Source organism: Triticum urartu, chromosome 4A, assembly GCF_056163025.1.
Source record: "Triticum urartu cultivar PI428250 chromosome 4A, HENAU_Tu73, whole genome shotgun sequence".
In the NCBI taxonomy this organism is placed as follows: Eukaryota; Viridiplantae; Streptophyta; class Magnoliopsida; order Poales; family Poaceae; genus Triticum; species Triticum urartu.
Genome location: NC_141876.1, coordinates 541,127,631 through 541,194,208, shown reverse-complemented (window position 1 = coordinate 541,194,208; position 66,578 = coordinate 541,127,631). Strand labels below are relative to the sequence as shown.

The 66,578-nt window shown below is 47.2% G+C and overlaps 3 protein-coding genes and 2 long non-coding RNA genes across 8 annotated transcripts; 3 read left to right on the top strand and 2 right to left on the bottom strand.

The window, feature by feature from the left end:
• The first annotated feature begins 11,724 nt into the window (after positions 1-11,724).
• Positions 11,725-17,908, top strand: LOC125552599 (sulfate transporter 1.2). 2 transcript variants are annotated; one of them, XM_048716202.2, is made up of 14 exons: positions 11,725-11,875; positions 14,321-14,719; positions 14,830-14,878; positions 15,003-15,210; positions 15,332-15,506; positions 15,598-15,663; positions 15,751-15,864; positions 15,968-16,084; positions 16,182-16,308; positions 16,388-16,674; positions 16,764-16,954; positions 17,040-17,125; positions 17,219-17,295; positions 17,400-17,908. In XM_048716202.2, the coding sequence occupies exons 2-14, from the start codon at positions 14,366-14,368 to the stop codon at positions 17,541-17,543; spliced, it is 1,995 nt and encodes a 664-aa protein (XP_048572159.1). In that variant the 5' UTR covers positions 11,725-11,875; positions 14,321-14,365; the 3' UTR covers positions 17,544-17,908. The 2 variants fall into 2 exon arrangements, with proteins under 2 accessions (XP_048572159.1, XP_048572158.1); XM_048716201.2 differs by lacking the exon at positions 11,725-11,875 and adding an exon at positions 13,784-13,913.
• A 321-nt stretch (positions 17,909-18,229) lies between these two features.
• On the bottom strand, positions 18,230-25,330 carry LOC125552602 (uncharacterized). Of its 3 annotated transcripts, XR_007303691.2 has the most exons (5): positions 25,073-25,330; positions 24,858-24,982; positions 24,247-24,380; positions 22,844-22,995; positions 19,561-22,739 (listed from the first exon to the last, which is right to left on the bottom strand). It is a non-coding gene; the product is annotated as an uncharacterized LOC125552602 (long non-coding RNA). The 3 variants fall into 3 exon arrangements; XR_015601557.1 differs by lacking the exons at positions 19,561-22,739; positions 22,844-22,995 and adding an exon at positions 18,230-19,548; XR_015601556.1 differs by lacking the exon at positions 22,844-22,995.
• On the top strand, positions 21,281-24,842 carry LOC125552600 (sulfate transporter 1.2). Its single transcript, XM_048716203.2, has 13 exons — positions 21,281-21,607; positions 21,703-21,751; positions 21,861-22,068; positions 22,177-22,351; positions 22,442-22,507; positions 22,599-22,712; positions 22,813-22,929; positions 23,024-23,150; positions 23,228-23,514; positions 23,604-23,794; positions 23,868-23,953; positions 24,060-24,136; positions 24,249-24,842. The coding sequence occupies exons 1-13, from the start codon at positions 21,281-21,283 to the stop codon at positions 24,390-24,392; spliced, it is 1,968 nt and encodes a 655-aa protein (XP_048572160.2). The 3' UTR covers positions 24,393-24,842.
• Positions 25,331-25,451: 121 nt separating the features above from the next.
• LOC125552601 (uncharacterized) lies at positions 25,452-30,871 on the top strand. The gene is made up of 3 exons (XR_007303690.2): positions 25,452-25,888; positions 25,989-28,186; positions 28,290-30,871. It is a non-coding gene; the product is annotated as an uncharacterized LOC125552601 (long non-coding RNA).
• An 854-nt stretch (positions 30,872-31,725) lies between these two features.
• Positions 31,726-32,867, bottom strand: LOC125554109 (uncharacterized). The gene has a single exon (XM_048717717.2). The coding sequence runs from the start codon at positions 32,348-32,350 to the stop codon at positions 31,913-31,915; it is 438 nt and encodes a 145-aa protein (XP_048573674.1). The 5' UTR covers positions 32,351-32,867; the 3' UTR covers positions 31,726-31,912.
• Between the last annotated feature and the right edge of the window lie 33,711 nt (positions 32,868-66,578).

The following is a 66,578-nucleotide window of genomic DNA, read 5'->3' as shown; positions in this document are numbered from 1 at the left end:
TCCAATGTTGACTAAGATCGAATCACGGGTGCTGCAGGATGAGGCCAATGGGAGAAGTCCATCTCGGTGGACGCAACGGTAGGGTGAGCTCGGGAAAATATGGGGTGCCCCGGAAGCACCTAAGCTCAGGTACGGTGCTCCCATACAAACTCGGCTGTTAGATCTCAGATTCAAGAGCTCCTCTGAGATGACGAACATTTTTGCAAAAAATCCCTCGAGGAGTCCAGAAAATATGCATAAGTACAGTAGCTACAACAGCTCCTCATATGCCATTGGGTTTGATATCCAACGGTCCAAGAGGCCGTATCATGGGAGCACCTAAGCCTCCGTATCACAGGATACTCTCCTGGGCAAGCTCCTCTCGTATCGCGTTGCTTCGTCCCTGGTTGGGGCAGTGGGCCCTAGGCGGTGGTTCTGGTGGCAAGCCTGCTAGCCGCGTAGCAGGAAGGTCGAGCACGGCGGACCATGGGAAGGTCCAGCACATGAGGGATTTGGGCTCTAGTGCCATGATTCGTCAACTGCGATGGTGGCTTGACATGCTCATGGGGACGGGGCCGACCAACACGGTGGTGGAAGCTTGGTGTAGTGACCGGATTCAGAGTGGCAATTCGGGTGGGTCATTTGGCGATGTGTCGAGCTATGGGGCGGCTCGGCATTTGGCGGATCTGGCCCCAACGTCCATCTCGGTAGGTGGGCGGTGCACGTTGGACACGTGGGGTCGGTGGATCTGTGATGTATGGTTGTGGTGGTGGTCCTACTACGGGGTGATGTCTCTCATGGTGCGGCGGTTGGTACTCTAAAAGTCGGCGGCGTCGATTATGCTTGTGGAAGTTTGGGCACAGGTGGTGGTCATGTGTGGCAATCCGGTCGAAGCCCTGCTCTAGCTACGAGCTGGAGCCAAGAGGCCTTCGGGTGCCGCTCACCTCCATGGAGGCATCGTTCGATGGAGCTGCGACACTTCCTCCTGGTATGCGAGTCTTCGGGGGAAACTCGGATTCATTTGGATCCATCCATAGCACCGCTTCGATCATTACTCCCTCCTTGGAGGCATCGATTTGGAGCCTCTCTGTTTGCCAGCTGGTTGATGCCGTCCAGGGAAGTGGTTTATTTCTGGTGGTGTGGTTTCTTTTCTTCTCTGTTGGTGTTGTCTTCTGGTGTGGTTCCGTGGTGCCGGAGTTTTCCTTCCGCAATCACGACGGTGGGTGTGCACGATGAAGTGATCCAGGTGTGGACTCGGCAATTTGATGCCCTTTGGCTTAGTCGGCGGTGCCGCTGTTGTGATGTAAACTGCATGGTTCTTCGTCTGGGTGTGGACTTGGCTGCTCGTTGCCCTTTGACTATGCCAGTAGCCTTGAGGCATCATGGATGGTCCGGTTAATTGGGGCTTTTCATGTATGTTTGTAGTGTTCCTCATGCATCCTCGTACGTGAGGGAGGACGATGGAAGATGAAGGCACTCCGGTTCTTTTTCCTTTTTCGCGCTTGCCCTGCTATTGCCTCGTGTGTCAACCGGTGTGATCTATTGTCTTTCATTGTATTATAAATGGTGTGATCTATTGGTTCTCGTCCTTGTTTTCTCATGTAATTTCTCGGTTACTCCGGTTCCTCTTCTTAACGAATGAAAATAGCAGTTCTACGTTTGGTAAAAGAAAAAAGAATGTCAACTGAAGGGTTCCTAATTTTTATAAAGTACAGCCGGAAGCGATCTCACAGCACGACGGCATTTTGCAAGTCCCAATCTTTCTTCCCGTCCAAAATATTTTACTTGAAGATTCGACCTCTCCGAAATGGAACTACCTATATCATATCATTATACGACTAATTTAAGCGAGTCAAATAAACTCAGTACAGTTTCATTGGGGGAGCTCATATTAGCAACTGTTCGAGCAAGGAGGAGCCGTCGTCCGCTTAATAATGCACTTAGTTAAGCTAATGACATGTCTCCGATCTACGGTGAAAGCTTATCCAGTTGGTGGCCTGATAAGGTACCGGCAGATTAAAAACGGGCTGGACGCACATATATTAGGGCAATAATGCCGCCAGAAGAACCTGCAAGTCTTCACGGCGACCGATGAAATTATGTGCTTCCACATCGGAGAGGGACGATGCTTCGGTGCCTTAAGACACCTACCTTTGTGTCTATGACATGTGGGCCCAATAGGTGGCTGGCCCACATATCAGTGACCCAAAGGCAGGTGCCTTTAAGGCACCGAAGCTGCGTCCCATCGGAGAGCATCTCATAATATAAATTGTACTCCTACTTGTTTCCGTTAATGTAGCTTACATGTTAATCACCTCCAGAAGCCAAATACGGCGAAGTCCAATCTCGATGACGTGCTTATCGCCAGGAGATAATCAAACAAGGGTATCAATGTAATCGATGATCGATCGGCGTCCATCCCTATAATTCTCCACAATAGCAAGATGCTGAACTTGTACTAATTTGGATAAGTCAATTTTATAGGAGGAGGAACGGTTGTAGAAGGAAGAAAGCTGGAGGTTGAGAAAAGAAGGTTTTTTTTAGAATCACCCAGGGGGTGGGGGGTGGGGGGAGGGGGTTCTCCACCTGAATATATTGCTCAAAGTGGCCAAAAAGCCTGAGTAGTGATCCAGTTTATAAGAAAAACCGGATCAAAAAACTTAACAAATTGACCCCGTTTATAAGGAAAACCGGGCCGAAAAACCGAACAAGGCATGACCAAGCTGGCAGACATAAGACATCACCACGAGAGACACAAGTAGATGTGGGGTGTCGTCGAGAGATCACAATACCAGGACTTTGCAAACAGCCGGACGCATCGGCAGGCATACCGGCCCCCATGGCACAACTCAGGAGCAACCACAATCAACGAGTCTCATCCCAGACACGAACCTTGACTGGGGCTCCGCCACAGAAGAACGGAACGATTAGCAAGTTTGAGAGGCATCTTGCGCCATCCTTGAGCAAAGATGAGCCGAGACAACACCAAGAGCACGAAGCTTGCCGCAACACAACGGTAACCATGCGAGAGTCTTGAGCAATCATCACCAACCTGAGCCACATGAGAACACCACCATCGTAGATGAGGAGCTCCAATGAACCGAGACCATCCATGATGTGTCAAGGCTATTGGTGCAGCCGAAGGGCAACGAGCGACCGAGTCCACACCCGGACGAAGAGTCACACGCAGCCGAGTCTACATCACAACAGCGGCACCGCCGGCATAGGCGAAGGGCATCAAGGAGCCGAGTCTACACCTGGATCGCATCAGCGTGCACACTAGCGCAGGCCGGTCACGCCACCACCACCACAACACACACCACCGTCGACCCCAGTCGGCCGCACAACCACACTACCAGCTGCACCACCACCAACAACCACCGACCTCAAGCCAGTCAAACACCACCCAAACCTCAGGTAAGCAACATGGAGCAACGTCTACGAAGACAGGCACCACCAAGGTGGTAACGACGTTGTGGATGCCGCTGTCGTCCGATCCAGGAGCTGGATCTAAGGCTTCCATCCGGAGAACGAACAGAGTAGGCGAAGGAACCAATGCATCACACAACGGTACCTCCAGGGAGGGATCCGACGCTGCAGAGCGCCGCTACCGCCGATGCCGACCGAAGCCGACATAGGGCTTTCGCCCGTAGCATCACCCTCGTCACCTTTTTGCTGAGCCACGTCGCTGCTGAGACTAGAGCCACCACCGCAAGGAGGGGAAAACCTCCTGCTATGGTGATCGAGCGCCTATCGGACTAACACCAGACCGCCGAAGCAGCCAACAGGGGTGGAATCGAGCACGGCGCGTCAGGGAGTGCGAGATCCGCGGGAGGATGGGAGCAGAGGACGCACCTAGCCGCCCCTGACTTGGATCTAGCAGGAAAGAGAGAAGTGGCTGGACCACCGGCCTGGCCCTGCCGCCACGCCACCACGCTGCCAGCCACGCCGGGCTAGCAAGCCGACCAGCTCCATAGCACCAAGCCAGGAGGGGTGACCGCCACGCCACCCCATCCCGCCGAGCAGGGCTGCCGGGCCGAAGCCCGAGCAACCCACTGCAGCCGCAACATCACCGGGAGGGGTCTCGTCGAGCAGCCAGGAGCCGCAATTCGCATCCCCACCCGCCGGATCCACGCGCCAGGAGCCGCCGGAGCGCCGCCACCCGCCATGCCGTCCCCGCCAGATGATCCAGTCGAGGCGCACCGAGGCCGCGCCCCAAATCACCAGAACGAGGACGCCCATCTCTGCGCCCTGCGCGCCCAGGCCGCGCCCCTCGCGCCCTCGCCGCGCCGCCCCGAGCACAGCCACCCACGCCGGTGCGCGCACCCGCGCGAGCGCCGCGCCGAGCCGAGTCCCCACACGAACGAGCGGCCCGCGCCGCCCCTGCTCGAGCTGGAGGAGGGAAAGGCCCTGCCGCCGCGCGGGCTTCGCCCGGCGACGGCGAGGGGATGAGGGGCCGGAGGGGCTTGCGCTGGCAGCGGCTAGGGTTCGCTCCCGGGCCGCCCGCGGGAGCGACCTGGGGCGTCTTTTCAGGGTTCAATGGTAGATATTTTATACCACTAGTACAAATTAAACCATTGAGAAAAGAAGGTCGGCCATTAGATCTTTTATCTAATAACTGAGAAAATCGATTTATCCAAAATATATTTACAGACGACTTACATATAGCAGGTCACATATTTCTCTCTGCCTGTCGACAAATACCAAGAAGACCCAGTGATGTACTCCTACATGGACGAGGATGGATGCATAAAACAGTGGATATAGCGAGAGCAGAGCATGCTGCGTGCATGATTTCCTCTCGGTGTTGTCGCAGCTCAAGCTGACTCAAGGAACCCAACTGATCAATGCTATCCCCATCGATCGACCAGTGGCAGTGTCACGTTGTGGTCAAGAGCTAAAGTGCTTCCATATGTTGCTCCACCCTCAAGATACTATTGTCTGTGACAAATGAGCACATGTACGCGACGTGGCATGCGCGCACGGCATGTCAACATCTCTTCTCGTATATCCTAAATAACCACGGTTTAGCAAAAGTTGAGCAACAAAAAAAGATCTCCAACAGTTTTCGTAAACACCCAAAAAAGATACAAGACCCGGTAAATTCTTCAGAACTTTATCTTCATCTACGAGAGGATGGCCCTTCCCGTAAAAGCGTCTCAACAGAGTCCAACCCGTCTCCACCACCGCCGATCACCGCCGCTGATTGACGTGCCGCCCCCACTGACAGCCATGCCGTCGCGCGATGCGCCACCCCCACCGACTGCTGCCGCCGCCGCCGACCACCGCTAGCTGTGCGATGTCAGCTGCTGCCGGAGTTCACCGGCGTCGTCACGCCATCGCCAAAAATCACATTTAGGGATTTTTTTTACAAGAACCAAGAAAACATCTCACCCGTCAATTTTCCCTGAATGTTATGGACATCACATAAAACCACTTTCACGGCGAGTATTTTTACGGGTGTTGGAAGATGCTCGCCAGGCACACACCACGTCGATCGTTAGGCGCTTGCCAAGTGACCGACGGGCGTTTGTGCGACGGCACGATGGGTCGGCATCAGGCGAGGGGACCTGCAGCTACCTAGGCTACCTAGCGCGCGGTCCTGGTCCTTGAGAGGTCCTGTGGCTGCGACGCGACTGTTGGGTCAGCGGCCAGCGGAAGGTGGAGGAGGGCGTCGTGTCCAGAGATCTTGTTGCCCTGTCCATGTCTTGGGCGACCTGGGAAATCACAAGCTGCCTGCGCTCTGTATACCTGTCAAAGTTTCCGATGTCAGTAGTATGCACAATCGATCGATGCTTGTCAAACCTTGTTGCTTGCATCTTTCTCCCTCCACCCCAGCAGCCCAGAAACATGCACACATGCAAGTCTTCATCGGATAGACGCAGTTCATCTCTTGGAAGTTTGGCCACCAAAAACAAACACTCCTTGCATTTATTTTCGAAAGCCCCCCCCCCCCCCCCCCCCACCCCCCCACCACCACCCCCATCATGTTTCGTACCATACTATGATTGGAAACTATGGTCCAAAAATCTTCAAAGTATCCAAAAAGAAAGGCATGCTTGATTAGTAAGGCTCTGGACAACAATTTCTGGGTCAGGCAAATTGACATTACTCAGGGGCTCACTTTGGCACATATCCAGGAGTTTGCGGTCCTATGAAAGATGATTATTGATGTTGCTCTCAATCCTGATAGGAAGGACACCATATCCTGAAAATTCACTTCCAGTGGTGAATATTAGGCGGCTACGGCGTACATGGCACAATTCGGGGGCTTCTCAGTCCAACTGCTCCCACAATCTGAAGGAATTGGGCTCCCCCAGAATGCAAGGTCTTCACTTAGCTTATCATCCAAAACCGTGTCTGGACAGCGGGCCGATTACAACGGCGAGGATGGCCAAACTGTGGACTTTGTCCCCCTATGCAAACAAGTTCAATAGTCCGCCTCCCATCTTCTCTTCCAGTGTAGGTTCACTGCCCGCGTCTGGAACGAGGTGGTCGCCTGGCTCGGCATGCATGACCACTCGCCACTGATTTGGTGCCATCAAGACACGGTTCAAGACTGGTGGCTTAAGACGATCAACACTGGAGGGCATATCAAGAAAGCCATTGCATCCGTTCTGATGCTTGTCATGTGGGAAATGTGGAAGGAGCGGAACGCAAGACTCTTCCGCAACACGTCTTCACCGACCATCATTATTGTTGCTAAGATCAAAGAGAAGACCCATTTTTGGGCGTTGGCGGGAGCCAAACACCTGAGTGCGCTTATGTCGCGAGAGTAGTCTTTCTTTTTGCCGCTCTGCTGCTCTTGTCTAAACCTTCTTCTTAATTAATGAAAATGGTAAGTCATTTGCCTTGTTTCAAAAAAAAAACTTACATCAAAGCCGGCAAAGAAAAGGTCGAAGCTAATGACTTTCTTACATCAAAATCTGGTGTAAACTCCCCCGCAAACAAAAGTGTGTAAACTTCTAGCGGCGACTCGAGACAAAATCTTCATTTTTCTTGCGTATGATTATCCTTTTGTGGGATGATGACGCCAGTGGCGGAGCTACAACAAAGTTACATGGGTCATGGCCCGCGCATCTTTGTGGCATTTGCTCTTGTTACAACCTGCCTGTGGACCAAGAAAAGCCAGACGTGAGCAATCTCTTGCAGTTTGGCCCGCTCGGTTTTTTGTTGCAAGTTTCGAGGTGGCGGTGGCCCAGCATGCGACACATCTGGCTCCTGGTACAAGTGGAAGCATATGGCGTCGGGTGCATATGTCTCCCCATCGGCATCAACTAAGGCAACATCCGCCTCTATTCACACTGGGGACGTCGGGACAACAACCTTGGGGACGTGGCGGATGCTACATGTCAGTTTACGCAGGGGTGGAGTGACAATAGCTGAATCTGCAATATGACATAGCCAGCCTCCCGATGGTTTTGGTGATGGTCTGAGTGGGAATATATCTCATCCATCTGCTAGCGCCACTCCGACTTCGTGTGACTATCATAAGATCAATTATCAAGATGGTGAATAGCTTCATGTCCATGATGAAAACTTTATTCTGACATTTATTAGTCGGGCTTAGCAGTGATGAACTCGCGTCATTATCATGTTGAAGGTGTTATCTCCTTGTTGATGTGCTGACCTTCAATGGTCGATTTCGACAATCATGATACAAATCCTTGTCTTGACCATCTATGGACGGACATGATGACATTGGCGCAAGAGTATTTATCCCTTCTTGAAGGCATTATTGCAGAAAAGTCTGGTTAATTGTAGGTGTTACATTCATATCTTGTAATGATTCTATCGTAGCTGCATATGTTAGAGCATCTTCAATGCTGACCCGCAAATATGCTTCGGCATCCGTCTGCGGATAGGAGACCCGTCCACGGACACTGATGCATGAGCTGTTCATCGATCCAACGCTGCCCGCCACATCCCGCCCCAATTTTTTAGCCCGCACACTCAAATAGCCGAATATATATAGTCTACAATAGTTTAAATGTTCAAATGCAGCAGTAGTTCTACTTAAATAAGTTCAAATATTACACTCAAACATTGTTGTCCCCTTTAACCATCCACAGATGCTTAATCAGATCTTCCTTTAGCTACCTATTTGTTGATGCATTTAAACAAACTCTTCAAATATGGTCGGATTCTGATCAGAAAGTTCGATAGGATCACCCATGTTCTCAAATGACTTGTGGTAGCATCTTCACCCTCATCCTCCATGATCATGTTGTACATGATCACACAACAAGTCATCACCTCCGACAAGGTCTCCGCATCCCATTGTTTAGCTGGTCCACGAATACTGCAAAATGTGTGCATAATTTTAAATGCCCTCTCAACATTCTTTCTAGCTGCTTCCTGTCTTTGGGCAAAGTGAGCCTTTTTCTGGCCAACTAGGTTAGAGATGGTGTTGACAAACGTAGCTCACGGAGGATAGATACCGTCAACCAGATAGTAACCCATGTTGTAGTCATGCCCATTCACTGTGTAATGGCAAGAAGGAGTTTTTCCTCCAGCCAGCCCCGCAAACAATGGTGATTGCTGCAGCACATTGATGTCATTGTGAGACCCGGACACGCCAAAAAAAACATGCCAAATTCAAAGATCATGTGATGCAACATCTTCAAAAATGATGGTGGACTTCTTAACATGGACCTGATATTGCCCTTGTAGAGTTTTTGGGTAGTTCTTCCATTTCCATTGCATGCAGTCAAGAGATCCGAGCAAATCTGACCACCCTCTTACTTCTGAGATTGCCAAGAGCCTCTCGTGTCTACGACATTTGGTTCTCTCAGGTATTGAGATCCAAACATCGAGACCACGACAGTTGCAAACCTGACCATGTCATCCCCTCATGTGCTCTCAGACATCCGTAGGTACTCGTCCCATGAATCAGTGGTCGTGCCATATGCAAGCCTCCGCAGTGCGGCCGTGCAATTCTGGTAACCGAAGAACCCAATCCTTCCCATGGCGTCCTTCTTCAAGATGAAGTAGTCATCAAAGGACCAGACCCCATGGTAGAGATGATCGAAGACATTTTTGCGCATCCGAAACCATCTGTGAAAATTGTCAGCGAAGAGGACATCGGGGGCAAAGTAGTCGGACATCAGCATCAATTGGCCGCGAGCCCTGTTGCAGTTGAGCACTTGATGACCCTTGATCGATCCCTTGAAATTGAGAACATGCTCCTCCGCACGCTCCGCGTCTGCAAGGACCTCCTGTATCATTGCCGTCTCATACGTGTAGTCCTCCTCGTCGGACAAGCCGTCTGACAACTCAATGTAGTGTTCGTATATGTACTCCATATCCGAATCCATTGCTTCAAAGAAGAAGGGGCAAAAGAATTTAGCATGTGCATTTCACCGAACAGTTGCCGGGCATGGTGAGCACCGTATAAGCCGATGGTATCTGTGCGGCGGCCAGAGGAGAGATGTGGAACGGGCGGCGGAGAAGAAGAAGCACCGTAGGAGCAAGGTTTCATTCATAAAGAAAGTTTTGAATTGTTTCAGGATGCCCACAAAAGTGGCATTACTTATTTCCAGTCCAACTCCTCTTAAGCAAATTTTCTTTGGTCAAGATGCATTTTTCAGCATCAACCAAAGGAAGATCATTATCTTTAGTGGCATCTTCAACTTCCATATGAATCTGTAGCCCACAAGGTCAGTTTTTTCTGCAGCCATGCAAGTGTAATTATCTCATAGAAAGTCTTTGCTTGCCACTAAGATTCCACTTTACTGTGTCAGCTCCACCAGTTAAAATAATATCATTCACCATCATCTTCAACTTGTCCCACTGTTCAACACAGTATGACCACGGGATTTTTCTGAATTGCATTAACATTCAGTCTTAACCCTATGTACATTAATCTTCTTACAGTCTAGGGAATTTGTCTGCTGGATTTATCAGTCCACTCTTGACATCCTCCTAGGACAAGGTCTTGGATCTACCTACAATTCTTTCAGTGATTTGGTGAACTATACTTTTCACCTTCATGAGTCGCTGCCAGAAATGAGATCCGCCACTTGGGTTTTTAGTTACAGATAAGCTATGTTGCTGGAGGTATTTTATGCTCACCATCTGATGCCAGTCCTTGAGCGCTTTCTAATTTCAAATAACCATTTACACATCAAGGATTGGTTCAAACTTGTCAAATAAATATGATTCTATACATCACAATGATGTAATGATGTGTAGATGATAGGGCCTCCTTTTTATATTTTTCTCATACAAGGCTAATAAGTTTGCGATTGCTGTTAAATTGTTTTCTTTACCATCACTGTCATAAATTGCTAGCTAACTAAGGGGATTTTTCTAGTAATCATTGGTATGTGGGATCGCTTCTGTTAAAAGCAAGTATTCCAACTAACTGTTATACCTACGTATTGATGGGTCCAAATAAGTTCTTCCGGGTTGTGGCAATGCCAAAAAAAAGGTCGCATTGTCAATCAAGATCACCCAGCTTGTCCCATTAACGAAAAGAATTATTTAAGTATGAAACAATTTACCACATGATTCCTTGAATGATCATCGCCATCCTTTGTTAATTTTGTATGAGATTGTTGGCTTCTGGCTATTTGAAGTGTGAAACAAGTTAGTTTGGAGGAAATAACTACTATCTTTGATGGTTAGCTTTCGTGTGGTGGAACCAGCCCACCAAGGTTCAAGTCCTAGACTTAACATTGGTGCTCGTATTGTTCTGAATGTATTTCAAGTTTACCGACGATGTTCGTTCAGTGGGAGGAGACGTTCCCAGCGACTACGATGTGTCTTTGGTGACTTGGTCAATCTCATAATGTTGTGTCGGCTGAGTATCTCGAAAGTGCTCATGAGGTAGAGTGTGCATGTGCGTATATATGAGTATCTACGATTGTACCGATTGTATCGTGTTTAGAAAACACGTAGTTTTTCAGGTGATCGGAGCATGCAGTTATCTCTACTAAATTTTCAAACAACGTGTTAATTTTTAATATGCATCCATTATTATAGAATATAAGTTGCTCAGAATGACAACTTCGTATGTCCATACGAAAATTAGAGCTTTATATAGAATGCACATGTGAAACATATAGTATATTGAAATAAATGTTGGTCCCACTTGACAGCTAACTCATCTTTTGTTACAATACTCATCCTTTGTCGTAATGTTATTCATAGTATATAAGTAATGTAACCTTTTAATTCCGCGGAGTTTTCTCATTCGTTCTCATGCCAAAGCCAGAGAGCTACCGAACATGCCCTTAGTGTTATTCCAAGTGAACGCCAACCTCTGCATTCATGTGAACATTGACAAATGGGTCTCTCGTGTCAGGTTGCCAGACAGGACAACTGATGGTTTGAATAAGTTTAGATACCAACTCAAAATAAAATAAAAAAGAATTAGTTTGTGTCGCAAATCATGGTGTGCTGAGAAATTGGCCTAAAATGAAAACCAAAACAGTAAATGTTGTGATTTTGTTACAACAACAAACACACTGTGCGGCTGTCGCCAGTACAGCATCCTACATGCAATGGCAGTGAACTGGCAGCCTCCCAACCCGTAAATACTCGCCGTAATACTATCGAGCAAGGTCAACGTGGCAGCAGGTGGTTAACTCCCATCCCGTTCTTCACGCCTGCGCTGCCTCCCCACACCAGGTTCATCGAACCTGGACACTGTTTGACTCTCTTTCTCCCACTCTCCCTCTCTCTTTTCGCTTCTTCCTCCCCCAATCTTTTAAATAGTGATGAAGGCGCTGTCGTCGACCTCCTGACCCACAATCGCGTCCACGTTCGAGGCGACCCTCCACCATCCAATCTGCTGGAAGGTATAGTCCGAGCAGAACACTGGCGGGGCCCAGGAAAAGCCAGGAGGAAAAGGTCCGGAGCTCCACGAAGGTGCTCCCAGAGGAACAACACAGTAAGAAAGACCACTTGCTCCTTCTTTTCGATCTCTCTTTCGTTTATTTTTTTGCGAATTTTTTCCTTCCCTTTTGGCACAGCGAGGCAGGCAAAAAGCCCCACGGAAAAGTTCTTTTTCGACCGCGTGTTCGTAAAGGGTTTTAGTTCCTGCATTTGTTTATCACCTCCTCTCTGTTCTTTGTGTGCTTGTATTCTTTCTTCAGGCCTTCATTGTTCAGTTTTGAGTGATCTAGATGCTTTCTGGAATGTTAAACCGGAACCATTTTCCTTAGATTTGTGCGATAGGGTCACTGGATCGGATCACTAGGGTGACTTATTCTTCTGCTGTGTATTTTTATCATGGGTTTTAGAAAGAAATATCTTTGGGTTTTGACAGCGGAGTTCCTGTGATTTCTCATGAATGAATACCATTTCATCATGTATTCTAGTAGAAAAATGCCATTTTATCATGCATGTGTGGAACTTGGTGTACACAGAGCTGTTACTGTCTTACTGAACACTGTAGATGCTCCTATCCTGAAACTGTATTGAAAATAGCAGAGCACCACTGGGTCACCACTAGAACGAAAAGGCTAGCTGCAACGTGTGCCAGGGCCAAGGTACATTCGCAAGCGAGTGACTAGAGCCACCGAGAGTGCATGGAATCTATTAGGCAGAGGAGCACGTCGGTTGGTCTCTCTCAGCCTCTCGGCTGTGCATTTTAGGACCGTCCACCTGCATCAGGAACCCATCACATTAGCCTGCCTTTCGATCGGTTCTTTGACCAGGTTCATGCAAATGGCAGACCATTTTTCTTCCGGCGCTACTGCTAGTTGATTAAGGGAAATTAAACTAGTAGTTGATGGAACGATCGGGTTTCGCGATGACTAACTGTGCCGATCTCCAGTCTGATCCTGTACTTCTGCTGCCGCAGATCATGTTCAGACGGTGCATAGTTAGAGTTAACAACTGCATTATTACGGCCTGCCTAGTCTGTGAGAGGCAGCTTATTATAGCTTGCAATATGCCATTAGTAGTGGAACTTGTCCATAACTACTCCGTTTTAAGGAATTGTATTTTTTTTCCTTGTCGACTTGATCATTTTTTCCTTTTCTTCTTGAAACAACGGGCGTTCCTATCTTGTCGATGTCCAGTAAAGAAGCCTTCCAGCAAAAACCCTGTTACATTATCAATTTCATGTTGAATGAAATTGGGAGCGATGTTCCTCAATTCGATTTTTTTCAAGAAGGTGTCAAATAGTTCAGTACAGCAGAAAAAGAAAAAACTTGATCGATTGACCGCCTTCTAGAGCTACGCCAAAGATGAGCGTGTAACATGCAAAAGCATACGGCAGGGTAAAATAGCCACAGAATCCCCCAATTTTGCTTTTTCAGTGGCCAGTGCTCTTCTGAATTCTGAAGTTTCTGTTTGGCTTCTGAAGTCATAGCACATGCATTTGGGTAAGCCTAAATGTCAAAATTGCACAAGTCTAGCCCCCTTTATGTCATATACTTTCTATTTTTCATCGGAGTTTGATTGCGCATTAAGCCAACGTGTGCATGACTCGATGGTACAGGAAGGGAATCGTCCCTTTTCATCAGCTAGAAAAACTGGCAACGTTTCAAAACTGCAACTTGGTGAAGATTGGAGTATATCTTAATAAGTTACCCTGTTGGGGCACATCACACACACACATTTGCTCAGGTCCACTCTGGCCCATGTAGAGCTGAAAGCCAGTTTCATTGTTCCTTGTGTCACCTGTCACTGAAACCGTTTGATTGTTTTCGCAGAAATGATTTACAAGTTCAGCAAGTGATGAGCTGTGAGAATAACCTATTCATTAGGGTAGGCGTTTCCTGCGCTATGCTGAATGTGGTGCGATTTTCGACGCAGATTCATAATTTGCAGCTTAGCTTATCTCTTGGCCCTCCGATTAAAATATAGGGGTTGACCTTCATCGCGGCCGCAGCTTCTCTGCATCTATATATAATGGACATTCCCTAGCTTCTGAACAATCAACACAAAGCAGCAGGCCTTTGGCTGAGTGTCATCCTTGTGTATGTTTTCTTTCCTTGGTCCATCAAGTCTTCATTCATGGTTATGAATGATATGCAATGATCAGTGGTGTTGGCTGCTTCCATTCTTGATATATACTGTATTTCTTGTTGTTCATGCATAAGTTTCTGATTCCTTCCTTCAGTTCCGAAGAAAAACACCTATGGTCTTGGTTTTCCCTTGCTGTAAATTGTTTCATTCAGTCCAGAGCTTAGTTGCACCATGCATGCAGATGGATGGTCATGCATGTCCATGCGTGTGTGTGTGTGCTTTATTTGACTAGTACTAATGATTTCTCCGTCTGAAATACATGGAGAGTTAGCTTCAGTTTCGCAGTATATGCTAATTGTCTCGCCCGATGTAGATAGGGATTGATGTTCTCATTTCTCGCTCGCTGCCTTATTTCCAGACAGACGTATCCATCTGCACATAGGTGCAAGCAACGTCGGCAACAATGCCAAGAACCGTGTCGGACGGAGGCGAGGACTTTGACGGCGACGTCTCCAGCCAGACGGGGTCGCACCGTTACACAGACAGCAACAGCACCCACCACCACCACCACCATGGCTACAAGGTCGGGTTCCCGCCGGCGAAGGGCCTCCTCGCGGAGTTCGCAGATGGGGTGAAGGAGACATTCTTCGCCGACGATCCGCTGCGTGAGTACAAGGACCAACCGAGGTCCAAGAAGCTGTGGCTCAGCCTGGTGCACCTCTTCCCGGTGCTGGACTGGGCCAGGAGCTACAGCTTCGGCAAGTTCAAAGGGGACTTCGTCGCCGGCCTCACCATCGCCAGCCTCTGCATACCTCAGGTAACAAACTAGAAATCAAAGCTGCTCTCTTGTGTAGTGTAGTTGCATGCACAGGCAGCCCTTCAACGTACTCTGACTGACATGTGCTCTCTGATGGCATCTTACGCCAGGACATCGGTTATGCCAAGCTTGCCTTCCTGCCAGCACATGTTGGACTGTGTAAGTTCAACATACCTGTTAGCTTTTTCATTACTGATCAGATCTCAGAGTTCCAGTTTTGCTCCTACAAGTCTGCAACTATATATAATGATGATGAGAGTTTTTTGCTGATTTTCTTTTGCAGACAGTAGCTTCGTTCCGCCTTTGGTATACGCTATGATGGGCAGTTCCAGGGATATAGCCATAGGTCCGGTGGCCGTCGTGTCCCTGTTGCTTGGAACTCTCCTCCAGGAAGAGATCGATCCAGTCAAGAATCCGTATGAGTACAGCCGGCTGGCCTTCACCGCAACATTCTTCGCGGGGATCACTCAGGCGATGCTTGGATTCTTCAGGTGAGCATCCGTGGTCCTTGGCCCGTTGACCTGGCAGTTTCTGATGTCATATTGGCATGAACTCCAGAAAAGTTCATCTGCTTTACGTAGTCTCTGACCCGACTCGATCGATCTGCTGCAGGCTAGGGTTTATCATAGAGTTCCTGTCTCATGCAGCCATCGTTGGTTTCATGGCGGGTGCCGCCGTAACCATTGCCCTTCAGCAGCTCAAAGGCTTCCTTGGCATCAAAAAATTCACCAAGAAGTCTGATATCATCTCGGTCATGGAGTCAGTATGGGGAAATGTACACCATGGGGTAAGGATATTCAACCTTTTTTCTATTTTGTTACTTCTGTGATGACAAAAAAATGGTATTTCATCAGCTTACCCTTGCGTTGTTGATTCAGTGGAACTATCAGACGATATTGATTGGCGCATCCTTCTTGGCGTTTCTTCTAACTACCAAATACATCGTAAGATAAAATATTACATGCTCAGAATTGCATCTTGGTTCCCTTGACTATTTGTGATGATCATTCTGTTCCATTGGAATAATTCAGGCCAAGAAGAATAAGAAGCTCTTCTGGGTTTCTGCAATCGCCCCGCTCATTTCAGTTGTCATATCCACCTTCTGTGTGTTCATCACCCATGCAGACAAGCAGGGCGTTGCAATTGTAAGTCGCTATTTGACTACTCGCAACTTTTTGCCATCAGAAACTTCAGTTGTAAAAAATTAGTCGAAGATAACAATGTGGATCAATTACTGGATAATCGCAGGTCAAGGATATAAAGCAAGGCATCAATCCACCTTCATTTCATCTCATATATTGGTCTGGCCCATACTTGGCGAAAGGATTCAGAATTGGTGTAGTAGCTGGAATGGTTGCCCTTACGGTAACAAAAACTTCATTGACCTTTTAGTTTCATTTTTTTCCGAATAGATTTTTTAGAATATCCAACAATATGTCAAAACCAATGCAAACTTTATCAGGAAGCAATCGCAATTGGAAGAACATTTGCTGCCATGAAGGACTACCAAATAGATGGGAACAAAGAAATGGTAGCTCTAGGAACCATGAACATTGTTGGCTCAATGACTTCATGCTACGTGGCCACAGGTGATTGCTAATTTAGTAGAGAAAAGCCACATATCACATGCAAATATAGCATTGTACTGACAAGATATGTTTGCTGCAGGTTCTTTCTCGCGATCAGCAGTAAATTACATGGCTGGCTGCAAAACAGCAGTATCCAATGTTGTTATGGCAATTGTAGTGATGCTCACACTGTTGTTGATCACTCCATTGTTCAAGTACACGCCCAATGCCATTCTAGCTTCCATCATCATAAATGCAGTGGTTAGCCTAGTTGACTATGAGACGGCGTACCTTATCTGGAAGGTTGATAAAATGGATTTCGTGGCATTGCTAGGAGCATTCTTCGGGGTCGTATTTGCATCAGTGGAGTATGGCTTGCTCATTGCGGTGCGTGCTACTACAATTTCGGTCATGTTAATTACAACTGAATTTCTCCTACTGACATGGTTGATGATTGTGGATCTTGCATGAAATAGGTTGCAATATCTCTTGGAAAAATTCTTCTCCAAGTAACACGGCCGAGAACAGCTTTACTCGGCAACCTCCCAAGAACAACGATCTACAGGAATGTTGAACAATACCCAGAAGCTACCAAGGTGCCCGGGGTTATGATTGTCAGAGTGGACTCAGCTATCTACTTCACAAACTCCAATTATGTTAAAGAGAGGTAAACTTCCTTTCAACAAGATTTACTAATTTATATTATTCAGTGGCATCATTACTAGTATAGTAATTTATTATCGCATTTTCAGAATCCTGAGATGGCTGAGGGATGAGGAGGAACAACAGCAGGAACAGAAGTTGTCCAAAACAGAGTTTCTCATTGTTGAGCTATCTCGTAAGGAGACAATAGAATTACTATATTTTAGAATACGGAAATTAATATTTGATTTATTCATTGCTAAACACTGATCAACTAACTCTTCAACAGCGGTAACTGATATCGACACAAGTGGAATCCATGCTTTGGAAGAGTTGCTGAAAGCACTTGAAAAGCGCAAAATTCAGGTAAAATACCAAAAACTAGGATCAGAATTGTTTAACTTCTAGCTGCTACCGCAAGCATGTTCATGGAATAATCACTGAACAAAAATCCATGTGTGCAACTACAGCTGATCCTCGCCAATCCCGGGCCGGCAGTAATCCAGAAGCTGCGGTCAGCGAAATTCACAGACCTCATCGGCGACGACAAAATATTCCTGTCGGTCAGCGACGCAGTGAAGAAATTTGCTCCGAAGTCAGCCCTGAACGTCTGAAGAAGACGCGTCGAACGAAGCGATGTACAGGAGAAGCAGAGAGATGTGTTGGTGTGATTTTTATAGATCAAGGAATACAGAAGTACACGGCATAGTTCGTGCAAAGGTAAATAATGGAGGTGTGTGGAGTTGGGGCGCATCAGGTTCGCAAGATGTGGTTGGAGAAAAAAGGAGAAGATGGTGGCCTAGTTGGACATCTGCATCATCAGTGTGCGTGCTCGGGGTGTGCGTCGGCGAGCAGTTGGATGGAGGTTTATTTGATGATCCATCTTTGGGTTTTTTTGTCCAGTTTTTGGATCTGTACCACTGTATTTTGTTAGTGTTTGTACTTCAAGGCTTTATAAAGAGGTTTTGCATTTGGCTGAGTGGAATGGATACACTAAAGGTTCTGATACTACTCCGATAAGATGAGTTGCTTGCTTGTGCATTCTAGCTTTGAAACTTAATCCCTCATCGTATTCCTCATGCTCTAAAACTTAATCCCTCATTGTATTCATCATGCTCTAATCTAATTCCATAGTACTTTTTTTAGGAATTAAACTTTGTTCATCTAGCCGATCTCTCAAAAAAAAGCACAAAATTTTGCACACATTTCAAACATGCATTTAAACTATTTCAGTGCATAATTAAATGACAATATCACATTAACATCAAACATAACATACTTGAACAGTTCATTACCAAGTACATTTCCACTGCACCGACCTTAAATGAGCTAATGCATCACCAGATACTAGAAACATAAGAGGCTCCCGGTCGAACGGGATATTGATCAATGATCACCCCCACGCCGGAGGGGCTGACCTCGTCGTTATTGGCGGCGGGCCGATTCCACGCATCAGTCCTTGCAACATTCATTATCACAATGCCTGAATGGCGAGCACAAGATTTTGGTAGAGGTACGCAGGCAGCTTCACAGCATATACCAAAAATCGCTTCCTTCGAATGAGATCGGCTCATACGCACAAGGTTAACTGGGAGGAAGAAAATACGGAACGGTTCGCTCCGGGGCATCGCTCCCCGGGTTACGCCAGGAGCCAAGCCCTAGCACTGCCGCTAGCCATCATTTGTTGTGGCCTCCCCTGCCGTTGACCTCTACCGCGGTGGCGGCAAGCCCTATCTCCGAAGGGGTGGGGGGCTCCCCTAGGCGCAGTCCATAAGGTGGAGGTTGGCCAGTGTGAGGCGCGCTGACGGGGAAAACGAAGGAAGGGCGACGACCCTAGTGGTCTTCTCCCATCCAACTCGCCGATCTTCCTACTGCTGGTCGTCCTCGATCTGGCTGCTGACGAGTTCCAGACTCCTCCATCGGTGGTCTTCACGCATTGATGGATGACATCTGGATCAAATGGGATCCGGTCGTGCACGTTCGGAAACATCAGCCTGTGCAGCTTCAAAGGGGCACATCGTGAAGCTCCGCTTTCTGTTGACACCATGGGGTATGTCGACATCAGCATCTACGTCGTGATCTCCACGATGTTGACAGAGGTGGGAAATGTCAAGGTGGCTACGATTGGAACACCAGAAGGTCTCGATGGCTCATGTCGAGTTCGAGACTGCTAAGTAATGGCGAGGCATGGTCTTGGATGCGATGAAGATAATGCTTCACAGGCCGTTATGCGGGCACGGTTCTGCTGTGGGACCGAACGTGTGATGCCTGTGAGCCAGTTGATTAGTGATTTGCAACAGCAGCCTCAACAAGCGGAGGCGGCGGCACTAGGGGACTTCAATTTTATTGGTGCTACTCGAGTACAAGTCTCGATTTCCAAGGTGAATACCCTAGGTCTGACCTTCATTGGTTGTACCTAGCAATGTCAATCAGTCAATCGCTCCCTTGTTGAAGGCATTTTCCGGAGAGTTCAGACTTTCTCCAGGGCGGAAACCTTAGACCCGTTGATCGGCGACGACAACGCTTGTGCACTGTTCCCTAGAGGTGTCGCTTTTGCAGAGCCTTTTTGTAGTTCAGGCGCTGTCATTAGTGGCGGTTTGGGTTCAGCTGCTGTTCCCTCTGTCAAAAAACGCACAAGGTTAACTCATGACTAAATTATTAGCTCTAGCCTACAAATAGAATAGACCTATTTATTTACTAGAGCTGGTAAGGATTTCCTCCAAATATTTGATCCATGGCTGAGGGAAGCACAACATTACAACACAGCAATACATCATTGACAACGCTGCCTTGTGTAGGCATGCAGTTACTCATCCTTTCCATGGCTGTTCAAGTGGCCTATTGATCAAAGTCATAAAGGGGATAAAATATACTCCCTTTGTAAACTAATATAAGACGTTTTAGACCACTACTTTAATGATTTAAAGTGTCTTATATACTAGGTGATTTTTCCGCGCGTTGCGCCGGGAATTTAAAGATTAATTTCAGATAAATCATGAATGAAGAAAATGATCTAAATCAAAAGATTTTTTAAGGTAGAAATATTTCATACTTGCACTGTTTGAACAAAGAGTATGCATACTTGCACTGGGTGTGAACAAAGAGTATGCATGAGGTTTGCACAAGGCTGCAAAATAGTGTTAGTGGATGCTGACATGGCACATTTGGTGACATGGAAGGCAGCATGTTGAGAGAATTAGAGTTAGTGGAGATAAACTATTTAGGAATAGTAGATTAGTTTAAAGAGGAAGTACTAGTTTGTTAACACTACTTGTGGACTTGTAAACAAGCGCCCCTGCTTATGGCAAGGTACAACATACTCTACTTAATAAGGTGCCTCATGGACTACGCCAGACCCCAATAATGCAGTTGTTAATTCTAATTATGCACCGTCAGAACATGATCTGCAGCAGGATCAGACTGGAGATCGACACAGCCAGTCGTTGCAAAAACAGATCGATTGCTTAATGCAGCAGGATCAGACTGGAGATCGACAAAGCTAGTCGTCGCAGAAATAGATCGATTGCTTAACTACCAGTTGATGAGATGCTGCTATATTTTATCCCCTTTATGACTCTGATCAATAGGCCGCTTGAACAGCCTTGGAAAGGATGAGTGTGTAACTGCATGCATACACAAGGCAGGGTAAACAGCAACTAGCCAGGTTATGATATGATGTCTTGATAAACTGATGAAAGCCACCAGGGAGTGCTCATAGCCAGTCTGCTTGTTCAGCAGATGCACATTCTTTCAACACCGGTTGTGTTCTGCAAAATAATTTACAAGTTGAGCGAGTGATGAGCTGTGAGAATAACCAGTCCATCAGGTAGGTGTTTCCTGCATGCGCAATGTTTAATATGGCACAATCCTCGACGCAGATTCATAATTTGCAGTGCTCATTAATCAAAAAAGAGGGGTTGACCTTTGATGGTAACGGGAGCTTCTCCGCATCTATGTATAATGAGCATTCCCTAGCTTCTGAACAATCAACACAAAAGCAGCAGTACTTTTCATCGCTGTGTAGGTTCTCCTTCCTTCCTCCATTCTTCATTGTTTTGAATGATACATTGGTCCTGTTGGGTGCTCCATTCTTGATATACATTGCTGTCCATGCATAAGTTTTGAATTCCTTCCTTCGGTTCTGAAGAATTACATTTCTGGTCTTGGTTTTGTTTCTGTAGATACTAGAACTGAGACCTTAGTTGCACCATGCATGTAGCTGGTAATCGTGCTTGTTCATGCGTTTGTGTGTGCCTGTTCATGGATGTTTAACTTCAGTTCTCACTGCTTCATTTACAAATAGACGTTCCCTTCCTCGCACCAACGTGCAGTGCAAACAACTTCGGCGACAATGCCGAGAACCATTTTGGACGGAGGTGAAGACTTCAATGGCGACATCTCCAGGACAGGGTCACACCACCAGACAGACGACCATGGCTACAAAGTCAGGTTCCCGCCGGCGAAGGGCCTCTTCACGGAGTTAGCCGAAGGGGTGAAGGAGACCTTCTTTCCTGACGACCCACTGCGGGAGTACAAGGACCAGCCGAGGTCCAAGAAGCTGTGGTTCGGCCTGGTGCACCTCTTTCCGGTGCTGGACTGGGCCAGGAGCTACACCTTTGGCATGTTCAAGGGGGACTTCATCGCCGGCCTCACCATCGCCAGCCTCTGCATACCTCAGGTAACAAACTAGCAAACTTCGCAAAGCAGCACCGTAGCCTCCACTGGCTTGTCAACGTACTCTGACATGTGCTCCCTCATGGTATCTTACACCAGGACATTGGTTATGCACAGCTTGCTTTCCTGCCAGCACATGTTGGGCTCTGTAAGTTCAGCATACATTTTCATCATTGTTGAGATCTCAGGATTTCCAGTTTTGCTCCTGCAAGTCTGCAACTATAATGACCAGAGTGTTGCTGATTTTTCATTTGCAGACAGTAGCTTCGTTCCACCTCTGATATACGCTGCGATGGGCACTTCCAGGGACATAGCCATCGGTCCAGCAGCCGTCCTGTCGCTATTGCTCGGGACTCTTCTCCAGGAAGAGATCAATCCGGTTAAGAATCCACATGAGTACAGCAGGCTGGCGTTCACCGCGACATTCTTCGCAGGGATCACTCAGGCAATGCTCGGATTCTTCAGGTGAGCGTGCGTGGTCCCTGGTTTACTGACCTGCCACTTCCAGTTTATGATGTCATATTGGCATGAACACCTGGAACTCTCTGAACTGACTCGATTGATCTGCTGCAGGCTAGGGTTTATCATAGAGTTCTTGTCTCATGCAGCCATCGTTGGTTTCATGGCGGGTGCAGCCATTACCATTGGCCTTCAGCAGCTGAAAGGCTTCCTTGGCATCGCAAAATTCACCAAGCAGTCTGACATCATCTCGGTCATGGAATCGGTATGGGGAAATATACAACACGGGGTAAGAATATCCTACCTTCCATATATTCTGTTACTCCTGTCATGAAGACCAATATCTCATCAACTTGTCCTTGTGCTGTTGTTGATTCAGTGTAACTGGCAGACGATATTGATTGGAGCATCCTTCCTGGCGTTTCTTCTAACAACCAAATACATTGTAAGATAGAGTACCAGTACATTTCAAAATTTCATCTTGGTTCTCCTCGAACTATTTGTGATGATCATGCTGTTCCATTGGGACAATTCAGGCCAAGAAGAATAAAAAGCTCTTCTGGGTTTCTGCAATCGCTCCGCTCATTTCAGTGATCGTATCCACATTCTGTGTGTTCATCACCCGTGCAGACAAGCAGGGTGTTGCAATTGTAAGTCAACTTGAGTACTCGCAACTTCTGCCATCAGAAATTTCAGTAGTAACAAATTAATTGAAGATAACTATGTGGATTAATTACTGGATAATTGCAGGTCAAGGATATAAAGCAAGGCATCAATCTACCTTCATTTCATCTCATATATTGGTCTGGCCCATACTTAGCTAAAGGATTCAGAATTGGTGTAGTGGCCGGAATGGTCGGCTTAACGGTAACAAAACCTTTGATGGCCTTTTTAGTTTCAATTGCATGGATTTTTTTTAGCATACCCAACAATCTGTCAAAACCAATGCAAACTTTTTTAGGAAGCAATCGCAATTGGAAGAACATTTGCTGCCATGAAGGACTATCAAATAGATGGGAATAAAGAAATGCTGGCCCTAGGAACGATGAACATTGTTGGTTCAATGACTTCATGCTACGTAGGCACAGGTGACTACATTTTTAGAAGAAAAGGTACATACTCCATACAAATATAGCATTCTACTGACAAGATATGCTCCCTTCAGGTTCTATGTCGCGATCAGCAGTCAATTACATGGCTGGCTGCAAAACAGCAGTATCCAATGTTGTTATGGCAATTGTAGTGATGCTTACGCTGTTGTTGATCACTCCATTGTTCAAGTACACGCCCAATGCCATTCTAGCTTCTATCATCATAAATGCAGTGGTTAGCCTAGTTGACTACGAAGCGGCGTACCTTATCTGGAAGGTTGATAAAATGGACTTCATGGCATTGCTAGGAGCATTCTTTGGGGTCGTATTTGCATCAGTGGAGTACGGCTTGCTCATTGCGGTGTGAACTACTACAATTTTTTGTCATGTTAATTACAGCTGAATCCTCCTACTGACATGGCTGATGATTCTGGATCTTGCATGGAATAGGTTGCAATATCTCTTGGCAAAATTCTTCTCCAAGTAACACGGCCAAGAACAGCTTTACTCGGTAACCTTCCAAGGACAACAATCTACACGAATGTTGAACAATACCCAGAGGCTAGCAAGGTACCCGGGGTTATGATTGTCAGAGTGGACTCAGCCATCTACTTCACAAACTCCAATTATGTTAAAGAGAGGTAAACTTCTTTTACAAGATTTAATGATTTATTGGCATGATTACTAGTATAGGAACTTATATCCTATTTTCAGAATCCTGAGATGGCTGAGAGACGAGGAGGAACAACAGCAGGAACAGAAGCTGTCCAAAACAGAGTTTCTCATTGTTGAGCTATCTCGTAAGGAGACAATGGATTTACTGTATTTTATAATAACAAAGTTACCAATTAATTAGTTGCTTTTTTGCTATCAGTTTATAACACTGATCTACTAACACTTCAACAGCGGTGACTGACATCGACACAGGTGGAATCCATGCCTTGGAGGAGTTGTTGAAAGCACTTGAAAAGCGCAAAATTCAGGTAAAATACCAAAAACTATGATCAGAATTGCACAGCTACTAGCTGCTACCGCAAGAATGTTCATGGAGAAACACTTTACTAAGAAAGAAAAATCCATGTGTGCCACTTACAGCTGATCCTCGCCAATCCCGGGTCAGCAGTGATCCAGAAGCTGCAGTCAGCAAAATTCACGAAGCTCATCGGCGACGACAAGATATTCCTGTCCGTAGGCGACGCGGTGAAGAAATTTGCTCCGAAGTCAGCCCTGAACGTGTGAAGAAAATGCGCCTCACAAAGTGATGTACAGGCAAAGCAAAGATATGTGTTGATGCTGTTTTTATAGAGCAAGGAGCATACATGGCATAGCCTGTGCAAAGGTAAATAATGGAGGTGGTCAGAGTTGGAGCACATCAGGTTTGCAAGATGTGGTTGGAGGAAAAGGAGGAGATGGTGGCCTAGCTGGACATCTACATCAGTGTATGTGGTCATGGTGTGTGCCGGAGAGCAGTTGGATGGAGGTTCATATCATGATCCATCTTTGGGGTAATTTTTCTCCCCGGTCTTGGATCCACACCTCTGTATCTTGTTAGTGTTTGTACTTCAAGTTGAAGGCTTCATAAAGAGGTTTGAAATTTTGGCCCAGTGGTATGATGCACTAGATTGCGAGGCATGCTCGAACTTGTGTGAATAACAAGGATAGTAAAGGTTTCAACACTGTACTATGATAAGATGAGTTGCTTGCCTGCGCATTCCAGCTCTGGGGTATTGAACCAAACAGATGGTGTGCATGTGTGAACCTTGCTATTGACTGGCAAATGGCAATGCCATGCATTTGTAAGCTGTCGAGTGCTCTCTGTTGCCACAGAACTACAGAAGGCATACGGATGCTTAGTATAGTATATGCTTACTCAAATTTGCTTGACCACGGCAGCTAGGCGCAGAGACAAGTGAGCTCACCGTCTCCGTCCGGATTATCCTTCGCCGCCGCCGCCCCTGCTCCGTTCAGGACGAGATCAATCGTCGCCGCCGTCCGCTTTCCGACGCTACCCAGTAGGAAGCAGCAGACGCGCTTGCTCGGCAGGACGAGACAACAGCGGCTGGCTCGCCTGCGCCGCCAACGCCTCGGCTGCCACGGTGGCGCCCGTGCCGTGCGGCCGACCGCCGACGAGCCCCGTGGTCACTATTTGGGCCTACGTTTTCCGCTCTGTAGTACTGTAAGTTTGGGCCTGAGAGTAACGCCTTCCTCCCTTCTTCTAAGAAAGAAGGAAATGATGCTCAAAAAAAAAGAGAAGGAAATGGCGGCCCACGACGGCCCATATCTCTCTGTTCTTCTCCGTGGAGCTCCCTCCCTCCATGGAAATCCCTTGGCCACCGCCCTCCCCACATGGATGGGATCCCCCGCCTCCAATTCCTCCTCCTCCTCCCCCAATGGCGGCGCCCACCTCTCGCCACCGTCCCCCCTCTCCGTCCTCACACGCGCCGCCCACCTCAGACCGCTCTCCCCTCTCAGACCCATCCTCCCTCCGCTCCTCTCCGCCCAATGTTCGAGCAGCCGCCCTGATTAAGCGCGCCCGCAAAGGCCTACGTAGGCCGGCCGCGTTGCAGCCTCCCAGCCGCAGAGGGTCCAAGATGGGTCTGTTCGCGTATAGCACCCTGTTGATCCACCTGAGCAGGCTCAACACGACGGCCACGGTCATGGACAGGCACCACCAGCAGCTTAGAGAGGGTTTGAAGCCAAATTTACGCCGTGATTCAATGCATTGTGCAAGGATGGTAATGTTAGGCATACAGAGTCAATTATGAATCATATATCTGAGTCTGGGATGAAGCCCGACACGTTCACCTAACCCTCAATTATTCTTGGGTATTGTAGGAACAATGGCTTGGATTCTGCACTTGAGGTTTTCAATCGAATGGATAAAGAGGGGCGTGAGCCAAACGCCGCGACATACTCAACCCTGATCAATTCGCTGTGCGATAGTAGGAAGGTGAACGAGACACTGGATTTGATTAGCAAAATGACACGGTGTGGTGTTTTGCTGTCCCTATTGCTGCGTTGTGTGGCATGGGGCGCATTCAAGATGCCTGGAAGCTGTTTGTTTATATGAAAAAGAAGGGATGCTGACCAACTGTGTGTACGACTATACGTACAGTCACTTATAAGTGAGCAGCTTTTGTCAAGGATGTCCATTGGACTATTTCATAGGTTGGCAAAGAGATGGAGTGCTCCCTAATATGGTGACATAATGCTTTGATGAATGTTCTGGTGGAGGAAGGATAGAAAAATGGATTCTGCACGTACTGTTTGTAATGTGATGCAGAGACATGGTTGTTTACCAGACACCGTGACATACAATGTATTGATCAAGGGCTATTGCACAATTGGTAATACTGATAAGTCAATGTCCATGCTGATCAATATGTTTGAGGGCAGAGCTACAGCTACACTTCTGACACACAACACCATCATCAAAGGATACTGTGACTCAGGGAATACTGCTGCTGATGATGATGAGTGGTCTTATACTCAACTGATCTTTGGCTTTTCCAAGATGGGTGAAATGGAATCAGCTTATCAAATGTTCAATGAAATGAGGGACCATGGGTTTTGCCCAAATGAAGTTACCTACACTGCACCCATAAGTGGATACTGCAAGGACGAGAAACTGGAATGTGCAACAAGAATGTTTGAACACATGAAAATAAGTGGTCGCAGACCAACTGTGCAGACTTGCAATGTTTTAATCCATGGTCTAACTAAGCATAATATTTTTTCTGCTGTAGAGGAACTATTAATAGTGATGCTTGAAGAAAATATATCACCAAATGTAGTCACTTACACTACTATAATTGATGGGTTATGCAAAAATGGGGCCGCATCTTTGGCCCTTGAAATGTTCAACAGGATGGTTGAGCATAACTGCTCACCTAATTTGCATATTTACAGTTCTCTTATCCAAGCTCTGGGTCAAGAAGGCAAGGTAGAGGAAGCTGAGGAATTGTTTACAGAATTGTGAAGCGACGGCTTAGTCCAGATGAAGTCGCTTATGCTAAGATGATCAAAGTTTATGTAATGTCAGGCAACGCAGATCGTGCCTTGGATTTTCTGTGGAAAATGATAACTGCTGGATGCCGACCAACCTTGTGGATATGGTATTTTAATTGAAGGCTTGCAAAATGAATACCTGATGGTGGACCAGAAACTTGTAGCCTTTCCTGATGTAGTCTCAGACTGCAACTTTGATTACCAAATACTAATTAACAAAGATACCATTTCAGTCTTGTCTTCTAAATTAGCAGAACTGGATCTTAGACTATCTCAACAGTTGCACGATGCATTGTTGTCTGGATTAAGCAGAAGTCAGAGATGGTTTAAGGCAGTGAAGCTGTACAGACACATGGTTGGTCAGGGTTTATGCCCAAACCAGGAGGCATATAATTGTTATTTCACTTTTGAGAGCCCTGAAAGTTGACCTAGCTATGGATGTATTCAGACATGTGTCTGCTCAGTGTCGTGAACTCCACCTTGTTTGTTATAAAGAACTAATATGTGCTTTATGCCAACTTCATAGAAGAAATGAAGCCCAATTTGGTAATCGAGGAATTTTAATTCTGATGACATTGTATGGACTGTTCTCATCAATGGACTGATTGGGGCTGGATACGAAGACTTGTGCATGGAGTTTCTGCACATCATGGAAAAAAATCATCATAAGCCTAGCTTCCGTATGTGCACAATTTTAGCAAGGGAAGCATTGAAAGAGTAGCCATAGAATCAGCTGGACTTGATGCACTGCAGCAATTTGGGATTTTCTTCTGATGCCTGATGTGCCAGAGCTGTTAATCTGGAGTGAGTTAGATGGCTAGAGGGACTTTTCGTTGTTTTGCTACTTGGTCTTCCTTGATCCTTGTTATCTATTCCCAAGGCTTCCGCATTGTGCTACCCGTGAGAAGTGAGATCAAAGAATGCCTATGTGCAGCAAGTTTCATATCCAGTTTAGATGTTACACGCTGAACATTCCCATCATTTTGCACTCTACACTGATTACCAACCTCCATTTCAAACCTCAGGTACGGACTTCAATTCCTGTGCTTAAATTCTAATTTCCTATATCCTGTGATGGTTCTGTAAAGTTGTGGTGCATAATACCTTCAAGATTCTGGTTGTGTTTAGGATTCCTAGGGATTGTCAGAAATGGGAACCAGAGTTGGAAGACCCAAAAGATCAATTCCGTGAATACTTCCTGGTTGCCCTTTAATTGGAAAGTGGTGCAAGATGCATCAGGTGCTACACCTCTTACACTGTCCGCATTTTGCATAGGCATAAAAAAGAGCTGTTTGCCCTGCCATAAACTCAAACTGAAAACATATGCACAGGGTAAAGCTGTTACCAATTTCCTGGACTCTATTTGGACAAGTCCCTTGCGAGTTGCGAGCATGGTTGCCTTGCTCGCTGCTCGTGGGCATGGGAAATCAGCCACCCTTGGTCTTGCTATTGCTAGAGCCATTGCAGGTGGTAAGCTCAACCAGATGAGCCTCCCCATATGAGCATGCCTTGTTGGGATTTAGCTTCTACTTAGGCCAAAGGGGCGGTCCACGGCGCTCCTATGCAAGCCAACACGATGGAAAGCAGCACGCAGGCCCTCTGAACTGGGCCGCATAAATGTATGAATGCAGCAGGCACAACATGTCAGCAATTTGGGGCCTCCTTGGGGTTCAACGATGGCCACCCCCGCAGCTCGAGGACGAGCTGCTAAAATGAGCGGTGTAATGTCAGAGGTGTAGATCTCTCCCTTAGTCCATTGGAGATGATAAGTAAGATATCTATCTAGTCAGGGAAGATGTTGATTCAGTTAGGAAGATATAAATATGGTTTATTAGGACAGTCAAGATTCTATTCTTAGGCATAAAGTAAGACTTTCCTATTAAAGGGACACCATGTACCCATAAGGATTATTGAATAGATGAGAATAAACTACTCCCTCCAGGGGCGAATCTACTGTACAGGCTTTAACAGGCTTGAGCCTGTCCTCCAACCGGATCAATTAGGCCTTTACTGCTCATGGTACAGGGCTTAACCCAGTAAATCGACTGCATTTTGGCCCATCTCAGTGCCTCTCGCTTGTTTGAGCCTGCCCTACAATTAAGTTCTAGATTCGCTGCTGACTCCCTCTGTTCACTTTTATAAGACCTTGAAGACATTTCAGACAATGTGCCAAACAGCCTATTTTGAGTTGTTCGAAACAACTTACAAATCCTCGTCCGGAACCTTCTCTCCCTCTTATCCCCGGCACCATGGCTGGCCAACCTTCGCTCCTCGGAGCTGTAACCCCAACCGTGTCACATTCATCGGTCTTAGGACCGGTTCCAGTCCTAGCACATGACAATCTGATACTCTATATATTTTGGTTTGGAATCTGATGAGAAAACCTGCCCAAACTGATTTCATGGACGCCAATTGGTTCAGAAACCGCTATGCTGCTCGTGTTACTAGCATATATACCAATACTCGAGTCTGAGAAAGAAAGAGCAACCAAACTTGTGTTGGGCTTTCATGCATGGTTGCAGTTTTTGGAGCTCAAACTCAGTTCGAGTCGAACCCTGTAGCAGAATCCGTCGCATATTTTCACGGTGCGGCCGTCGGTCCGTGATCCAACGACGTTCAAGAGTGAAAGCTCCATACATCCATGGCCCCAGGGGACATTGCGGGTAAACTGAGCAGTGAGAGGCGTGGAGCTTCTAACCAGGCCGACTGCTCCGCAACGCTGCCATTCCAGCCTAGCTTTGGTCGCTTGCCTGCACGCACGCCTGACTGCACAGCACAGCACACCACAGCACAGCGCAGCACAGGAAGCGCATCCGCGGTTAATTTACACGAGCTGATGGACGTAGATCAGCACAGTAGGTCAGTAGATCCTCGTGACGCGCATTGAAAGGGGTTGCGAAAAGCCTGCGGCGACGCCTGAGCTCCGCATGCTTGCACAGCACGTACGGTGGACGGGTTGGTCCCTGCGTGACTGCGCCTGCGCGCGCCTGGTTCAGGTCCGATATTACGCATACGATGAGGCAGGAAAAGGCAAGGGAGGAATGAAGGAAGCGCTGCGGCGGCGCAGCGAGCGAACTGCTGCCCGGGGCATGCATGCATGCCGTCGCTGAGGCCGATCTGCCACGCAGCCATTGGCCGCGCGCGGCGACGGGGCCTCATCACGTGGCGCCGCTTCGGAGAGACCTACCACGTACTCCGTCGTCAGGAGCCTTGTTTGTTTCGCTCCACAGCGGTCAATGTCTAGCTAGCCAGCAGCGGTACTGCCGGCGCAAGCGACACGAAAACGACGAAGACGGCTAGGCTAGGCCACACGATCCGTTCGAGCATTCTATGCCCCGCGAAATACTACACTAAATGTAAAGTACCCGAGCGTTGTTGTACTACTCCCTCCGTTCCAAAATATGGCCACGATTCGTTCGACCGTTCTATGGTGAAAATCTGGCCATTTTTTTAAACTTCAACTCAGAATGGCCCAGTCTGAAAATATTTCACAAACTGGTCCCTTGTCGCATAATGCCCGGGACTGGGGATGGCGTGCTAGCCTCGGAGGGCATGCAAAAGGGTCTGTTTTGGAAATATTTTCAGATTGAGGTTATTTTGTATTGAAGTCTTGAAAAAGGGTCAGTTTCGTCCATCTTCACATTGTATGCTCCACAAAATATTGTCTCGATGTTGTACGAGTACCGACATAAAGGTACTTGAATGTTTTGATTGAGTGTGTGCGCACCAGTCACCAGCACGCTTCGTATGCTTTTGCATGCCAGCAGGCTTGTTTCCGGTTGATTCAAACGGCTGGTCTTTCATCACCAGTCACCAGCAGTATGTATTCAATTCAAACACTATGCGATGTCGGCTCGGCTCAAAATTGATGAGATCACGGTTTGGGTGCGCCATATTGAATACCCTGGCCAGTTCTGCTGTCCGTCCGCCTTGATCACGCGCTGTCCGTGATCCACTTCGGTTTCTGACCGAGGAGCCACTATACTTTCTTAAAGTGCGTCGCGTCAGTAGACTAGTAGCCCGTGCGTGATGCATGTGATCGACGTTTCTTCTCCTTGCCATGCTTCAAGTTGAGCAGTGTGTGCGTGTGTGAACACGTAGTACGTTCAAGCTAAATATAATATCCGATGCGACATGCACTTATCTTTACTTTGAAATGAAATTAGATATCATCTTTTATTTCCTCTCTGCATGCAGGAGTATATGCGTATGCTCCCATGTGTAGTGTCTCTGTTAGGATTTGTTCTTTTATTCCCTGACCAAGTGTATATGTAAGTTGGTTACTCTGGTTCGTTGAGAACTTCGGCCAACAATGTTTTGTTTTTATATCGACGTACGTAGGAGAATCCCATGTGTAAATTTTACTCAACATGAGTGCTTTTTATGATTAACCAAGGTCATGATCTTGTCTGGCTTTATATACATACGTGTATTCCGATAAAGAAACATTATATGTATTGGAAGTCGCATTCTGAGAGATGCATGTGTCAACATCGACCATCCTAATAATGGACATGCTAATTAAGTAAGCAAGCATATGCGCGCACCTTGAAGGTTCAGTTCAGATATGTAAAGTGGTGTGACTAAGCTGGGACTGGGAGACCTCAAATTATAGTAACCCAACAGGCAACAGGTAATAACTAGTGGTACTGCAAATAAGTCCGGAGCTTACAAGCCGTACGTACAAAATAACCAAAGAACAGCTAGCCGCAGCCCGCAGCTGGGACGGCGTACGTACGTAGACGACGATATTACAGATGAAGCGAGGTGTCCACGTCTACATCACCCCTATAGCCCGAATTCTGCATTCTCGGCACCTCCCCCCACGAGCCCGCCGCCGCCGCCGCGGGCTGCGACGCCTGAACGCCGCCGTTGTCGCCGCCGAAGCCGCTGTAGGCGGACGCGCCGTGCAGGGGCCTGGACGGCCGCACCAGGTCCGGGTGCAAGAACCACCTCGGCCGCTCGTCGCCGCCGGCCGCCGTGGGCTGCAGGCCAAGGTCGAGAGGCGCCGGCGGCAACGGGGAGCCGGCGCGGTCGGTGGCGTCGGCGGAGTGGTGCACCCGCTGCAGCTCCCTGCCCTCCCGCATCTCCTTGACCCTCTGCAGGTTCCTGAACCGCTCCTGGAGGAGGGCTATGGACGACGTGTGGATGATCGACGGGGAAGCCTCATTGCGCCCCTGCCTTCTCATCGGCGAGATGGACTTGCTTACGACGAGTAGCTGGCTCGCAAGTGCTTCTTGTTGCAGAGCTAGGACTGGCTTAGCTCACTTGTAGTGGGTAGAGCGAGCTAGCTAGGTGGGTATGCGAGTGTGCGATGCGAGAGGGAGGGGTGGCGCTGTCTGGTCTGGTTGGAGCTAGCTAGCAAGCTGCAAATGGACCGATCATTGGCTGAGGGGAGGTTGGAGGGGGCGAGCCGGGGTATATATATGTATGTAGGAGGGAGGAGGCATGGGGGGTTTGCGTAGCATAGATTGTCTGTCCTCTTGCACTAATACTCTCACACTGGCTAGTGGCTAGTGGCTACTCATGATCGATGATGCGTTCGTTTGGGCATGCACAGTGATCGCATGTGTTTCCGCGCCAACTCAAATCCAAGGGATCCAATCCAAGGCCCGTCCACTTTGCTGGCGAGCTAAAGCGGTTCGGGGAGGAAGAAAGGGAAGGGAATCGGGGCGAGGGGTGGAAAGTCCAAGCGGCAAAATGCCTCCGGGCCGGGGTAGGGTGTATGCATGGACATGGACATGGACATGAATGGTGTGGCGCGTGCAGCTAGCTAGCGCTGGTGTAGTGGTGGTGGTGGTGGTGGTGTGGTAGGGGGTTGGGTTTGGTTTGGTTTGGTTTGGTGATTGGATGTGAGGCGCCACTTTTTAAAGTCGGGTGACGCCGGGGAGGTAGTACAAAGGGCCCTGGAGGCTAGCGCTTGGCGCGAGACAGCGGGGAGGAATATGGTCGTATAGGATTTCGTGGTGCTCCTTGTCCTCTAACCCTTGACGTCTCCCTTCCTTCTCTTTTACTTTTAATTCCGAGGGTTGGTTTGGTTGCATGCTCGATCAGTGGCTCTCCCCCCTTGTCCCCGCCCTCCTTGTTCCCCAATGTTTATCGTTGCCTTGTTTCATGTCATGGACGCGGACGACCCTCGGCTCGATTGGGACAGGAGCTGCTCATCAGCTTGATCGATCACCAAGGTTATGTTATGTTAAGATAAGCTGGCCCATCGATCCATGGAGCATATATCCATGCATGGCAGCGCATTCTATTCTCACTCCGATTCTTGATTTCATAGTTAATGTACGAACGAAACCCTAGCTCGCTAGATGGCTTGGGGTTTTGCGCGGTGGAGCCGTGTGCCGTCGTGTGCGTAGGGGTTGGGGTGGCTTTGATGTTTTCTGTTGTTTGGTTGCTGTGTGCGCGGCCAAGGACGGGGTTAGTGCTCCAACCAATCGACCTGCCAGATGATGAGTTAAGGATCGGTGTAGATAAATAATATTACCACTACCTAGCCTATAGCCTTTGTGATTGCATGCGGATTCTGTTTTTTACGCGGTGCGGTTGGACTATTGGAGCAAGTTCACGCTTTCCAGGGGGGTAGGTTTTGAGTTACCCCATTATTCTATGCTGTTTGTTCTAAAATGAGATCATGCTTGTCCACCCCCCAAAAAAATGGCAGGGTCGTAGGCCCATGTCACATGCAACGCCAAGAGGGAGAAGACAAGGGGCACAAACAGTGCGACCTCCGTCCTTGCATGCTGACTGCTCTTTGTGTCCTGCACATTAATTTATGATTACCCCCTCTCCTGTAAGGATCAAAACTCATTACTTATGCGTACTATATCTTGCTCTTTTCCGTCTACTGTTAAGACCTGGCCTTGGTGCGACAAGCAAGCTTTGCGTATTCTGATTCCTCTGGCTCTGGCCTTGTGGGCGCGGGCGGGCGGGCGTAGGAGTACATGCATGTGTGCGCATGTGTGGATGTTCAGCCAGGTACTGTGCGTAGGTGTTTCCTTTCCTTTGTTTGCCAGAAAGGGACCGGCCGGGCCGTGTCACAACTTACAGATCCGTCGCAATTATGCTTGTGTCATCATGCATGGGCCATCCATCGATCCATCCATCACCGGGCACACTTACATCATGTGTGTCGTATAATAATTACGCGAATACAAACTAATGTGTGTCAATGTCCTAATCCATGCCTGACAGCCTGAGTTTGATTATTGACAGAATCCGCTCGTGGGGCCTTTGCTCAATCATATGCTCACACTAGCTTGTGCATCACTTGAATTGGGTGTGTAGCTAAGAAATGTGTGTTCGTGCATGGAGTAGTACAAAAAAACTGATCATGATCGGTACTCTTGGCCTAGAAAATCGACCGTATATATTTGCATATATCACAAATGGGGAGGCTAGTTGCCTACTACCCCGACATGACATTTACCGAACCACCTCGATCACGCTAATGTAAGATCTAATCAAATCATGCATGGATCGGCATCTCTCTTCTTTTTTCCTTTTTTGAGAAATTATGTGTCAGCAACTCGATCAGCAAGCGTACGGTGCATGCATCGATCGATCACTACCAACAAACAACGGGCAGGCATGCAGCCTCTGTGCCCTGAACCTACACACTGACGACTGATCCACCGTGCATGCATGCATCGTATGCCATGCATGGCATGCGCCGGATCCTAGATAGAGATCGAGAGCCTCTCCTCCTTCCCTCACGCTATCCCCACCTGTCACGCTCTCGGCCTTCGATCTCAGCTATACCTCCAGCTGCTGGAACACCGATCCCCCGGCCAGTTCGATCCCGGTTCCCATGCCTCGCCGTCCCCCGATCCACCTCCATTGCTGATCGGCACCAGTACCGCCTCTTGACAACGTACGTACGTGTCGGAACCAAAGGAACATTAGGAGGGAAGAAAGAGTAACTCAAATACTTGGACAGTATGTAGCCACCTGAACATTTATTTAGGGATGTATATGTTGGAGTAGATAAATGTCTAAATATGCTAAATGTGCCAGTACTTTTATTTCCTATACAGTGTATGTATCATGATACTGCTACGCAACCACATGGTATGAGCGGTTCGCTATCTTAGAAAAAAATGATATGCGGTCATGCAACCATCGTTCGTGTTATATATACTCTAAACGCATGCCCTACAATCGACCATGTTAAAAAAACTATTAACTGAAGTATCCTCTGTGTACGGGCGTTCTTTGCGCTCCTACCCCCTGACTAAGGCGACATGTGGCGGCGGCTGATTTATCCAACTCTTCAGCGAGTCCAAGGGTCCCCTCTCCCTTCGTTTATCACTCCGGTAACGGGAGGGGCGGAGACCCCAGGGCTTCGGTCGGTGATGGTAGGGTTCAGAACTAATTTAGGGTTTGTCTCGTTCGGCTTTGGTGAGATGATGGTACTGTCGTCAACGTAGAATAAGGTCTTCACGCCTCGCCCAGCTCCAGTAATGCTTTTTTGTATCGTGGGAAGGTGTGTGAAAGATGATGTGTCCCTAGATCTGGCTCTAGATACAGCCTTTTGTTCTGCATGTTTGTCTAGGTCACACTGCCCTACGTAGCAGACAGCGTGGTTGTGCATCTTGATTCTCTTGCTCCAATTTCAATTGATGAAGGTTGTCCAATCTCGGCCTCGTCGAGGAGCGTGTGAGATTTCTCATTTCCCAACTTTGTTTAGCTGGAACTAAAGCTTTCTACATGCCCTCTCCGACTTTTGCTTCTCGGGGGTGATTATTTGCTATGCAGGTCGAGTCTACCGACATCTTCTGATCTACTTCTATAAGATCCTGGTTTTCAAACAAGTTTGCCTCGCTGAGACAGAGACCCAGAGACGACAAGAGTTTTGCTCACGGCGCATTGTCAGTGGATGCAAGAGGAAGAAGACCTCGACATCTTTAAAAGTTTGGATGTATTCTCCAAAAAATCTAAGGGTGTTTTTTAAGTGTTTGTGCTACTTAAATATATGACCTTTGATTTTTCGCAGAATAATCCTAATAATAATTGAAGTATCCTCAATGCATGTCTGTGGTAGCATGACAGGTCCTATCCTATCACACCTACGCTTATCGTTTGTTCCATTCCAGGGATGCCGATGCCGATGACGATGAGACGTACTCTTCCGTCGAATAATGATGGCCGGCCGGCCGGCCGGCCGGGCGGGTCGCGTCGATCGACCGATCAGGGGCGCACGTCGCCTCCTCCATGCATGCAGATGCAGATGCAGAGTACGATCACGGTGCCCCCCGCCTCCGGAGCGTAGCGCGGCGATAATTTCCCGCCGGTGTCCGCTAGCGCGCGGGCGTCGGAGCGGAGGACACCTCCCCCGTCGGGGACGGGGAGCGGCAGTAATCATGCGGTCCGGCGAACGAAACGACCCCTGCGCGGCCCGGTTTGGTTTGGATCGATGGACGGATGATGGATTGATCGCCCACGGCCGCGTCCATACGCATACGCATGCGCGCCTCTGCTTTCGCGGCCCGTCGCGTTGCGCTTGGCGCCGGGTTGTCCTCTGCATATCCGCGGGTCTGCCTGGCCCCGGCCGGCCGGAGGGAGGGAGACGGCGCGCGTCTGGCTGGCCGGGGCGGTCCGTCGATCAATCGCGCGCAATGGACAGGCCGGCCGGGCTGCGGGCAGGGCAGTGCGGGTCGGGTATTCTCTCTGTCGCGTACGCTCCGGTGATGTGGCGCTGGCGCGGCGTCCTTGTTCCGTTGCTTGGCTGGAATTTGCGCACAGGAGCTAGTGCTGTCAACTCGGCGATCGGTGGCATTGCATGACCAGCATACCCATATGTAGCGCTCGTGTTTTATGCAGTCTGTGTGGTATATAGGTAGGCAATGAAGTGTACGTGCACAGTTTCATTGTTTCCAGTACATCTCTAAAAGCATCTTTAGCAGACCTCGTATAAAGCCGTGATCTGCAAAATAACCATCGAAATGCGGGTCGACGCTGAAAATGCTGCCCGATCAGACCCTGCAAATGCGTCGGACCCATAAATTTTTTTAAGAGGCATAGTAAAATCCCATCCCAAACCCGCGAAAACACAGGTTTTCGCCTCGCCCCGGCGGTGCCCCGTATTCCAGGAAAGCGGTTGGTGGAAGGGACATTTCAGCCTGCACCCTTTCGCCACCCTCTTCAGCCACCGCCTGCCATTGGTTTCGCCCGTCCGCCGCCGGCGATTCCGGCCAAATCTGCGTGCGAAATTGTGCCGCGGGGGCGCCCCTACCCTCTTCCACCGAGCTGCTTCACTGGCTCCCCCGGATCCGCCGATCCGAGCTACCCCTAATCGTCGTCGCCGCTCAGGATCCACTGCCCCTAGTCGCCATCGCCACCTTGGGATACACCGCCGCAGAGCCACCACCCGAGCCCTCGGTGGGTACTTGTATTTGTGCTTGTGCCGAGCGGTATGCATAGTTGGTTAACGCGGCGTGCGTATTTGTGAATTTAGATGGAATTGAACCTGTGCGAGAAGTTTTTGCTCGAGGATTCGTCCGATTCTGACGACTCGGATGTTGAGACGCTGCTTGTCAACTATCGGCAGCAGACGTTGGTGATGGCCCTCGCCGTGAAGGAGCACGAAGATGAGAACCGAAAGAGGTGGCGAGGATCGAACATCGCCCGTCTTTGCATTCCTCGAAATCGCCATCTCGGGAACGAGATGTTGATGCAAGATTGCTTCGCAGACAATCCAACATATCTGCCGCACCTCTTCCGGAGAAGGTACCGAATGCGTCGATCCCTCTTTGTAAAAATTGTTCAAGCTTGCGAGGCCAATTGTCGGTATTTTACTCAAAGAAGAAATGTCGCGAGCTTGAAGGGATTTAGTGCATATCAAAAAATCTCGGCAGCTATGCGGGTAATTGCATACAACATTCCGGTTGACTATGCCGATGAGTACCTTCACATTGATGAAGATACTACAATTGAGTCAGTGCGTAGGTTTGCCAAAATGATCATCCGTGTCTTTGGTCCTAAATATCTTCGGGCACCTAACAAGGAAGATACAAAAAAGTTGATGGCATCTAATGAGAGAAGAGGTTGGCTTGGCATGCTAGGAAGCATTGATTGTATGCATTGGACTTGGAAAAATTGCCCGAAGGCATGGTAGGGAATGTATTGTGGCAAGTCTTGTGATGAAACAATTGTGCTAGAGGCCATAGCATTTGAGGATTTATGGATGCAACGGTCTCATTTTGTTTGCTAGGCTTGCTAGTGGTAATACTCCTGCTTGCAACTACACTGTCAATGGGCATGAATACACAAAGGGGTACTATCTTGCAGACGATATATATCCTTCTTGGTGCACATTTGTCAAGAGCATCAAAGATCCCAAAACTAGAAAATAATGTGAATTCGCAAGAGTACAAGAGGCAGACCGAAAAGCCATTTAAAGAGCATTCAGGGTTTTGCAATCTATGTTTGCTATTGCTCGTGGTCCTGATCGTTTTTGGGACAAGCGATCCTTAAAAAACATCATGACATGTTGTGTTATTCTTCACAATATGATTCTCGAAGATGAGAGAGGCATGAACTTCGATTTCTTTCACGACAATGTGGGTAGCCATGTCAAACCAGCTAAAGACCCTAACCGCATTAGAGATTTTCTTCAGACCTATATGGAGATTGAAAATGGAAACACCCACTTTCAGCTTTAGGAGTATCTCATTGAGCACCATTGGCAAAGGACTGGGCAGTAACACATTCCATTTTTTCATTCATTTTTATTTAATTCATATGTGATTTATATTCGGGACAAGTTTTGTATTCAATTATTTAGTTTGCTTCGATGATTTGAATAATTATTGTAATTTGGATGATTGTCGTATTGTGATATTGATATTTTTTTTCTTATATTGCAAATTAGCAATTCTGAATATGTGCGTATGTGTCAAATTCAGATAAAACCGCATCTGATATGCGGGCCGCCGCGGGCGCCGGCAGAGCAGACACCGCATAGCGGAACTGTAAAACCAAAAATCCACGAATATTCCGTTTTACAGTTTTGCTATGCGGGGTCTGCTCGGCCGGCGCCCGCGGCGGCCCGCAAAACCGTTTTTCCGCGAATTATAAACGAGTTTTGCGGGTCCGCGATATACAGGGTCTGCTAGAGATGCTCTAAGGGCATCTCTAACACTGACCCGCAAATCTCCCATATCAATCCGGACTGTGCTGTCCGGACCGCGGAAACCATCCAAAGCGGTCCTGCACCGGTTTGCGGCGCGATTCGGACGCGTTTTCTCTCATAAATCGGAGACAAACATGGGAAAGGTTTGCTGGAGTCCGGACCTCTGTCACATCCGCTTCTGACCATCCTGGCCCACCAAAAAACCCTCCCCCGCCCGCGTGCTTCCCGTCCATCGCGCAAATGCCTGCACTCATGCCGCCGTAGAGCGCGCCGCTCCATATTGAAAACACTTCAGCGCAGACGCGACCTCTCACTGCCTCTGCCACTGATGCAGCGCACTGACCGAGGGCGCCACCCGTTGCACGCCTAGTTGAACAAGCCTCCACGCCACATTCAAACACCTCCATTAAACCCGCATGGAAGCCGAGAAATCTACTCCAGCCACATGTCCGTTCATGAGGGGGCCGGCATTAAACACAATGCCGGGTAAACTCCTCCTGTCTGCCCTCTATTTAAACAAGGTCAGATGTCGGGCAAGAATTGCACCACTTCGCCGCTCCCCATCTCCTCCTTCCACCATTTTCTCCACTCTTTCGATGGCATCCGACGAGCCGGAAAAGTAGTTCTCTGTCATAAAAGCCAGCTGGGTGGCCCACCGAGCCCGGCGGATAAATGTGAGGCAACTTGTTGATCCACCTCCAAACCTGATGGAGCAAGTTGCTGCCCAAAGCCGGTGCGTGGTTCAGCAACGCGCCGCTCCAAGCCAGCTCGAGGGGAAGTGGCGAGTTGCTCTAGGCCGGCACGACGGGGAGCATGGCGGTACGGGCATCGTCGCTGCTGTCAATGACCCCGCGTCATTCCGCTCCTCTAGTGCATACGATCGCGCCATCCGTGGTCGACGCGCGCGTAGCCGCGCCATGCAGGCAAAGAAAGAAGCTGGTTGTGCGGATGTCGATGAGGTGGCGGCCCGCACGTTTTCGCTCACCGCCATCACCGAGGATAAGTAAAACACGGGGGCCGCCGCCGCTTGGGTCCCAGGAAGGCCACCACCGGCATACATAGTCGGTGTCTTACCCTCTCGCCGGCCAGCGTCGTCCCCTTACCCAAGAACCAACTTTGGTCCGTGTAGCATAGGGACCGTTCTTCTCCGCTGAAGCATCGGGAAACGTTTCCACTCCGATAAGCGGTGGTGAAGGGAGCCGTCCTTTGCGCTGAAGTATGTACCTCCGGGGCACACCACTGCCGGTCATGGGGACAACGTTGGAGACCCGCTGTGCCGGCTATAGACTAGTCCGGTTTCATTTTTAATTAAAAATATTGTTGAAAATATACCCTAGAGGCAGTAATATTTGTAATACTATTGAAAGGGGATGAGGTATTGTTGATGAGGTTGTTTCTCAAAGTGCTTAGTGATATTGCTCCAAAAACCCTCCATCACTTTCCCAAAAACACATTTGTCCAAACCCTAATCCATCATTAGTGATATCATCCACTCCGGACCCACCTAGATGATCCTTCTATTGCCACAACCAAAACCCTAACAATTCGGTTTGACCAAAATGGTTCTCGGTCCCACCGAGACGGCCTTGCTAAGCTTCTGTAATGAAGTCGCTTCATTTTGGAATCACCGAGACGAATCGATCGGAATTACCGAGACGCGGCTCTGCCCTAGCCATTGCACTCCGTCCCGTTGAGTTGGTATAATCGGTCTCACTAAAAAGCCTAACAGTCAAGTCTTTTGCACTAGTCGGTCTCACCGAGATTTTCATATCTGTGCCACCGAGTTGGGTCAAAAGCTTGTAACGGTTGGATTTTTGGTGCTACCTATTTATGCCCCTCCACCACCACTCACTCTCTAAGAGATCCATCAGAATGAAACACAACTTCCGCCATTGATTTTTTGAAAGTCAGACACCTACTCATGTGTTGAGGTCAAGAGATTCCATTCCTACAATTTGACCTTGATTTCTAGCCTTTCAAGTTGCTTTCCACTCCAATCCTTCTCCTACCGAAGCCAAATCTGTGTGTGAGAGAGAGATTGAGTGTTGAGGAGACTATCATTTGAAGCACAAGAGCAAGGAGTTCATCACCAACACAACATCTATTACCTTTTGGAGAGTGGTGTCTCCTAGATTGGTTAGGTGTCACTTGGGAGCCTCCAAGATCATGTGGAGTTAAACCAAGGAGTTTGTAAGGGCAAGGAGATCGCCTACTTCGTGAAGATCTACCCGAGTCAGGCTAGTACTTCGTGGATGGAAGCCATGGTGGAATAGAAAAAGTTGCTTCTTCGTGGACCCTTCGTGGGTGGAGCCCTCCATGGACTCGCGCAATCCTTACCCTTCGTGGGTTGAAGTCTCCATCAACATGGACGTACGATAGCACCACCTATCGAAACCATGGAAAAAATCATTGTGTTTTCATTGCATTTGATCTTCTGACTCCACCCCTTACTTTCTGCACAATTGCATGACTTGCTATTTTCGCCGCTCTATCTCTAGATATGCATGTGTAGAAAGTCTCGGTGTTATCTTAACTTGTGCCAAAATCTGCCTAAGTTTCAAGAAAACTATAAATTACACCTTTGGTTAGTTAAGTGTCTATTCACCCCCCTCCCTAGACCTATCGTCTTCGATCCTACACTAAGTGGATTTGAGGTTTGGGAATGTTGAATCATAGATGTGTGAACATCGCTCTCAAAACGAGATGGATCTGGTTGAACGGTGGATAGCTCTCGCCCTTGGGATGACTTTGGCATAGCTGTCCGGCTGTCCCGGTCGAGTCTTTGGCGATTTACCAGTTTGCTACTTGGGTGGACATAGGCGATGGAAGGAGTTGTTTTTTCTGGGAGGGTCATTGGTTGGCTGGATGGCGTATACATGAGATTGCACCAGCTGTTTATGAGAGGATCGGACCCAAGATCAGGAAAACAAGAATGGTAGCAAAGGCTTTGGCTGGATCATGGGCACTGGATGTTGGGCCAGATTTAGATGCAAGGTTGCTTTTGGAATACCTCAACTTGTGGAACCTACTGGCGGCGGTGGGTTTAACAGAGGGGTCGAGGACAAGGTCAGATGGGCATGGGAATCCTCATGCCAATATAGTTCGCCCTTGGCGCAGTCAAATTCACCGGTCATCAACAGGATCCGGTGGCAGAATTTATTTGGCAAGCAAGGGCACCCCTTGCTTGCAAAGTGTTCCTTTGGCTTTCCACCAAGGATCGTTCTTGGACATCCGACAAATTGGCTTGTCGCGGACTGCCTTATCAGACAGCTTGCCCCTTCTGTGATTAGAATCAGGGATCGATCGACCATCTACTCATCATGTGCGTGTTCGTCCGTATCATATGGAGCAGGGTACTAAAGGCATGTGGCTTGGAGGCCTAGACCCCAACAATGGATCACCTGCTCTGTCATGGTGCAATTCCCACATCCTGGTCGCCAATATGAAAAAGGATCTTCTCGCTATCTTCAGCATGGTATTCTCGGAGGTTTAGAAACACACAAATGCGGTTGTCATCGACAAGGTTGCGCCTTCGGTTGACACAGTGCTAGCACAATTTGGGCGGAGGTTAGGGCTTTGGCCGGAATTTTGCGTCAAGACTAGGGAGGGGGGGGGGTGGTCACGACGAAGTTGTATGGCTGGATTATTAGGCGGGTTAGCCGCAAGTAATCGGCTTTTGTAAAACAATGTACTTGGTGGATGGTTTCCATGCCATTTCTTTTATGAATATATAATACACATATCTTATGTGTATTCTAGAAAAATATGACTCACGCTCCTATATGTCGCATGCGGATCCTATTCCCCGTATAGGTTGGGGAATAGCGATAGCAATCAAACACATACCCTGCACTCCTCTTCCTCTATAGAGTAATGCTACAGTTACATAAAGAAAATTACGTGTAAGGACGATGTGGATAACCAGGATTGGAGAAGGGTAGGAAGTGGGCCCACCCATCGGAGGGGGGGGGGGGTGAGAGAATTATTATGTAGTTTACATAAAACGTTTCGTAGCTTCATGTAGATGTACGATTATCGTTCTCTAAATGGTCCGACCATTCCTCTGTTTTCACTATTCCGTTTCAAACTCATGAATTATTTTTTAAACTTATGAACAATTTCGGAAATTCGTAAATATTTTTGGAATCTGTGAAAAATTTCTCAAAATACCTGAACATTTTTTGAATTTGCAAAAAATTTCGAACTCATGAACATTTTTGAAATTCACGATTTTTTGAATTAGTGAACCATTTTTGAAATTATTGAACATCTTTTGAATTTACCTACATTTTTTAACTATTAAAACTTTTTTGAAATTTATAAAAATTGTTTGAATTTATGAACCTTTTTAAAAGCATTTTTTAAAAATTCAGAAAAAAATCAATTAATTTTTTGAATGTATGAAGATATTTGGAATTCGTGATTTTTCCGAATTAGTGAAAATTTTATGAATTCACTAACATTTTTTGAATTCATGTCAATTTTGTGAATTGATGAAATTTTTTTGAATCTGCGGAATTTTTCAACATTCTCTAGATTGATCAAAATTCAATAACCTTTTTTCAGTTCTTTAACTTCTATGAATTTTATTAAGAAGAAAATGAGCAATAGAAAAAGGAAATATGCTGGCTCCCGCACGGGGTCAGCCCACTTAGCTGCAACAAGCTGGTGGTGGGTGCCCGATTGTTTGATTTCCACCGGATAAGGCCTTGTACAATGGAAGGTGCTTAGAGAGATGTTTAGAAAAATAAACCGATTTTTTCTGAAGCACCGATGCCTATTTCTACAAGAGAGGCGCTTAGTTAAGCGTCTATCCTGTATAAATAAGCATTGGTGCTTAAAAAAAGCCTGGTTTATTTCTCTAAGCACCTCCCCTAAGCATTTTCCATTGTATAAGGCCTAAGTCGCCAAATAGGAGCTCCCTTTGTCACCCGTACGGCTGAGGCCTGAGGACTCGCGGACTGCGCCATTAGCGTTACTTGCTTGCTACGCTCCGTTGGTTCCGTTTGGTCCGGCTATAATTGGTTTTACTTTTTTTTTATGTTTCCTTTTGTTTTTTCCTTTTTTTATTTTTTCACCCGTTTCTTCTATTCTTTCTTCATTTTACTTTTGTTTTCTTTGTTTTTTCATTGGTTTTATCGCCTTTTTTCTAAGTTGTACTTTGGTTTTCTTTATTCTCTCTTATTTTTGCTTTGTTTGTTCCTTTGTCAGTTTTTATTGGTTTTGTTTTTTTTCCAACACATATCTACTTTCTCTCGGTACACAATGTACATTTTTGGAGCGCATGTGAAACATTTATCGCAGACACGTTGGACATTTTTTAAATAATTGATGTAAAACTTTTTAAAATGCATGATGTGAACACTTTTTGAATACATGGTAATTTCCAAATGCAGACTGTACATATTTTAATGTCAATAAACATTCTTTAAAACTATGTGAACATTGGTTTTACCTTGTTTTCATGGATATTTTTACGAAACATGCGAATATTTTTAAAAATATCATGCACCTATTTGAGTGGAAAGAAACATTTTCTTAACATACACAAACATTTTTTTACATTTTACATAGCATTCTAAAAATGCTTAAACATTTTGCAAACATGGGAAACCTCCATAAAATGTCATGTACACTTTCCTTCTGGTAAGAAACAATTTTTTCGATTCCGCAAACACTGTTTTTACATTGTATACACATTTTGCAAAAATCCATACATTTGTTTTAAATGCACAAACATTTTTGTTTGTCACAAACATTTTTTAAGTTATCAACATATTCTAAAACTACCTAACACATTATTAATAGTAACTTATTTTTATTTTCTTAAATTAATTTGTGTTTTTGAAATATGTGAATTTAATTTAAAAAATATAAATGCAATAAAACGAGGCACATGAGAAAGTTGCTCTCACATCAGCTTCGAGTGCCCGTTCTCCGTGGCTGCCTCACCTATGGGCCCATAGGCGAGGCAGCCGTCTGCCTCGCCCTAAGCGTCTTATAATTACGCCGACGCTCCATGGGCCGGCTCAGGTAGGGTTGAGCAAGTTGTTCCACTCCAGTTTTCTAGTGATTTTCTCAGTAATGTCTCGAAAAATAGTGATATTTTTAGTTTTCTTTTCTTTTTTAATATTTTCGCCAAAAATTAGGAATATTAACTTTCAACAAGATGAAATTTCTTTAAAGCAAATACTCATCCAAAAAAGTGAACATTTAAAATAACTTGAATACTTTTCCAGACTGGATGCTTTTCTTTTGAAAAAAGACGAGCAATTCTTTAATTACATTTTTTAAAATGATCAAGAAAGTTTAAATATTGCTCATGTATTTATACCAATATAAAAAAAACCAAAGAGGCGGATCCAGATAATATCGGCAATTAAACCATGTCAATCGAACGTCCTAGATTGTTCCAAAGGTGAGTTCGCAAAATGTTAACATGCAAATAATGTCATACTAAATATCACCATATGTGCTCACCACATAATTAGTGCATAAATTATATCCTACCTAATATTCATATGATTTTATAATGTGTCGTAAATTTGGAAATATGTTCATGTATTTTATAGAATATTCAAAAAACATAAAATTGTTTGTGTATTTTGAAAAAATGACGTTGTCAAAGAAAAGTGAAAAAAAGGAATAACAGGTAAAATGAAATAATAAAAATGGAAAATATTTGAATTTATTTAGGAAATAAAAGGGAAACTAAACCTGGAACGGAAACATAAGAATTAAAATAAAAACTAGAAAAAGGAAAGAAATCAACAACGAAATGTGCCGCAAACCGATAGGTAGAAAATAGACAATGATACGCTAGAACAAACCGGTGGAATCAGTATTAAAAACCGTTTGTGTGCTGCTGAAGTTAGGACACTCAGAGTTGTTGGCCATGTGTGGCATCTCGACCATCGGCTAATGAGCGTTATATAGGTATTGTCGGCTTTTCCTATTCCATGTGTAGTTTTTTAGGGGGTGTCAATACTTTATTGATCAGTATGAATATTAAGAGGAGTACAAACTGGGTTATGTGGATTGGTAAGCCACACACGACGAACTTGATCAAGCATAGTAGAGTATTTGGTAAGGTTATGATCTTAAAGATTTTATGGTCCACCTTCAAAGAGAACAGTACTACTGGCAAACTTACTAGGCCTAGTAACAAATTCTCTTATATAGTGATGTAGGAGCCTTCAATGCCTTCCTTAATATCATTAACTATTGGCTTGCGGTCATAGGCAATAACAACTCTAGATAGAGAAAGATCTTCAGCCGACGCTAGTGCTTGGCGACATGTATACCTGACCATCCGCCGGGCCAGGGCGGGCCTAACAATGGCTGAAGCAAAATACCTAGGCCCGAGCCCGGCCCGGCCGTCGAGCCTAGATTTCAGGTCCAAGCTTGCCCCATGAGTGAAAAAACTCGCCGGCCCTCTTTCCTAAAACGCAAATATGGCAAGCCCAGGCCCGACCCGGCGTGTCGTTCGGGCTCAAAATCTAGGACCAAGCCCGGCACATGGGCAAGAGGCACATGGGCAAGATCGGGCCCGGCTGGGTCAGACTTTTTCGGGCCAGGCCGGGTGGCCAGGTATAGCGACAAGATAGGGCCTCCAAGGTTGTCAGATCAATAACGCCGGTGAAGGTGATCAAAGAGGAGCGCAGGTATGTACCGTCCCGACCTTTGCATACTGCCGCCGTTGCACCAACTTCTCCGTTACGGGAACCCACCATCTACTTTCATTTTAGCATGACCAATAGGTGGTGGCTTCCAGGTCTATGTTTTTCCCCCTATTCCATTTCTAGCATGGGGTGCCAATCAACCCCCCCCCCCCTCCCCCCCAAAAACACACGCACGTATTTGGTTGGCCCACTTAGGCTTTAGGGTTGTTTATACCCTTCCGATGTTACCAAGGTTCCGCCAGCTTTTTTACCGGTTTTCTTCCATTTTTTATTTCCACATGTTTCCTTTTTGCTATATTTTATTTCGGATTTTTTTGAAAGTCAACAACAAATTGGAAATTCATAAACGTTTTATATTCATGATTTTTAAAAATATTTTTAGTTTCTTTCAAATTGTTGAACATTTTTAAAATTTATTAATTTCTAAGAAATTACAAACTTTTCTTAATGAACATTTATAAAATTCGTGATCATCTTGTAAAATTTGATAAAGGTATTAATTCACAAACCTTTGTTATATTCATGAATATTTTTAAAATTTCTGAACATTTTATAAATGCACAAGTTTTTTAAAATTTATGAATGTTTTTTGAAATTCACAAACATTCTTAAATTAATGAATACATTAAAAATTAGAAAAAAATTTAGTAGCCAATCGACCGAAGTAGGAAATCGGCAAAAGAAACCGGTCAAAAACCATCTCCTAGGGGGCTATCCAAAAAATTGGATTTCCCATCAGGCTGCCTGGCGCATCGTCGGCCAGTACATGCGGGCTTGCGATGGTGACTGGGCTGCCACTACACAATCACGGGACTCCATTCTGCTTCGGCCGTTCTCTGTCCGTTCGATCACAATCACCGGACTCCTCCCTTGCCCCATCATATCATATCAGGAGATTTACCTACTCCCTTCGTCACAGTTAAATTTGCGTGCATTTTCATAATAGACAAGGTTTAAAACGCATTGTATTTATTTCTAGTAGTTAATTAGTACTCCGATATACTATTTCTATATGCATGCGTAATGTGAATGCTATTTTTTAGCCCATCTCACAACCAATAGATAACCACCTAGGTCTCAGAGAATTTCCAAGCGCGTCTTCTAAACCGTGACGGAGGAAGTAAAATAAATATATCATATCCTGAAAGAAAAAATCACTGGCGATTTATGACAATAAGTCGGCAAAAAATCTTACCAGATTAATTGCTTCCTAATGCACCCAAATTTTTTTTGCTTCCTAATGAGATGTGAAGATCATCATACTATCAAGCAATTACCCTTCCCGTCTCAAAAGGAAAAAAAAATCAGGCATTCGCCCCTACAGAATGGCCGCTTGTGGAACTAGGGCATAGCCCTCTCCGGCATTTTGTTCTTTGGGCGGTGATTTTACGCAAATCACGGCCATTGATGTCTTCTGGTCTACATCGACGACTTCCGGTCACCGCTTCTTCAATCTCATAGGTTTAAACAAGTTTTGCTTTGTTGAGAAGAGGCCCGAAGACGACAACAAGTTTTTCTCACAACATATTTTCGTTGGATGCAATCGGAAGAAAACATCGACACCGCAAGAATGTAGATGTATTTTTTTTATTTCTGCAAGTGTGTTTTATAAGGATTTGTGCTATTTAATTATGGCCTTCAACCCCCTCCTAAAAAACTGATAAATACAATAGTAGATTACTTGATTCGAAATTGATGTGCACACGACATGCAATGCCCGATGTGCAGCCGACACAAGCTCTACACTGTCAGATTGCCTAGTATCAAATTTACAAACGGCCTGATGGGACACATCGGCTGTGTATCGTCTGGAACCGTCGGCTATATAGCAACACTCTACTTGATTTAGGGACCGCGGGTGGGATTAGATTGTTTGCCAGGCCCAATGATCAGTAACTCTGTACACTTCAAATCAAAGTTAAAGTGAAAAAACAAACCGAGCCCAATATTATGGTTAATATGTTTTTTGGTTGTTGATATGGTATGAGATATAAAAACCATATGAGACTCGGTTTTTTCGCTGTAAAACTAAAAATACCAATGACTTCGGCCCTGTTTGGATACTCTAACTCAATTAGAGGTTAGAGTTAGATTCTAACCCTGAACTAACTCTAATCAAGGAGGTGTTTGGATGGCAGTGTTTGATGGAGCGCGGATACGGTGAGGCGCCTTCACGGGTGGTGCGAGAGGGAGGGAGGGAGAGGACGAGAAGCTTCGAAGAAGTGGGGAGGGATCTGCAGCAGGAAGAGCGAGAGAAAAATGTGTTTTTTTAGTGATCCCGATAAGAACTAACCCAAATAAGCACCTCTTGGGTGGGTTAGTTTTTTGAGATGGGTTAGATGCATTTAACCCAAACTAACCCTCCTGTTTGGATATTTTTGAGTTAGTTAAATCTAAACTAATCCAAACTAACTCTAACCCATGGATCCAAACAGAGCTTTCGTCTCATTTAGTCTTTTAGGCATAAATAATGTAATGCATGGTCTTCTTTTCTTTTTCCATGATTGGATCCTTTTTTAGCATCAGTACAGACACAAGCGTTCATATACACGCGCATACACTCATCCCTATGAACGCACACACGCACACCCTACCCCTATGAGCACCTCTGAAAGACTGAGCCGACATATCATCTTGAGATTTACGAAGTCACCATAGGCGCCTCGTCGTCAACGGGAACGTCTCCTCCCACTGAAAGCGCATCGCCAGAAATCCTGAAATAAATCTAGGAATAATGCGAGCACCAGGATTTGAACCCTGGTAGGTTGGGGATACCACTGTCCACCTAACCAACTCAACCACAGGTTGATTCGCCATGATTGGCTCTGGCACCCACATTAAGGAGCGATGAATAAACCGGGATGCAACAGCGATTTAAAAACATTCCAATTGACTATTTGATCCTCTAATTTTGTAGCACCAGTCGGAGTAGTACATGATTCGGTTGTGCCAGATTGAGCAGTTTTAAAGGATCTTTTTTTTCTCTAAGGGCATGTTCAAAATTAACGTAACATCATAAATGGTATTTGATCCTAAAAAAAATCATAAATGGTATTTCAATAACAGTAAAATGCACCCAACGATGACATGGTTCATGCGGGGTTCTTCCGTGAAGGCATGGCATGAAATTTACTCAACCTTCTTTCTGAGGTGAAAATCCATAATCTGACTTCAATGCCAGCCTAGAGCACGCGGAGGTCACCATTGATGCCGATGTAACCGGAGGAAGGGAGGGAGGACGGCGCTGAACGACACGACCTCTCGGCAGCCGCCGCTTCAATGCAGACACAGGTTCCCGAGGAACCAACTCCGGCCGCTGCGCCGCATTGAAGCTGCTGACCAGCCCTTCGTCTAGTCCTCATCGCGACTATTTAAGTCATGCGCCGGAGTTGCACAAAGATGCACCACTCCCTTCCCAGAGCACCAGCCCCCTTCCCTCCCCCGTCTCCGTGCCTCGAGCCCCTGCCTCCCCCTCTTCATCCCAAGCTGCGGCAATGCCGAAGGCGTGGTGCTGCGCACCAGTAGGCGGAGTAGGCAGAAGCTCATCCTCCGGCGATTCTTGGTGCCGCCGCAGACGCTGTCCGGGCCTGTCAGCGTCTATGGCGGCCGGCCCTCCACCAAGGAGGAGATCGTCATATCCTCAGATGATGAGGAGGAGCAGGTGCCGCCGCAGCAACCAACATGACTTCTCAAGGAGGCAACTCTAATGGACGAAGATTTTGTCCGTCAGATCAAGTTAATGACGAAGTGATCGCTTCGTGACATGGGGCCGTCGCCGCCATCGCTGGCACGCGTGAAGGAGGAGCCGACCTCCCCGCCGCACCACGGCGTCAAGACCGAGCAGGCATCCACGCTCCTGCCGATGAAGGAGGAGGCGACCTTGCCCCAGCAGAACCGTGACATCCAGATCGGACGCCGCGTCAAGGAGAGGCGGTCTCGCCCTTCCACCGCCACGACGTCCAAACCGGATGTCGCAGCAAGGAAGAGCCCGCGTCCCCGCCGCGCAGCCGCTACGGCCGCATCGATGTGTCGTTTGTTGGGGAACGTAGCAATAATTCAAAATTTTCCTACGTGTCAGCAAGATCAATCTATGGAGTCATCTAGCAACGAGGGAGGAGTGGATCTGCATACCCTTGTAGATCGCGCGCGGAAGCGTTCAAGAGAACGGGGTTGATGGAGTCGTACTCGTCGTGATCCAAATCACCGATGATCCTAGCGCCGAACGGACGGCACCTCCGCGTTCAACACACGTACGGAGCAGCGACGTCTCCTCCTTCTTGATCCAGCAAGGGGGGAGGAGAGGTTGATGGAGATCCAGCAGCACGACGGCGTGGTGGTGGAAGTAGCGGGATTCCAACAGGACTTCGTCAAGCGCTGCGGGAGGAGGGAGATATGTCATGGGAGGGAGAGGGAGGCGCCAGGGCTTAGGTGAGGTTGCCCTCCCTTCCCCCCACTATATATAGGGCCAAGGGAGAGGGGGGGGGGGGCGCAGCCTTGGCCCTTCCTCCAAGGAAGGGTGCGGCCAGGGAGGAGTCCATCCTCCCCAAGGCACCTAGGAGGTGCCTTCCCCCTTTAGGACTCTTCCTTTCCCTTATCTCTTGGCGCATGGGCCTCTTGGGGCTGGTGCCCTTGGCCCATATAGGCCAAGGCGCACACCCCTACAGCCCATGTGGCCCCCCGGGGCATGTGGACCCCCTTGGTGGACCCCCGGACCCCTTTCGGCACTCCCGGTACAATACCGATAATGCGCGAAACTTTTCCGGCGACCAAAACAAGACTTCCCATATATAAATCTTTACCTCCGGACCATTCCGGAACTCCTCGTGACGTCCGGGATCTCATCCGGGACTCCGAAAAACTTTTGGGTTACCGCATACTAATATCTCTATAACCCTAGCGTCACCGAACCTTAAGTGTGTAGACCCTACGGGTTCGGGAGACACGTAGACATGACCGAGACGTTCTCCGGTCAATAACCAACAGCGGGATCTGGATACCCATGTTGGTTTCCACATGTTCCACGATGATCTCATCGGATGAACCACGATGTCGAGGATTCGATCAATCCCGTATACAATTCCCTTTGTCTAGCGATACGATACTTGCCCGAGATTCGATCGTCGGTATCCCGATACCTTGTTCAATCTCGTTACCGGCAAGTCTCTTTACTCGTTCCGTAAAACATCATCCCGTGATCAACTCCTTGATCACATTGTGCACATTATGATGATGTCCTACCGAGTGGGCCCAGAGATACCTCTCCGTCACACGGAGTGACAAATCCCAGTCTCGATTCGTGCCAACCCAACAGACACTTTCGGAGATACCCGTAGTGCACCTTTATAGTCACCCAGTTACGTTGTGACATTTGGCACACCCAAAGCACTCCTACGGTATCCGGGAGTTGCACAATCTCATGGTCTAAGGAAATGATACTTGACATTAGAAAAGCTTTAGCATACGAACTACATGATCTTGTGCTAGGCTTAGGATTGGGTCTTGTCCATCACATCATTCTCCTAATGATGTGATCCCGTTATCAACGACATCTAATGTCCATGGTCAGGAAACCATAACCATCTATTGATCAACGAGCTAGTCAACTAGAGGCTTACTAGGGACATGGTGTTGTCTATATATCCACACATGTATCTGAGTTTCCTATCAATACAATTCTAGCATGGATAATAAACGATTATCATGAACAAGGAAATATTATAATAACTAATTTATTATTGCCTCTAGGGCATATTTACAACAGTCTCCCATTTGCACTAGAGTCAATAATCCAGTTCACATCGCTATGTGATTAACACTCAAGGTCACATCCCCATGTGACTAACACCCAAAGAGTTTACTAGAGTCAATAATCTAGTTCACATTACCATGTGATTAACACTCGATGAGTTCTGGGTTTGATCATGTTATGCTTGTGAGAGATGTTATGGTCAACGGGTCTGAATCTTTCAGATCCGTATGTACTTCGCAAATTTCTTATGTCATCTTCCAGATGCAGCTACCACGTTCTATTTGGAGCTATTCCAAATAACTGTTCTACTACACGAATCCAGTTTACTACTCAGAATAATCTGGATTAGTGTCAAAGTTTGCATCGGCGTTACCCTTTACGACGAACTCTTTTATCACCTCCATAACCGAGAAAATTCCTTAGTCCACTAGTTACTAAGGATAACTTTGACCGCTGTCCTGTGATCCATTCTTGGATCACTCTTGTACCCCTTGACTGACTCATGGCAAGGCACATTTCAGGTGCGGTACACAGCATAGCATACTGTAGAGCCTATGTCTTAAGCATAGGGGACGACCTTCATCCTTTCTCTCTATTCTACCGTGGTCAAGCTTTAAGTCTTAACTTCATACATTACAACTCAGGCAAGAACTCCTTCTTTGACTGATCCATCTTGAACACCTTCAAGATCATGTCAAGGTATGTGCTTATTTGAAAGTACCATTAAGCGTTTTGATCTATCCTTATAGATCTTGATGCTCAATGTTCAAGTAGCTTAATCCAGGTTTTCTATTGAAAAACATTTTTCAAATAACCCTATATGCTTTCCAGAAATTCTACGTCATTTCCGATCCACAATATGTCTACAACATATACTCATCAGAAATTCTATAGTGCTCCCACTCATTTCTTTGGAAATACAAGTTTCTCATAAACTTTGTATACACCCAAAATCTTTGATCATCTCATCAAAGCATACATTCCAACTCCGAGATGCTTACTCCAGTTGTAAGGGCATATTTATCCCTATGGTGTTTTGGTGATTGATGACAATGCATTTGCGGACTAATCGGGTGCTTTGAGTTCTTTCAGATATTCATCTTTCGGCACAAAACGATTATTTCCCCTCGGCGCTCTACTCAAGACGGTGTAGCTTCTTTTGTGACATTGTTGGTGGACTAAGTTTCGTAGTAGTCACCGTACTATCAAGAGGGGATCTTCTTCGGTATGGTTTGGGTGGAATCAACACGTACACGTCCTTCTCACACCCACTGTTTCTTTCCGCCTCTCTGGAGCTTCTCTTTTCTCCCCTGTGTGTCTTTTCCTGGACCCAGCGGTAGTACCGCGGGCCACAGCGGTAGTACCGCTAAGGCTCACTAAGCGGCAGTACCGCTCCTCGGAGCGGTAGTACCGCTTGATGGCCTCAGCTGCAGTACCGCTGCGGCTCCGTGCTCCTACCGCCTCGACCCTAGTGCGCTCTTTCTCGTGTCTGGGCTTTACGGCACTAGCTGTAGTATAGCGGTAGTACGGCTGAAGCTCAGTAAGCGGTAGTACCGCTCCTCGGAGCGGTAGTACCGCTTGATGGCCTCAGCCGCAGTACCGCTGCGGCTCCGTGCTCCTACCGCCTCGACTCGAGTGCGCATTTTCTCGTGTCGGGTTTTACGGTACTAGCTGCAGTAGTAGTGGCGGTAGTGCTGCTTGTGAGCGGTAGTACCGCCCTGCCTCCGCGGTAGTACCGCTCTGGGTCCCAGCCCCAGCCCCTTCTCTTCTAGCGCGGCAGTACCGCTGAGGGGGAGCGGTAGTACCGCTTATGAGCGGTAGTACCGCCCTGCCCCCGCGGTAGTACCGCTCTCTGCGGGGCTGAGTGGGGGGTAACGGTTGGATTGTTCCCCCCACTATAAAAGGGTGTCTTCTTCCCCCCTTTGACTTACCTCTTCCCCCAAGCTTCATTATTGCCCAAGCACCATTTATTGCTCAAGCTCCATTAAATACTCCAACCCTCCTTTTGCCCGATCTATCTCCCTAGCCAATCAAACTTGTTGATTTGCTCGGGAGTGGTTGAGAAGGCTCCGATCTACACTTCCACCAAGGGATTTTTGGTTCCCCCACTCATCCTTAGCGGATCTTGTTACTCTTGGGTGTTTGAGCACCCTAGACGGTTGAGGTCACCTCGGAGCCATATTCCATTGTGGTGAAGCTTCGTGGTCTTGTTGGGAGCCTCCGATTAAGTTGTGGAGTTTGCCCCAACCTTGTTTGTAAAGGTTCGGTCGCCGCCTTGAAGGGCACCAATAGTGGAATCACGGCATCTCGCATTGTGTGAGGGTGTGAGGAGAATACGGTGGCCCTAGTGGCTTCTTGGGGAGCATTGTGCCTCCACACCGCTCCAACGGAGACGTACTTCCCCTCAAAAGGAAGGAACTTCGGTAACACATCCTCGTCTTCACCGGATCCACTCTTGGTTATCTCTTACCTTTACTTGTGCAAGCTCTTTAGTGTTTGTTTCCTTGCTTGCTTGTGTGCTTGTTGTTGTTGCATCATATAGGTTGTTCACCTAGTTGCACATCTAGACAACCTACTTTGATGCAAAGGTTAATTTGGTAAAGAAAAGCTAAAAAATTGGTAGTTGCCTATTCACCCCCCCTCTAGTCAACCATATCGATCCTTTCAATTGGTATCAGAGCCTCGTCTCTTTATTAAGGACTTTACCGTCCAAAGAGTATGGTTGATACCGTAGACGGTGTGGAGGAACACTCCGGTGTGAATCCGATCTCGTCTACGGGCGATGGGGGAACTTCGGTCTCTCGTGAGGAGTTCAATGTAGCCTTAGAGACATTGAAAACCTCCATGACGACCGAAGTAGAAAACATGTTTACTAAATTTCTTAAGGGGTTTAAACTATCCACCGCACCATTGAAAGTGGGGGATCCCACCAACAAGGTGTCGGATGCTATCCCCGACAAGGGGGAAGCTAGTAGTGAAAAGGCTCCTTCTTCTAGTGGCAAGAATGGCACCGGCATCTTTGCCCATGTAGAACCACCACTTGTGTATGGTGGACCGGTTCCTTCTACTCATTTGAATCATGCCGGTCCTCCTCCTAAGATTGTGAAAAATGAGGATTTTGATTCTTGGGTTTACCGCTTTAAACGTCATTTAAATCATGTGAACACTAACCTTTGGAGAATCATTGAAGAAGGTTTCTACCCACATGATCCAAGCAACTTCACTCCTCGAGAAGCCGCGGACAATCAATTCAATGAGAATGCTCTCTTCATCATTCAAGATGCAATTCCACCCGAAGACCTACCTCATCTTCGTCCCTTCGCCTTGGCCAAAGATGCATGGCATTGTGTCGTGTCTCTCTACCGGGGAAGCACAAGCATTCAACGCTCCAACTATGAAGTGGTACAAGATGAGGCCGATGAGTTTGCAATGAAGGAAGATGAAGAACCTCGTGAGCTTTATCGGAGAGTCACCAAACTCGCGGTCTCACTACGAGATCACGGGAGCAAGGACACGGATGACAATTGGATCAAGCGCAAATTCCTCAAGGCAATGATGCCCTACCACAAGGCCATGTCCTCCGTCATCCGCCAAAGACCGGACTTCCACACTTTGACCTCAAGCGAGGTGTTGGATGAGTTTGTGGCCATGAACATTTTGGACAAGACCGCCGATAATGCGGTGCTCCGTTCTCAACGGGCAAAGAAGCCTAACCTTGCTTTGAAGGCCAAGCTCACCGTGGAAGAAGAAGAAGAGGAAGAGGAGGAGAGCAACCCCGAAGACACAAAGTATGCGTATCATGAACACATGGCACTTGCTTCAAGGCAATTTTGGAGCAAGAAAAACTCAAGGCCCAACTTTAGCAAAAACACCTCGAGTGGCACGAGGGGCAAGCAACGTGTAAGGACTTGCTACAATTGCGGCAACGTGAGTCATTTCGTTGCGGAATGCCCGTATGAGAAGAGGGAAGACAATGGTGGCAAACTCATCCGAAAGGACAAGGCCAAGTCGTTCCCCAACAAGAACAACTTCACCAAGAAGACTCCTCCCAAGGCCTTGGTTGTGCAAGAAGAGTACAATGAGGATGATGACAATGATGAAGATGATGAGTCGGTTGCCATGGCCTCCGTCGCCATTGCCACAACGTCACGAGTGTCTCTCTTCGACTCACCTAACGAGAGCATCAACGCCAAGTGCCTCATGGCGAAAGCCACCAACAAGGTAACCTCCAACATCAAAACTACCATCATTAATCATCCTTCCCCATCGGAGAGCATTAATGAAGTTGAGGGAGCTAATGTGGAGGCTAACGAGTTTGAGGCCTTTATGGGCAAACTCAAGGGAAAAATCCAAGAAGCACTTTGTTGCTCTCTTGGAACAACTTGGTGAGGCCAATGACATGATCGAGGCTCACGAAGACACCATCTCAAAGATGAAAGGGCATAGTCGTGACTATGCCGATGAGATTTTGGATCTTTCCAATGCTCTTGAGGAAGAGCGTGGTCTTCGTTTGGCTCTTGAGGAGTCATACAACGTTGATCATGCTAAGTTAGAGAAAGATCATGATCATGCCCTCGTTGTTTCTCGTGTGCTAAATTCCGAGAAGGCCAAACTCGGAGTTGATCTTGCTAGACTCAAAGAGGAGTTTGATATACTTGACAAGGCCCACAAGGCCTTGAAGGGTATTCACGCTAGTCTCAAGGAGTCTCATGATTAACTCCAAGTGAAGCTAACTAAGGAGAAAGCAACTTTTCCTCATATGGTTTTAATTGATAATGCAAATGCTACTAACCCGTGTTGTGAGCATATACATCTTGTTGAGGAAAATGCTAAGTTGAAGGAGCAACTTGAGAGAGGCCTTGCGACTTGCATACAAGGCAAGAAGAACCTCAATGATCTCTTGATCAACCAAAAGGGAGGTGTGGCGAAGGAAGGGGTTGGGTACGTCCCCGACTCCAAAAACAAGAAGAAGAATGACAAGACCAAACGACCTCCTCCCCTCATGCAAACCTTTGTGAGGGCGGGAGAGAGTGTCCCCAAGGAGAAGAAGAAGAACAAAGTCAAGAAGGGCAATGTCACCTCACCCAACAAAGCCGGCGATTTTAATCCTTCTTATGTGTTGTGCCATGCTAGTGATGGGCATGTTTATGCCAAATTTGTTGGTTCTCTTCATGAGTACATTGAATGGTCTATTTGGGTTCCTAAGACCCTTGTTACTAACATCAAAGGACCCATTACAAAATGGGTACCTAAAACCAAGCATTGATCTCTTGTAGGTGTTTGCTTCCGGTGGTGGATCATGGTTGCTCGATAGTGGAGCTACAAATCATATGACCGGAAGGAAGGACTTGGTGGTGGACGTGCACAAGGTTCCATCTATGCCCACCAATGTCGAGTGGGGTGACACCTCATATTCTAAGGTATTGGGACTTGGCAGGGTTGTCATCTCTCATGATCTCACGATCGAGAAGGTCATGCTTGTTGAGTCCCTTGCATACAATTTACTTTCTGTTCGTCAACTTGCAGTCATGGGCTTTGCCACTTTCTTTGATATCGATACCGTGGCCCTCTTGTGGAGCAAGACTCTTAAAGTAGCCTTTGTTGGGCATGTCGAGAACGGTCTATATGTGATTAACTTTTCGGAGCGACCCACTAAGACCGCGACATGCCTAATGGCTAAAGTTGATGTGGGATGGCTTTGGCATCGCCGTTTAGCCCATGTCAATATGAGATCTTTGCAAAGTCTCCTAAAGGGGGACCATGTCCGTGGACTAACGAATGTTAGTTTTGCTAAAGATCATGCTTGCAGTGCCTGTATCGAAGGAAAGCTACATGAGAAGGCTCACCCTCCCACGACTATCATTTATTCAAAGAGGCCTTTGGAGCTCCTTCACATGGATATCTTTGGGCCTCCATCCTTTGATAGTCTTGGAGGTAGGAAGTATTGCTTGGTGATTGTGGATGACTACTCAAGGTACACGTGGGTGTATTTCTTCAAGAGGAAGAGCGAGACCCAACAAACCGTCATTGACTTTGCCAATGAAGCACAACATCAACACAATGCAAAGATCTTGACAATAAGAAGTGACAATGGCACCGAGTTCAAGAACTACACCTTGGATGAATTTCTTAGTGATGAGGGAATCAAGCATCAATATTCCGCACCATACACCCCTCAACAAAACGGTGTTGCGGAGAGGAAGAACCGGACGTTGATGGATGCGGCAAGGACCATGATGGCGGAGTTCAAGTCTCCGTACAACTTTTGGGCCGAAGCCATCAACACCGCGTGTCATGCATCAAATCGGCTCTACCTCCGCAAGGGCTTGAACAAGACTCCTTATGAGATACTCACCGGTAACAAGCCCAACCTCAAGTACTTCCGGGTATTCGGGTGTAAGTGTTTCATTCTCAAGAAAGGTGTTCGGTTGTCTAAATTTGAGGCTAGAGCTTATGAGGGCATATTTGTTGGTTATGCTACAAACTCTCATGCTTACCGTGTCCTCAATAAATCCACGGGACTTATTGAGGAGACGTGTAACGTGGAGTTCGATGAGAATAACGGCTCCCAAGTGGAGCAAAGTGGCACTTGTGATGTAGGTGATGAAATTCCTCCTCAAGCCATAAGAAGAATGGGTGTTGGTTTCATCCTACCCATTGAGGAACCCCTTGTGGCCGAAGGAGAAGGACAATGCTCCACTCAAGTGGAGCCATGTAACGCCCCAGATATAACTTGCCCAATTTGTACTCGAACTCTTGCCGTTTCCGGCGTTAAGTTATATTTATTTTCTCGGGTTCGGGTCTTTGTCTCCGTGTGTTGTTTTCGTTTTCATGCATCTCATATCATGTCATCATGTGCATTGCATTTGCATACGTGTTCATCTCATGCATTCGAGCATTTTCTCCGTTGTCCGTTTTGCATTCCGGCGCTTCGTTCTCCTCCGGTGGTCATTTCTAGCTTTCTTTTGTGTGTGGGGATTAAACATTTCCGGATTGGACCGAGACTTGCCAAGCGGCCTTGGTTTACTACCGGTAGACCGCCTGTCAAGTTTCGTACCATTTGGACTTCATTTGATACTCCAACGGTTAACCGAGGGACCGAAAGGCCTCGTGTGTGTTGCAGCCCAACACCCCTCCATTTTGGCCCAAAACCCACCAAACTCTGCTCCATGTCCTAGAGCGTTCGATCACGATCGCGTGGCCGAAAACCGCACCTCATTTGGACTCTCCTAACTCCACTTATGCCTATAAATAGACCCCCCATTTTTCGGATCTCACCCCCCACGAAACCCTAAAAATCCTCCGCGCGCCGGGCGGACACGTCCGTCCCCGGCCGGACACGTCCGCCGCCGCCGCCAGCCTCTCCGCAGCCGCCACATGGCAGCCGGCCGCCTCCGCCGCCACGAGCCCGCCAGGCCCGGGGACGGCCCCCGAGGCCCATCACCCGAGCCGGCCGCAGCGCCTCCCGGCCCCTCCTCTCGCCGCCGCCTCTTCCCACGCCGGTGGCCGGCGCCACCGCGCCGCCATCTCCGGCTGCTCGCCGCCGGAGTTCCCCGCCGCCTCCTCCCGGCCGGAGCCGCGCTCGCCGCCGAGGCCATCGCCGGCGCCGACCGCCACCGCCTCGACCCCGCCGCCCTCCGCCGTCCTCACCGCCCGCCGGAGCTCGCCGCGCCGCCCAACTCCATCGCCGGCGGCCTCGGTTCCGGCCAGCTACAGTGCCGCCGCGCCTCGGTTTCCGCGCGAAACCCTAGATCTGATCCGAGAGGTTGATTTTTTTTGCTAAGTCCCAGGAATTTCACTTCATATGCTCCTGTTCGAGGCCCGGTAACTTTGCATCCGTAGCTCCGACTTGGGCGTATAGCATATCGAAATGTTCATCTCAGAGAGTACATCATTTCATTCCATTGCATCATTTTCATTTGAGTCCATCTTGATGCCCAAAATGCTGTTAGAAGAGGGCTTCGTGAGTTAATTGTCAGATCTGCTAGTTCATCTTAGACTTTTGTCATTTTTGCCATGATTATTGTGTGCATGTTATGCCTGTGAGTCCTTCATATGTTTTGTTAAGCATTTTGTATTCTTTACAGAGGTGCAACCCATGCATTTTTAGGATGTGTGTGGTGACTTGTGCAAGCTTCCAAAGTGGGGCACCCGATAACTCTGTTTTCAGGGACTTAGTAGTTTTCACTAAGTCTGGGATTATTTAGTTCATGATGCCATATGTTCAGCTTGTTTCCTAGTGATCAGTGCCTCTTTTGAGGATTATCAGTAAAGGAGTTTTGTTAATCATGTTATGCTCTATCCATCTATGTCTTTGTTTGCAATTATGGAGCACCCTATCTTGAGTCAATCAAGCTCTACTTTTGCTTCATGGTGAATCTGGACAGATCGTCAACTCGTTTGCGGTTTTGCCGATGTTATTGTAGTTGATCCGTGCATGCTATGCCATTGTTCTTGCCATGTCTAGCTTGTATTTTGTGCCTTCTTTATGGATGTATACTTGCCTTTCCATGAATTGCACCTTAGTGAGTGCATCGAGCTCGTTTACATGCCTTCGTGAGTTATATTTCAGCATGTCTCAGTTTTCACTAAGTCTGAAAACTGAATGTGTTTTAGCTATGTTCGTGTGCCCGTTAGTATATTTTGTGATCCCTTTTGGCCCCAGGTCACTTAGGGACTTTTGTTAAGCTTGTTGAGTAGCTCCATGCCATGTTCTTATTTATCATAATCAGGTCCTGTATCATATTGTTTTGCTGCTCCGAAGAGGGCTTCGTGGTCTGAAATTTCAGACAAGTGTTAATTTCACTAAGTCTGAGATCTGTTTTGCATTTGCGTTTTTGCCATGCTTGTTTGGACCTCATAATGGATGAATTGGCCGTGGCTCAGTGCTAGTCTTTTGTTAAGCATCTTGTGTACATCCCTGCCATGTATTTTGTTGTCATGTTTGGTGGCTGTAGCATGTTCATCTCATTGCATTTAGATGCCTACTTGCTGCAAATCGCAGACCGGAGTCATTCTTAAAACGCTTGTCATTTCCAAACCGTAACTCCGTTTCCGATGATCTTTATATCGTTTTCAAGCGATTTCATCTCATCTTTCCAGTGGCAACCTTGGAATTCCAAGTTGAGGCCAGGTTCATGCATTTCCTGTCATATCTTGCATTTTGCATCCCGCATCGCATCACGCATAACATGTCATCATTTCATCATATTGCTTGGTCTTGCACGTGGTTGATTGTATCCTTGTTGCTTGTTTGTCTTGTTTGGGTAGATCCGGGAGACGAGTTCGCTACCGAGGAGCCCATTGAGTTTGCTTGTGAGGATCCAGTCAACTCTGACAACTGTGCAGGCAAGATGATCATACCCTCGAAATCACTACTATCTTTGCTATGCTAGTTTGCTCGCTCTTGCTATGCCAATGCTACGATGCCTACCTTTTGCTTGTCAGCCTCCCAATTGCCATGTTGAACCTCTAACCCATCATTTTCCTAGCAAACCGTTGATTGGCTATGTTACCGCTTGGCTCAGCCCCTCTTATAGCGTTGCTAGTTGCAGGTGAAGATTGGAGGCCGTTCCTTGTTGGAACATCATTTATTTACTTGTTGGGATATCATTATATTGCGATGTTATCTTAATGCATCTATATACTTGGTAAAGGGTGGAAGGCTCGGCCTCTCGCCTAGTGTTTTGTTCCACTCTTACCGTCCTAGTTTCCGTCATATCGGTGTTATGTTCCCGGATTTTGCGTTCCTTACGCGGTTGGGTTATAATGGGAACCCCTTGATAGTTCGCCTTGATTAAAGCTTTTCCAGCAATGCCCAACATTGGTTTTACCATTTGCCACCTAGCCTTTTCTTTCCCTTGGGTTCTGCAGACTCAAGGGTCATCTTATTTTACCCCCCGGGCCAGTGCTCCTCTGAGTGTTGGTCCAAACTAGAGCCCCTTGCAGCGCCACCTCAGGGAAACTCGAGGGCTGGTTTTAGTTGTACGGATTGCTTATCTGAGTGTGCCCTGAGAAAGAGATATGTGCAGCTCCTATCGGGATTTGTCGGCACATTCGGGCGGTGTTGCTGGTCTTGTTTTAACCTGTCGAAGTGTCTTGAGTTACCGAGATACCGAGTCTGATCGGAACGTCTTGGGAGGAGGTCTATTCCTTCGTTGACCGTGAGAGCTTGTCATGGGCTAAGTTGGGACTCCCCTGCAGGGATTGAACTTTCGAAAGCCGTGCCCGCGGTTATGGGCAGATGGGAATTTGTTAATGTCCGGTTGTAGATAAGTTGAACCTTAATTATTTAAAATGAATCCACTGAGTGTGTTACCGTGATGGCCTCTTCTCGGCGGAGTCCGGGAAGTGGACACGGTGTTGGAGTTATGCTTGCGCAGGTTGTTCCTCTAGATTCTCGCTCGTGCTTTGCCTCCTCTTCTCGCTCTCTTTTGCGTATAAGTTAGCCACCATATATGCTAGTCGCTTGCTGCAGCTCCACATATACATTTGCCTTACCCTTCCTATAAGCTTAAATAGTCTTGATCGCGAGGGTGCGAGATTGCTGAGTCCCTGTGGCTCACAGATTACTATAACTCCAGATGCAGGTCCAGGTGATTCCGCTCCATGTGACGATTACGAGCTCAAGTGGGAGTTCGACGAAGACTCTCAACGATACTACGTGTCTTTTCCTGATGATCAGTAGTGGTGCCCAGTTGGGGGTGATTGGGACCGTTGTCGCATGTTGGGTTCTCTTCTATTTTGGCACCGTAGTCGGGCCATGAGTGTTTTGGATGATGTAATGTTATTTATGTTCTTGATTGACGTGGCGAGTGTAAGCCAACTATGTTCTCCCCTTTATTATTCATATTACATGGGATGTTGTGAAGATTGCCTAACTTGCGACATATGCCTTCAATGCGATTATGTCTCTAAGTCGTGCCTCGACACGTGGGAGCTATAGTCGCATCGAGGGTGTTACAAGCCATCACCAACCCAAGGCCCACACGCTTCCGAAGAACAAAGTGAAGGCCCTCAACCTCGTGAACAAGACCTAGGGCAAGATCATACTCAAGACGGTGTTGACACACCAAGTGATGCCCAAGGTCAAGTTCTCTCCCCCGAGCAAGTTCAAGACCAAGAACAAGTTCATGACGACGCTCAAGATGATCAAGTAACCGCTCCTCAACTCACCACCGAGGAGGAATTAGAGCGTCGTGCCGCCAAAGTTGCTTCCAAGCTCTCCACCAAGGATCATCTCATGACGAATGTGCTTGGAAGCTTAAGAAAGGGGGTAAGCACTCGTAGACAATTAGCAAATTATTGTGAGCATCACGCGTTTGTCTCTTGTGTGGAACCTCACAAGGTCTATGAGGCGCTAGAAGATCCGGACTGGCTCAATGCCATGCATGAAGAACTCAACAACTTCGAGCGCAACAAAGTGTGGAGATTGGTGCCAAGGCCAATGGGGACCCACAATGTCATTGGAACCAAGTGGATATTCAAGAACAAGCAAGATGCCCATGGGATTATCATTCGCAACAAGGCTTGTTTGGTAGCACAAGGCTACTCCCAAGTCGAGGGTATCGACTACGGTGAAACCTTTGCTCCCGTTGCTCGTCTTGAATCCATTCGCATGTTGATTGCATATGCTTCTCATCATAACTTTAAGTTACATCAAATGGATGTGAAGAGTGCTTTTCTTAATGGTCCCATTAATGAATTGGTGTACGTCAAGCAACCCCCCGGGTTCGAGGATCCCTACTTTCCCGATCATGTGTATCAACTCGATAAGGCACTCTATGGCCTTAAACAAGCCCCACGTGCGTGGTATGACCACCTTACCGAGTTGTTACAAGACCGTGGGTTTGAAGTTGGGATAATCGACCCCACTCTTTTTACTAAGAAGGTCAAAGGGGAGTTGTTTGTGTGCCAATTATATGTTGATGATATTATCTTTGGTTCTCCTAACAAAGCTTTCAATGAGGAATTTGCCGCTCTCATGACCTCAAAGTTCGAGATGTCCTCCATGGGGGAGTTGAAGTTCTTTCTAGGGTTCGAAGTGAAGCAAAGAAGAGAAGGAACCTTCATCAATCAATCCAAATACACTCAAGACATGCTCAAGAGATTCAAGCTAAGTGACGTCAAGCCGGCTTCCACCCCAATGCCCACCAAGTGCCAACTTGACCTAGATCCCAATGGTAAAGTGGTGGATCAAAAGGTATATCGTTCCATGATTGGATCCTTGCTTTACCTTTGTGAATCTAGACCGGACATCATGTTGAGTGTGGGAATTTGTGCACGGTTTCAAGCCGCACCTAAGGAAAGTCACCATGTGGCGGTCAAACGAATCTTTCGATATTTGGCTCATACCCCAAACTTTGGCTTATGGTACCCAAGAGGATCAAACTTCAATCTTGTAGGGTATTCGGATTCCGATTGGGCGGGAGACAAAGTGGATAGGAAGTCCACTTCCGGAGGGTGCCAATTCCTTGGTTGCTCTTTGGTAAGTTGGTCTTCCAAAAAGCAAAGTTGTGTGTCTCTCTCGTCCACCGAAGCGGAGTATGTTGCGGCCGGTAGTTGTTGTGCACAACTCTTATGGATGAGGCAAACTTTAAAGGATTACGGTGTCACTTGTGACAAAGTGCCTCTTTAGTGTGACAATGAAAGTGCCATCAAGATTTCTCTCAACCCGGTGCAACACTTCAAGACGAAGCATATTGAGATTCGGTATCACTTCATCCGGGATCACATTAGGCGAGGAGAGATCGAGCTCAACTATGTCAACACTCATGACAACCTTGCAGATATTTTCACGAGGCCCTTGGATGAAGCAAGATTTCGCGAGTTAAGGCATGAGCTAAATATCATTGATTCGAGCAATGTTGCTTGAACCCGTGCACACCCTACCTCGCTTAATTTGTTGTCTAGTTTAGGTGTAGGCATGGACATAGGGGGAGTGTTGTTCTCTCAATGAACTCTCCCTCCCCCCATTATGCATAAATTGATCAAGTCTTTCACTTTAGCCATTGTTGATGGCATGTGTGCTTAAAAGACGAGTTTTGGTCATGGGCCCAAGGTTAAAATCTTCGTGGCGCCATACCTCTTAAACTCAAACATAGGTGGCTTCGGCCACCACCCTCTCTTGATGAGCGGTTTCTTGACCTCTTGCTGGTGTGTTCTCTTGCTTTTCGTTGCGGGTGGCTTCGGCGCCGTTTTTTTGAGCTAAGCCATGCTGTCTAGTTGCCGCGGTGTGCTGGGCGGTACTGCCGTGGTTGGTGAGCGGTACTACCGCTGCTAAGCGGTACTATCGCTGGTGGTGGACTGTACTACCGCGGTAAGCGGTACTACCGCCCCACCAGTGCGGTACTACCGCTGCGGGGCGGGGCCAAGGGGTTTTTTATCGGGGCAGGGGGAGGTTTCTTCTCCCTCATACCCATTCGCTCGCCCCCTCGTGTCTCTCCCTCTCTCCAGCACCGTTCCGCCGCGGAAGGGCTCCGGTGGATCTCCTCCTCCGGGGCGTTCCTCTCCATTTCCTTCGGTGGAGTCGATCCCCACCACGTCCTCTTGCCATGGATGCCGGTATTGCCCCCGTTCCTTCTCTCTTTTGGTCTTGCTTTTAGTTCTTGTGCTTTAGGGGCAATGGTGGTTGCATCTCTAGATTTTTGGCTAAATCTAGGCTTGAGTTGGTTGGAGAAGGCAACTAGATCATCTAGATTGATGTTTGGTAGGATTATTTTTGAATTTGGTAGGCCGGTAGTGCCGGATCTGTCCACGGTAGTAGGAAACCACTGTTTCACCGCCTCGCGCTTTGAAACTGCTGTGTATCCGCCTCAAGCTGTACTACCGCTCCCTTTGGAGCGGTACTA

Bases quoted from the DNA above. Each gene is read 5' to 3' on its own strand.
- LOC125552599 (XM_048716202.2), top strand. From the start codon at position 14,366: ATGCCAAGAACCGTGTCGGACGGAGGCGAGGACTTTGACGGCGACGTC. The intron at 15,664-15,750 runs GTAAGATAAAAT...GGAATAATTCAG, and splicing joins TTCTAACTACCAAATACATC to GCCAAGAAGAATAAGAAGCT. The intron at 16,309-16,387 runs GTGATTGCTAAT...TGTTTGCTGCAG, and splicing joins TTCATGCTACGTGGCCACAG to GTTCTTTCTCGCGATCAGCA.
- LOC125552600 (XM_048716203.2), top strand. From the start codon at position 21,281: ATGCCGAGAACCATTTTGGACGGAGGTGAAGACTTCAATGGCGACATC. The intron at 22,508-22,598 runs GTAAGATAGAGT...GGGACAATTCAG, and splicing joins TTCTAACAACCAAATACATT to GCCAAGAAGAATAAAAAGCT. The intron at 23,515-23,603 runs GTGTGAACTACT...TGCATGGAATAG, and splicing joins AGTACGGCTTGCTCATTGCG to GTTGCAATATCTCTTGGCAA.
- LOC125554109 (XM_048717717.2), bottom strand. From the start codon at position 32,350: ATGAGAAGGCAGGGGCGCAATGAGGCTTCCCCGTCGATCATCCACACG.